This window comes from Tauraco erythrolophus, chromosome 3 (genome assembly GCF_009769465.1).
Source record: "Tauraco erythrolophus isolate bTauEry1 chromosome 3, bTauEry1.pri, whole genome shotgun sequence".
Classification (NCBI taxonomy): domain Eukaryota; kingdom Metazoa; phylum Chordata; class Aves; order Musophagiformes; family Musophagidae; genus Tauraco; species Tauraco erythrolophus.
Window position 1 is genome coordinate 102,467,838 of NC_141467.1, and position 72,089 is coordinate 102,539,926.

The 72,089-nt window shown below is 40.7% G+C and overlaps 2 non-coding genes across 2 annotated transcripts; both read right to left on the reverse strand.

Moving 5' to 3' along the window:
* Window positions 1-299: 299 nt before the first annotated feature.
* Window positions 300-370, reverse strand: TRNAG-CCC (transfer RNA glycine (anticodon CCC)). The gene has a single exon. It is a non-coding gene; the product is annotated as a tRNA-Gly (tRNA).
* A 36,115-nt stretch (window positions 371-36,485) lies between these two features.
* On the reverse strand, window positions 36,486-36,556 carry TRNAG-CCC (transfer RNA glycine (anticodon CCC)). The gene has a single exon. It is a non-coding gene; the product is annotated as a tRNA-Gly (tRNA).
* Between the last annotated feature and the right edge of the window lie 35,533 nt (window positions 36,557-72,089).

The window sequence follows — 72,089 nt, forward strand, 5'->3', positions numbered from 1 at the left end:
CTCCAACGAAGATGTTAAATAGCACAGGCCCCAGAACCAACCCCTGAGGAACACCACTCGTCATTGGCCTCCACTTGTACATTGAACCTAACTCTTTGAGTGTGACCATCCAGCCAATTCCTTATCCACCAAGTGGTCCATCCGTCAAATCCATGTCTCTCCAGTTTAGAGACAAGGATGTCATGTGGGACAATATCAAATGCTTTGGACAAAGGAAGGCTTTTTTGTTTGATTTTTTGGGGCAGTTCAGTGTGATTTGATTCTTTAGAAATTGTAGAACCACGGAGTGAAGTTTTTGTTGCACCAGCCGGGAATCGAACCCGGGTCGCAAGAATGGGAATCTTGCATGATACCACTACACCACTGGTGCATCTGATAGCCATCTTGTCTCCTGTACTTCATGAAGCTGTACATGTTAAAGGTAGGCAAATTTAGTGAGATTCAGGACCCAGGAGGTTCCTTCTCTCTCAATACCATAGTTGTGAGGCTGTCCAGCATGCTATGGGTACTGCTTGCTCTACAGTAAAGAATGAGCAGATCTAGCCCACAGGAACTTTGTGACTACAAACAATGACAGACACAGAAATATCCTTGTGAACAAGAGAGTTGAATGTCCCAGGAAGACCCAGAAACACAGGGTCTGAACATTGGAGCACTACCTAGTGAACAAGGGAGCTCATCCTAATTGCATGTTGGTGTAGGAAACAGCCTACATATTTTTTTTCTGTGCTTACTGCCATGTTTATGCTAACTTTTTGCAAGTTTACTCAAGTAGAGGAGATTGTCTTCATGATCATTCTTCTGGATATTGGAATGTCTTAAAGAAATCCTTTCTTCTCACTTTATAGAAAATATTTGGGAACTCTTTGATGATAACTGGTGGCAATGAGGTCCGAAGGTGAAAGGTCCAAGGAAAGGTGAGGTCCAAGGAAAGCTGTTGGAAGAAAACTGATTACAGTCTAATAATACTTGCTGAATGAAAAGGTACCTTTCTGCTCATGAAGAATTCCTCTGTAACTCTTAGATGACCAGATTCTGTAATTTCCCAAGAAATGTTAATCTATGGAGTTTTGTCCTTTTTGTCCTTACCATTCAGATACAGAATTATTAGTTACTCTATTTGATTGGAAAGGACCTCCGGAGGTGAACTAGGCTAACATGTTAGCTCAAAGTGCAAACAACTTTGAAATTACACTACATTGATCTAGGTTTATCTAGTCAATCGCTTAAAAATACCTCCAAGTCCATCTGTGCCTCAGGAAGAAATATCTGCAGATACTGAGATCCTGATTATGGGTCCTTGTTGGCAGGGCTTTCCACCTAGCACAGGGAAGCCAGCAGGTTATGATAAGGAGGTCACCAGAGTTAGACATGGAGAGTAAAGTTAAGAAATAGCCATAGAGAGTTGTTCTAAAGGGTCTCTTCCTCACAATTAATTTATGAATACCTTGTCCTCTCATAGAAAAACACCTTAATGAAAGGTGACAACATTGCACCTAAGCCACTGGAGCAAGAGGTAGGGCAGATGGCAAGTTTAGAAGCAAGTAAGAAGCAATTGAGCATCAGAAAGGTGAACTTTACAGCCTGTTCCAAAACATGAGAATGTGAGAATTTTTAGTGCAGGAAAAGGTGGGTCAGCTACTGCGTGATATAAAGAATATCAGAAACTGTCAAGATGACAATGAAAGAACTCTGAGCAGGACTGGGATTAATCTCTTAAGACTTCAGGGGTGAGATTCATCAGGTTCCATGAAGGCACTGATAGCACAGACTTGAACAGGTCACCTTGGATTCCCTTTATAGCCCATAAGAGTCTAGTCGATAGAGTAAATGGAGTTTAGAACAAGATTTGTGTCACCTTACAGAGATATCTACACTTGGTCAGTTGAAATGAAGCTTGAATTACACAGGTTCTACCACCAAGATCAGTACTATACAGCTTGACAACTCAGAAACGGACATCTATACTGTGAACTAATAAAATTTTTTTATTATATTAATAATACATCATTTAGACTATCAATGGATAGGGTATCAAGAAATTTCTTGATCTGTTTATAAGTTGTGCTCCTTTTCTGCACATGACAAAATTTCAAGGTCCATGCATTGTGAGAAAGATTCACTAGTCTTTTGCCAGTCTTCCTTCCATATATAAGCCTTTTTGAACAAATGCTGAAAACTTCCACCTTCTTCATTGACCAAATTTCACTAAATCTTAAGATGTTTTTTGGACTTCTTCACTGGTTTCATCTTAATCTCTCAAACTCTTTGCAGTTCAGCCTACCTCATTCTTCTCTCAGTTTGACTCATGTCCTCTTCCCATTGCCTGTTTTGTCAGTTTAAATAATGCTATGTCAACCTTTTCACTTTTTTCTTATACTCCTCCATCATCATGAATGACTTCTTTTCTATTTGATTTCATAACAAAGTTTGTAGTTCTCAGCTCCTTGTCAGTCAAGAGTCCCATCTGCAAGATTTTCACTTATCGTTTTGCACACAGTACCGTTGACCAGGGCAGCTAGGGATTTCTGTTAGACATTCTAAGTCATCATAAATGTATTAATTGTATTCATAGTTTTATTATTTTCATGACATCGTTGTCCAGATTATTCATGTGACAAACAGGGACATATTTTGAGTTCTGTGATAGCTTTAAAGAAACTGAAATCTAATTAAAAGACGGTGAGTTATCAGCAATATAGGCTGGTGCTAACAACATAAGGCAATAAAGAGATGATTTTGATTGACCTGATAGAGAAGAGAGGATCTACTTTATAGATATTAAGGAGATGCTAGCAGTAAAGATGAGAAGGACTAAGATGAGAGACTTTCCAAAGGTCACACTTCATAGCAATTCAAAGGAGGAGACACGTTCCACTCATGAGTCACATAAAATGGAGTGGAGTGGAAAGGAATGGCATTTCCCATGCCATTTGTGTATTTTCAGCTCTGCTCCACCATACTTAAGTTTTCTGCCTGAATAAATCATTCTGGAAGTCCCAACAGCAGGAGAGTGATGAATGGGAAGGCAGAATTTGAGTGAAAATGAGCTAATCTCTCCAACACATTAGAATAATAATTCTTTGTCAGGCCTAACATTCAATGAAAAATTACTCTTGCTAACACATTAGTCTAGAGAGGAGGTTTTGATAACACAGTAGTGTAAAGCTAAGACATTCATCTTTGAATCGAAGGAAATCGAGGATTAGAGGATCGCTTAGAATAATTCAGATGCAATGAAATACAGTTCACGGCAAGAGCTAACACAATAGCCCCAATCAAATATGATTTAGGCACAGTGAGAAGTAGTACTCTAATTACCGGCAGTTGATTTCACTAAAGAGTTTCCTGCAACTCTGTTAGAGTGAAAAAAAGGATTTTTTTTTTTTTTTTTTTTTTATAATGACAACCATGCTTTTCCAATGGTTTCTTGGTGCCAAGGAAGAGAACTAATAGTTCAACTGGGAAGCTTTTAACAAATAAACCAAAGATATTTTGCCATCAGTAAACCATCAGGCACAGAAATGCATTTCCTAGAAAGTGGCTTGGGATTGTCTGTGAACAAGTGTATCCTTAAATGCCAAATCAGTGTTACAAAGAGGAAGATAAATAAGGTACCTTACCTGGTTTTAGCCACTTCAGAGCTCTTTTTTTTTAGGTAACATAGATTCATGAAAACAGTTTAGGTGTTGTGACAACTTCCCACAGGCTAAGTGATTTGAGTGGGGAGTTTGTTATTGCTGACACAAAGTGCCCTGAGTTGTAGGAATTCCTCCAGGAAATATAAAACATCTGCAGGGAGACAGGCAAAAAGGCTGGAGGCCTAATTGTCCCTTTGTCTATATAGTTTAAACTAACATGTCTTCCTCAATTTATGGGAGCCAGGCTGCTGCTGCTGCATGTCCTCATTGTGAAGAGAACAGTGAGTCTTTCAGAAAGGGATCAGGTAGCAGAGAGGTGTGAGACTTTCACCTCCATCCCATAGAACCTAAATACACAGCATATGTATTTTGTATGCCTAAAGATAAATTATGTCCTTCGCAATCTTGAGTTTAGATGCATTCAAACTTCAGAACACTATGCAACTTGTTGAAGTAACTTTTATTTTTACCCATAGATATGCCAGTAGCTGATGTAAATTATCTGAAAGTACTTAGAATCATAGAATCATAGAATGGTTAGGGCTGGAAGGGACCTTCAAAGGTCATCTAGTCCAACCCCCCTGCAAGGAACAGGGATATCTCCAACTAGATCAGGTTGCTCAGGGCCTTGTCCAACCTGGCCTTGAACGTCTCCAGGGATGGAGCATCCACCACCTCTCTGGGCAACCTGTTCCAGTGTTCTACCACTCTCATAGTAAAAAATTTTTTCCTAATATCCAACCTGAACCTACCTCCCTCTATTTTAAAACCATTACCCCTTGTCCTATCACAACTGGCCCTCCTGAACAGCCTCTCCCCATCTTTCTTGTAGGCCCCCTTGAGGTACTGGAAGACCGCTATAAGGTCACCCCGGAGCCTCCTCTTCTCCAGGCTGAACAGCCCCAACTCTTTCAGCCTGTCCTCATAGGAAAGGTGCTCCAGCCCTCTTATCATATCGTGGCCCTCCTCTGGACCCTCTCCAACTGGTCCATGTCCTTCTTATGTTGGGGACTCCAGAACTGTACGCAATACTCCAAGTGAGGTCTCACGAGGGCAGAGTAGAGGGGGAGAATCACCTCCCTCGACCTGCTGGCCACGCTCCTCTTGATGCAGCCCAGGACGCGGTTGGCCTTCTGGGCTGCAAGAGCACATTGCCGGCTCATATTGAGCTTCTCGTCCACCAGTACTCCCAAGTCCTTCTCCTCAGGGCTGCTCTCGATCCATTCTCCGCCCAGTCTGTATTTGTGCCTGGGATTGCCATGACCCAGATGTAGGACCTTGCACTTGGCCTGGTTAAACTTCATGAGGTTGGTACGGGCCCACCTCTCCAGCCTGTCGAGGTCCCTCTGGATGGCATCCCTCCCTTCCAGCGTGTCGACGGCACCACACAGCTTGGTGTCATCAGCGAACTTGCTGAGGGTGCACTCCATGCCACTGTCCACGTCACCGACAAAGATGTTGAAGAGGGCTGGGCCCAACACGGACCCCTGAGGGACGCCACTCGTGACCGGTCTCCACATGGACATTGAGCCGTTGACCACTACTCTCTGAGTGCGGCCATTGAGCCAATTCCTTATCCACCGAGTGGTCCATCCATCAAACCCATGCCTCTCTAGTTTAGAGAGAAGAATGTCGTGCGGGACAGTGTCAAAAGCTTTGCACAAGTCCAGGTAGATGACATCCGTTGGTCGACCCTTGTCCACCGATGTTGTCACCCCATCATAAAAGGCCACCAAATTGGTCAGGCATGATCTGCCTTTGGTGAAGCCATGTTGGCTGTCACCCACCACCTCCTTGCTCTCCATGTGCCTTAGCATGGTTCCCAGGAGAATCTGCTCCATGACCTTGCCAGGCACAGAGGTGAGGCTGACCGGCCTGTAGTTGCCTGGGTCCTCCTTGTTCCCCTTTTTAAAAATGGGGGTTATGTTCCCTCTCTTCCAGTCATCGGGGACCTCGCCAGACCACCACGACTTCTCAAATACAATGGCCAGTGGCTTGGCAACTTCATCGGCCAGTTCCTTCAGGACCCGCGGATGGATCTCATCAGGTCCCATGGACTTGTGCACCTTCAAGTTCCTCAGATGTTCCCGAACCTGCTCTTCAAGTACAGTGGGCGGTGGTTCATCCTCACAGTCCCTGCTAGTTCTTTCCACAGCTTGGGTGGTAAGACAAGAGGCTTTACCATTGAAGACTGAGGCAAAAAATTCATTGAGTACCTCAGCCTTCTCTATGTCCCGGGTGACCAGAGCACCAGTATCCTTCCGGAGGGGGCCTACATTCTCCTTGGACTTCCTTTTGTCCCCTACATACCTATAGAAGCATTTCTTATTGCTTTTTATATCCCTTGCCAAATTCAATTCCTTCAGGGCTTTAGCCTTCCTCACCTGATCCCTGGTCACTCGTACAGCTTCTCTGTATTCCTCCCAGGCTATCTGTCTCCGCTTCCACCCTCTGTAGGCTAACCTCTTCATTTTCAGTTGGTCCAGGAGCTCCTTGCTCATCCACGCAGGCCTCCTGGTCTTTTTGCCCGACTTGTTCTTCGTCGGGATGCACCTCTGCTGAGCTTGGAGGAGGTGCTCCTTGAATGTGGACCAACTTTCCTGGGCCCCTCGTCCCTCCAGGGCCACCTCCCACGGCACTTTGCCCATCAAGTCCTTGAAGAGGCCGAAGTCCGCCTTCTTGAAGTCTAGGGTACAGAGTTTGCTGAATGGTTTCCTTGCTGCCCCATGGATTTTGAACTCCACCGTGTCGTGGTCACTGCAGCCAAGGCTGTCCTTAAGTTTCACATCACCCACCAGTCCCTCCCTGTTGGTGAGCACAAGGTCGAGCATGGCACCCCTCCTTGTCGGCTCCTCTATCACCTGCAGGAGGAAGTTGTCATCCACGCATTCCAGGAACCTCCTGGACTGCCTGTGCCCTGCCGTATTGTCTCTCCAACAGATGTCAGGGTGGTTGAAGTCCCCCATGAGGACCAGGGCTTGTGATCGCGAGGCTGCTCCTATCTGGCTATAAAGCGCCTCATCTGCTCTGTCCTCCTGGCCAGGTGGCCTGTAACAGACCCCTACCGTAACATCCCCTATCCGTCTCCGTCCTCTAATCTTGACCCATAAGCTCTCTGTCAGCTCCTCCTCCGACCCCAGGCGAAGCTCCACGCACTCCAGCCGGTTGCTGACATAGAGAGTAACACCCCCTCCTCGTCTCCCCTTCCTGTCCTTTCTAAAAAGCTTATACCCCTCCATGTTGACACTCCAGTCATAGGAGTCGTCCCACCATGTCTCCGTGATGCCAATGAGGTCGTTCATCCAGAAGCAGCAATTTCGAATACTTGTAGCATCAGTTGAAACTCAGTACTGAGCTTCTGAGATTAAGTGATCTGGGAAATTTGTGCATGTTTACTGTTGAAGGGAAGAAGCACATACGTAGTTTGAGGGATAGTGAATGCTCCATTCCAGCGCTGCCTTGGATAGCAAATCCTGGTGGTCTCTTTGCATCAGGTAAGCCATCAATGGGACTTGAAAGTATGAAGTGGTTTAAGGATGAATCAGTGAAGGAATGATGATGCATAGTTCTTGTTATTGTGAAACTTACTTTAAACTGAAAGAGGATAGATTTAGATTAGATATAAGAAAGAAATTTTTCACTCAGAGGGTGGTGAGGCACTGGAACAGGTTGTCCAGAGAAGTTGTAGATGCACCATCCCTGGAAGTGTTCAAGGCCAGGTTGGATGAGGCTTTGGGCAACCTGGTGTAGTGAAGGGTGTCCCTGCCCCTGGCAGGGGGGTTGGAACTGGATGGACTTGATGGCCGCTTCCAACCCAAACCATTCTATGATTCTACGAAACGTTATTGATGAAGAGTAGAACAATTAATAAATACAGTGTTATTCCTGCAAAATGAGCTAAGAGAGCCACAACAGTACTTAACAGTACTTCTACATAGGTATAAAAAGGTGAGAGGATATGTTATGTGCACAGCAGATCATGGTGCTAACAGGATAGTCTTCAGGATTTGTTTCCCTGAACTCAGTTTTCACCATTATAGAAAGTTGTTTTAGTTTTGCTGATTTCATCCTTGGCAAAGGCACTTGGCATCGCTCATCAATGTTCATTCCAGATTGGCCAAGTTTTTTTGTCATTGAAAGTAGTTACAGCCAATCTACATTCAAATAGTTGCTTTATCAAAGATACCCTTCCAAATAATTCAACTGCCAGAAGCCACATAGAAATGGCACCATTTCAAGGTTTATATTAACCTTAAGTGTTTCCTTTTAAATAAGCAGGAAGGTAACTAGAAGAGGTGGGCACCTCAACTTTGCGCACAAGATGAAGTAAAGATCAAGATAATTTCTAAATTGTTCTAATTTCATGCTTCAGTGCTTTAAAGGAGCCCTTTAGAGTCAATTTACTCTGACCATTGACTAAAATCTAATAACTTTGGCAGCAAATGAGGTGTGAAATGCTGTCAAAAGCACCTCAATAATACCTTGTGTGGTGCTAAACATTTTCATCTCTGTGGTAAGAGTATAGAAAAAGCCCCAGCTTATTAATTGATGGCTTTAGAAATCAACATGCTTTTTCAGTAAAGATATTTTCATTGTCAGTCATGCCTTAGATTTTGAGTTCAAATCAAGGAGAAATCCTACACGATGACAAACAGATTGATGGACCACTATCAAAATTTTTTTTTTAGTCTTCCAGAATAATACATGCAATCTGTAATGAAACAATCACAATACTTTGTAAATATAGTCTTCTGTTTACCTAAGGACTTCACAAGAGATTTTAAGAGTCAATATTAATATGTCAGACTTTTTTGATTTATTTTTCATCCCAAATAAATGTTTACGTGCCTTTTTTTTTTTTCCAAAGGAGATACCAAGTAACGGACTGTAAGTAGTAAAATCGAAGAATCATCTTCCTAGTTTTGCTCTGTAGCCAGAATTATCTCGGGGCTGCAGCAAACAATGTATGTGTCAGCTTGCATGTAACATGGATAGAAGATTTATTTTTATATTCAGGAGTCCTACATTGTTTGTTCAGCTTTTTCCTCAAATTTAATGCGTGACTTAGTGCATTCTCTGACATCCTCAGCTTTCAAAATCTCTGAAACCTGAAGAGTAACACTGTCTGTCTGACAATGTGGCTTTGTGAATGAGTTGGATGATATGTATAAATACAAATGGTTGCAGGCTTTCAACCAGGCAGTTTCTCAAAATGAAAATTTTCATAAAAGTCCTTCAAGTTTAAAATTGCTTTTTTCATAAAAAATATTTTTTTTCCTTTTCCTCAGAGCTGAAATATTTTCTCTTCTTTCTTAAGAACCAAATAAAATAAGGTTGAAAATTTACTTCCTTTTCCTCTCTTCTTTTCATTTTATATTTCCCCTTCTTTTATACAGGTCATTAATACTTCATACTTTTTCCTGAATTACTGTTAGATCTTTGAATGTAAGGCACAATGTAAGCATGAAGTAGTAGCTCATGTATATTACAATTATAGTATCAGGCAGAACTCAATAAGCAGAGGGCATATCTGATAATGCCTCATATTCTGTCAGAATAAGGAAAAAGTACACGATAAAAAAGCTTAGAGGTGACCCATAGGGATAGTAATAACTTCTAACAAATCTGGCATTTGTTCCCAGTAGAAAAATAATGAAGTAAAGAGAAAGATGAAGAGAAACTAAAGAAAAAGTTATGTCTTGTAAAATATTTAGAGAGACAAGTTCAATTTATACTGATTAAGATAGGAACGTTTAATAGGACCAGCATTTTACTCGTAGTCTTTGGTGTCTATTCAGATAACAAGAGTTACGGAATGAACGGAAGCCATATTTCTCCCCCTTTGTCAGCAAAGGCAACACACATTTTACAGCTGAACTTGAAATACAGGTTTTCTTTTTCTCCTCCTTATTTTGCCCTCATAACCAAACAATTATAAATGGTAGTTTAGTTTTTTAAAAACGCTGAACAATGCATGTCTTTTTACACTGAACATGATCAAATTAATTTGATAGATGGACCACTCGGTGGATAAGGAATTGGCTGAATGGTCACACTCAAAGAGTTGTGGTCAACGGTTCTATGTTCAGCTGGAGGCCAGTGACGAGTGGTGTTCCTCAGGGGTCAGTACTGGGACCAGTGCTATTTAACATCTTTGTTGGCAACATGGACAGTGGGATCGAGTGCACCCTCAGCAAATTTTCTGATGACATCAAGTTGTGGGGTGTAGTCAGTACGCTGGAGGGAAGGAATGCCATCCAGAGGGACCTTGACAGGCTGGAGAGGTGGGCCTGTGAGAACCTCATGAAGTTCAACAAGGCCAAGTGCAAGGTCCTGCACGTGGGTCGGGGCAATCCCAAGCACAAGTACAGGCTGAGCAGAGAATGGAATGAGAGTAGCACGGAGGAAAAGGACTTGAGAGTGCTGGTGGATGAGAAGCTCAATATGAGCCGGCAATGTGCGCTGGCAGCCCAGAAAGCCAATCGTATCCCGGGCTGCATCCAAAGGAGCGTGGCCAGCAGGTCGAGGGAAGTGATTCTTCCCCTCTACTCTGCTCTTGAGAGACCCCATCTGCAGTACGGCATTCAGCTCTGGGGTCCCCAACACAAGAAGGACATGGAGCTGTTAGAGCGGGTCCAGAGGAGGGCCACAAAGATGATCTGAGGGCTGGAGCACCTCTTCTCTGAAGACAGACTGAGAGAGTTGGGGCTGTTCAGCCTGGAGAAGAGAAGGCTCTGGGAAGGCCTTTTAGCTGTTTCTATCAGCCTTCCAGTTCTTAAAGGAGGACTACAAGAAAGCTGGAAAGGGACTTTTTACAAGGGTATATAGTGATAGGACAAGGGGCAATGGCTTTAAACTGAAAGAGGGGAGATTTAGATTAGATATAAGGAAGAAATTTTTTACATTGATGGTGATGAGGTACTGGACCAGGTTGCCCGGAGAAGTTGTGTCTGCCCCATCCCTGGAAGTTTTCAAGGCCAGGTTGTATAAGGCTTTGAGGAACATGGTCGAGTGCAAGATGTCCCTTTCTATTGCAGGGGTGAATGATATTTAAGGTCCCTTCCAACCCAAACCGTTACATGGTTCTATGATTCTGAGATAAATTTTACATTTAACTTTGGACTTCAGAAATTGAGTTCAAACTGCTAGAAGCTAGCACTAGCAGCCACAGCAGCAGTTGCTGCATGCTAAGAGGAGTATGTGAATTGCCAAGTACCTGGGAAGCATCAGAGAGGTTCAGGATGCTCTAAGGTTGTTGGAGGCAGGGTGGTAGAGACCAAGAAAAGGCTGTACTCTGCAGCAGACAGGGATCAGTTATGCCACTTGTAACTGGTGTCCATTTAGTCATCGAGCTGTTGACCGCAACTCTTTGAATGCGACCATCCAGCCAATTCCTTATCCACCAAGTGGTCTATCCATCAAATCTATGTCTCTCCAATTTAGAGACAAGGTTGTCGTCCAAAGCATTTGATACTGTCCCACACAAGTCCAGGTAGATGATGTCAGTTGCTTTTCCCTTATCCACCAACTCTATAACCCTGTCATAGAAGGCTACCAAATCAGTCAGGCAGGATTTGCCCCTAGTGAAGCCATGTTGGCTGTCACCAATCATCTCCTTTTTTTCCATGTGCCTTAGCATAGTCGCCAGGAGGATCTGCTCCATGATCTTGCCAGGCACAGAGGTGAGACTGACTGGTCTGTAGTTCCCTGGGTCTTCGCTTTCCCCTTTTTAATGTTGGGGCTGTGTTTCCCCTTTTCCAATTGGTGGGAATTTCCCCAGACCGCCACAACTTCTCAAATATGATAGATAATGGTTTAGTAACTTCATCTGCCAGTTCCCTCAGGACCCACAGATGCACCTCATGAGGTTCCACGGACTTGTGCACCTTCAGGTTTCTTAGATGATCTCGGACCTGATCTTCTCCTACAGTGGGTGGTTCTTCATTCTCCCAGTCCCTGACTTTACCTTCTGTGACTCGGGCAGTGCAGCTGAGCTCTTACCAGTGAAGACTGAAGCAAAAAGAAGATGGCTGTAACATTTTATGGTCTGTATTTCAGTTCATGAAGATGACTGCCTGTGTTCATCCCATTTTGTCATTCCTACTCATATCACCTTGAAGTGTGGTTTCAGCATTTTTCCATTCCTATTATTAGTGCATTTTGAGATTGATTCAGCTCATGCTTTGATCTGAGAAGCTGGCAAGTCTATTACATAGAGCCATGGTTTCTCTAGATAGAAAAGACCTATTAGGTCAGGCTGCTGCTTGCTTATCACCTTCCTGTTGCTCTCTGGAGCAGGTCCTCTTCTATTTAAGCTTCCCAAGTGGTAACACTGCCACTGCTTCTCCAGTGAAGATTCTTTATAAGGCTGTCAGATCTTAGCAGCTGGGAACAATTCCCAAAATTTAGATGACATTTTCTCTGTCATAAAATCATTCAGTTGTTCCAGATTCCTGTTTCTAATGCGTGATTTTTTCTTCTAATATAGCCAAAATAATTTGTGTCTGTCTCTGGTATATTCCTCTTTCAAATGAGTCCTTTTGAATGATTAATCCATTACACATATTCAGGTTGTGATCTTGCTACACAGTTAAGCTATTGGTTTCATATGAGAAAAATGAATAGATGCCATATCTGGAAACGTAGATAGAGTTTCTTTCAAGTCTATGTAAAAATATATTCTTAAGTAAGGACTATTCATTTATCTTTTCTCAAAAAGACAACCTCTGTTGTTTTCTGATCGCTTTTGCTTTCTTTTGCTTTTGTCTGAAGTCCCTTTTTTTTGGATGTATATTTTTGTATGCACAGATCCATGCCTCTAACCAAGAAACTTGTTCCTGTTCTTGAAATCTGTTCAAAATTTCATATTGTGATCTTTTCCTCTATTAGACCCAAATTAAAATCTAAAAAATACGATGCAATTTCATACTAACGATGTAAGTAAGATCACTAACACTATCAGACTGTTGCATGACTCTCATTTTTGTTGCTGCCCTGGAGACCTATAAACTCCCACATGTTCTGTTCACTTTCTCTTCTTAACCTTTCGAATTCATTGACGGTGCATCTGTCCTGATGAAAACTGTGTGTTCACCTCCTGTATATCCATTGATCAAAAACATTTTACTTTTGGCTATTCTATCTCTTCCTCACAAAGTGAAATATAAAATAAATAAAAAAGAAATAACAGAAATTTGTGCACTATTCAATAAATGCCTCTTCATAATCTGATACATTGGATACTTGCCATTGTGAATATATTTTTGAATATAAGGTGATAGTAAGACACTTTATTAAGCATGGAATATGACTGCTTATCATGCTTCTTTCATGCATGAACATACGCCCAGACAATCCCGCTTCTTTGAATAATTCAGACCTATCTCAAATAGATATTTAGTCATCCACTCATGCATTACGTGCTACCATTCACATTTGTCGTGGGACGGTTGGTCTCTTTCTGAAGGTCTCCTCAAGAAAACAACCATCCATTGCAGTGTTTTACTTTGTTATGATCTTATTCTTGCTTTACCTACATGCACTACTCGGAGTTTGGTTCAAAAAGGCATGCTGAAAAAAAATATGCTACAACCTATTGGGTGACACATGCAATTTTTCTACCATTACTGTGCTTTTGTAAACTTGTCCACCTCATCACAGTACATGGTGAGGAGCCATAATGGACTTTAGCTCCTGGGAAATGTGATTGCTCTGTCATATTGGTTTCTCTAGAAGGGGCTACCTCTTCTCTTATGAAATTAACTCTTTAAATAGAGATGTCTACTGTTACAGATTGTGGGTTATTTACTCCAGACTTATTGAGTCTGTTCCAGAGGAGCAGTGCAAGGGTTAGCATAGATTTCATAGATTTCATAGATTTCTAGGTTGGAAAAGACCTTAGAGATCATCGAGTCCAACCATCCCTAATCCCCATTAAACCATATCCTCGAGTAGATCATCCACCCTATTCTTAAACACATCCAGGGATGGGGACTCAACCCCTCCCTGGGCAGCCTATTCCAGTGGCTGACAACCCTTTCAGAGAAGAAATACTTCCTAATATCCAACCTGAATCTCCCCTGACTAAGCTTATGCCCGTTTCCCCTTGTTCTATCACCCATCACTAATGTAAAGAGCCCCTCCCCCATCTCCCCACCATCTTTTCTCAAGTATTTATAGGCTGTAATCAGGTCTCCCCTCAGCCTCCTCTTCTCCAGGCTAAACAGCCCCAACTCCCTCAGCTGCTCCTCATAAGTTTTATTTTCCAGCCCCTTGACCAGTTTAGTCGCCCTACTTTGGACTCGCTCCAGGAGCTCAATATCTCTCTTAAAGCGAGGGGCCCAAAACTGGGCACAATATTCCAGGTGCGGCCTCACCAGTGCCGAGTACAGGGGCAGGATCACTTCCCTGCTCCTGCTGGTCACACTATTCTTGATACACACCAGTATCCCATTGGCCTTTTTGACCACCTGGGCACACTGCTGGCTCATATCAAGCCGGTAAGCATAGTGCCAAGAAATGGAGTAGAAGCTAAGAAGTGTGTGGATTAACAATTTTAGCTACATTACTGCTTGTTTAACCTAATTTCCTTTTACGACAGGGTCACCCACCTAGTTGACGAAGGGAAGTTGCCCCTCTACTCTGCTCTCGTGAGACCCCACTTGGAATGCTGTTCAGCTCTGGAGTCCCCAACACAAGAAGGACATGGAGTTGCTGGAGCAGGTCCAGAGGAGGGCCACAAAGATGATCCGAGGGCTGGAACACCTGGAGAAGAGAAGGCTCCGGGCTGATCTTATTGCAGCCTTCCAGTACTTAAAGGCGGCCTACAGGAAAGCTGGAGAGGGACTTTTTACAAGGGTGTGTAGTGATAGGACAAGGGGCAATGGATTTAAACGGAAAGAGGGTAGATTTTGATTAGATATAAGGAATAAATTTTTCACTCAGAGGGTAGGTGGTGAGACACTGGAACAGGTTGCCCAGAGAAGTTGTAGATGCCCCGTCCCAGGCAGTGTTCAAGGCCAAGTTAGATGAGGCTTTGGGCAACCTGGTGTAGTGGAGGGTTTCCCTGCCCATGGCAGGGGTGTTGGAACTAGATGATCTTTGAGGTCCCTTCCAACCCTAACCATTCTATGATTCTATGATTCTAAGTCATTAGATGTGGGAGTTTTTTTTAATTTTAGCAAAACTTTTGATACTGTCTCACACGGTATCGTCTGGACAAAATGCCCAGCACGCAGCTGGACAAGTCCATAATACAATGGGTAAATAACCAGCTGATGGTCATGCTCAAAGAGTCATAGTAAATGGCATTACACCAAGCTGGTAGTCAGTCATCAGTGGAGTTCCCCAGGGCTCAATTTTAGGGCCAGAGTTCTTTAATGTTTTCATAAATGATCTGGATGCAGAAATCAAATGGACATTAGGTAAGTTTGCTGATGATACTTAAAATAGGAGGAGCTGTGGACTCCCTCAGTGGTAGAGAGGCCTTAAAGAAAGATCTGAATAGATTAGAGAGCTGAGAAATCACCTATTGTACAATATTTAAGAGAAGAGCAAGTGCAGGACTCTGCAGTTGGGATGATATGATCCTGATTATATGTACAAATTGGAGGACAAAAAGCTGGAGAGTAGCCTCAGAGAAAGAAATCTGGGGGTCTGGGTTAATGGCAAGTTGAATAAGAGTCAACGGTACGCCCTGGTAGCCAAAAGGGCCAAACGTGTCCTGGGGTGCATCAAACACAGCACAGCCAGCCAATCAAGGGAGGTGATTTTCAAAGTAACGCAGTACACTAGTCATGAAAATTGACCTTAAAATACACAAACCAACCAGGTTTCTGAGAATGTTTTAAGTGTTTCCAAAAAAATATATGCAGTGCAGCACTTTGAAGCTCAATAGCATATTACCCATGTAAACTTTTCATGAAAATATTCTACCAAATACTCTCTCTTTGACCTCAGTCTTATCTGAAAACGTTTTTAATCTGGAGTTATTTGGAAGAGGAAAATATCATTGTCATGACTTCAGTGATCTAAATTACTGTTTTGCCATGAGGATGAAGAAAAGAGGAACTATTTCTAAAGACGCAATCGGAGTAGGATACAAACATTGTTGCTCTGCCAGCAATACTCAATCATTTTCACCAAACACTCGAAAAAAAGAGACATTTCCTTGAAATTTAAAGAAAGAGAATTGAAAAGAATATGCCACAAAGCTTAATTTAATTTTCAACATTGTAAAGAAGAAAAGAACAGTGAACAGGCAAAACTATGTTAATTTCATCAAATTCAGTGGTAATAATCAGGCTCCACAGGCTTAATCCCCAGAAAGTAGTGCATGTACATCTACTCTGAATATGTAATCGGGCACAACATCTTCATTTCCTGAGCTAAGGGCTGGCAGTACTTATACATGTTTAACATCAAACAGCATTAGGACATGTGGTTATTTTGTATCATTTTGCTTGCAAAATACTTTGAAACTTCCATTACCAAAGACATTTTATAAACATGTCATAATCTCTCCACTCGGAAGAAATAGTTAAGTAATAAATGTTTATATTTGCTATATTCATTTTGCAATGTGAAATATTAATGCTGGGTTTTTTCTTGCATAGATAAAAAAAATTGCTCGCAAATATTTTCAGGCTTTATATTCCAGCAGCTTTTGAGTACACGTGCCAAAGTGGCCAAGAAATCTATTTGATACAGTTCTGTTTGCATTAGATGTCAGTCAAATTCTCTTAATCCAGCTAAAGTGTGGTATGAATAAGGAATGGGAGATTAAATTGTTGATACAGTGGAGTAAAATAGAAAAAGATGCTAAATATTTAATGCACTGGAAGGAGGACTTTGGTAACTTTTCCCTCAAATATACTAGCTGGCTAACCTCGTATGTAATCTGACATGCAATTATTTCTGAAAAATCTCTTGCAAAATTCTGATTAGCTTCATAGCTGTTGGAAAGAGCTATTGGGGAGGTCTTAGGCTAGAAGTGTCCAGCTTCGTTCTCATATCTGGAAGAAACCACTGTGCTCATGAAGATGATGATCAAAGAATCTTCTAAAAAGCTGACCATAGTCTTACATGAAATGACATTTGGCTTTCAGATTTCCCCTGGTCACACTAGCTGTACTGATGGATGAATTGGGAGACTAGGACCCCACATTTTCACTAAGTGAGCTCACTTCAGAGCTCAGTATGGATTCAGTCCTTCTGAGACTCTACACAGCCTACAGAATGCTGAGCATGTTCAAGGCTCAAGTACTTTACATTACACAACATTGTTCAAGCCCTGTGGCAGCAAGTATGCAATGACTTTAGAAGCAAAATAATGAATTACTAGTTTGATCCGCTACATAGACCCAGATGGATAACATTTTAATCTCTCTATGGAAAATGCACAAAAATTCCCTTCGGCTGATATTTTAACATCTTGACTTTAAAGCAAGGATACACGATCTCTTGAGAATTGTAATACAGCTGCCCAATGTTCTCTGCCCCGTGTACTGACCGACCCAGCCAGGCTGTACTTTCTGTAATTTTTTTAAGTTTTTTCCCTCAGTATTGTGTGGGAATCCAATAGCTGCTTTGCACCCAGTAAGACTTTTGTTGACATGTTTTAAGTAGCTTTCAGCAAGATGCTAATTTCCATGGTTGTCCAAGCACCTGCGTTGAGACCTTGTCAGTTTTACCAGGTTTGATCTTTTTTTTCTTTTACTACTTAATATTATTCAGTGAGTATGTGGATGTTCAGACAGCTTCTTTCCTTTTAGTATGATCATTATCCTTATAAATATACATTACTGTCCACTGCCAGAGACAGGGACCCTGGGCTGGATTAATATTGCATCTGATCTAGTACTTTCACAGTTATAGGTCTGAAGTTTCAGAAATCTGACGTCTGCACCTCTCTTCAAAGATGATGAAGTAAGATTATTATCATGGCTCAGGTGCTGTATCTTGTCTGGACCTCTTCCTACAGCAGTAAGTAAAGAAACTAGAATGTTTTGGTTTGTATAGACTTTCTTTATGTTGTGATTTAACCTCAGCCGGCAACTAAGCACCACCCAGCCACGTGCTCACTCCTCCATGGCAGGACAGGGGAGAGAATTGGAAGAGTAAAAGTGTGAAAACTCATGTGTTGAGATAAAGACAATTTAGTAGGTAAAGCAAAAGCCATGCACACCAGCAAAGCAAAACAAGGAATTCATTCACCACTTCCCATCGGTAGGTGGTTGTTCAGCCATCTCGAGGAAAGTAGGGCTCCATCATATGTAAAAGTTATTTGGGAAGTAACTCCAAATGTCTCCCCTTCGTTCTTCTTCCCCCAGTTTTTTATATGCTGAGCACAACATTATATGGTATGGAATATCTCTTTGGTCAATTCAGGTCAGCTGTCCCAGCTGTGTCCCCTCACAGCTTATTGCACACTCCCAGCCTACTCGCTGGTGGGATGGTGTGAGAAGCAGAAAAGGCCTTGACTCTGGGTAAGCACTGCTCAGCGATAACGAAAACGTCCCTGTGTTATGAATACTGTTTCCAGCACAAATCAAAAACATAGCCCCATACCAGCTACTATGAAGAAAATAACTCTATCCAGTCAAAACCAGCACACTTGCACTGATTTTTTCATTTATGTGTGAGAGCGAGAGGACAAAAAGGATCACGTTTTACTTGGAGCAGAATCTGATGGGTTTCATGTGTGTTTGTTATCACCACCATGCAACCCTGAAGAACCGACCCATGATAATTGAGTTCCCACAAAGTTGAATCTCTGAGAAGGAATACGAAGAATAGATTCTCATTGTGTAGAAGAGCCATACTAGTTCTCATCATGACAGTCTTTTATGATATCAAGAAAAAAGTCAGTATTGTCACTTAGTTAGACCAAGAAAGTTTGAGTTACTATGCTTGGGTGAACATCTCATAGGTTATATTCCAATGAAAGTGTTTGATAAGGTCTTCCCTACTCTTTCAAGTACTATATAGATATGCAGGATCAACTTTATTAACTAGCTCACAGATAAGGATCTAATCTTCTCCATTAGATATTTAGGGACATGAGGCTCCTATCCAACACACCTAAACCAAGCACACAAAACTGGACAGGTTAACCTATTATGAAAACACCAGATTCAGTAATTCTAAACCACAGGTTTGTGTAAATACTCTTATTCTGAAGTCAGAGTCATTCTTTATTTTTCATTTCTCTTTAAACTCTTTCCTAAATGAAACAGAGCTGAAAAAAAAAAAAAAAAAAGACATTTTCATACCAGAATAAAAGCAGCCACCAGCATAATCATCCTGCTTTCCTGTGAAAACAAGAACTGAAAGGGAAAATTAAATGTCCAAAAGACAGAGAAAGATTATCAGCCATGGATTTGTAGGTATTAATGCTCTTTCTTGTTCAAGCAGGTGGAAGTGCTGCTCTAAACAATAGCAATGGGTAGACATCAGAATTATTTGTATTCAAACGTTTTTCTATTCAAAGATTTCTTTCATAGAGGATTATGCAAAATAGATCTGTGCCTATTCTTCACCCAATAAATAGGTTATATAAAATTTCAGTGGTATTTCACTATGCATTCCATTTTGCTGACCAGTAAGGTGAGTACATATATGCATTATTTCCTTGGAACAGATCTGAGTATATTGTCATCCAAAATAAATTCTACTTTACTGGGAACAGACAGTGGAGAAACATTCTCTTCCTCTGCTGCTAGCTAAACAGGAGGAAAAAAACTCCAGCCATTGTAATGCTTCATGCAGACTAGAGCAGTAAGAGAACTTGGCATTTCTTGCTTTCTTCCTTTCATGCTGGAGGTTAGAACAGGAACAAATCTTTCTGAACAAAAATGGCACAATACATTGATCCAATGGCTTGACATATAAAACTTGGATTAAACCAGAATTTCAGAAAGTTTTTAAAGCTAATCTGTAGTTCTGGAATTGAAAATTGAATCCCACCTCCACTCCCCAGCTGATCATACCCTGTTCAAGACCCCACTCCTGAAGAGCAAAGTGACCTGAGGTAGGTCTTGCTTTATTGTGTGACATTTTTGGTCTACCCTTAATCGCTTGACTGTGCAATGAAATAGTATTTTGACATTGAACATCTCACTCTCAGTCCTCAATTCAGTGCCAGTGAGGAGACAGACAGTAGTTTTATTTTCTGGATAGCATTTCAGCTTCTCTGGTAACAAAGGTATTTCTACACCAAGTACCCACTGATCAGGTTTTCGAAACTTACTTTGTGGTCACAATGGCTGGAACTGAATTTGGTTTTAAAACGAAAGCTGAGAAGTTGTCAGGGGCAGGATTGCATAGGTGAGGGCACATGATCTGTTGGGATATACTTCTGCTACAATGGCTGGGTTGGAGAAGGAGATGAGCAGTGCAGGAAGGCTTTAGACACTCGGTTGAAGCGGCCACACCTCAATGGGTACAGCCTGATATTTCCGCTCCAGCTCAAGTCTGGGACATCCCTGTGCTGGGAGCTGTGGGCATACACCAGCACACAAACACAAGTGCAAGGAAGAGTCTAGCATTTGGAGCACAGTAAGTAAATGATCTCAGATTAAGTTTCTTAGAGCATCTAGAAGGATATGTCTTGGTTTTTCACCCTATGCTAAACACTGCATGCAGGAGACAGAAATGCCAACAGACATGCATTGAACCAGTAGTTGAAATTATCTGAGAAAACACTGTTTGGGATTCTGAGCTGTGGCTGTAGCTCCTGGCCCTGCCACAAATCATCTATGGGACCTTGGGCAAGTCACTATGTATACTACATGTCTTACTGCTGCAGCTTAAAATGGGAGTATTGAAACTTCATTTCTTCACTGTTTGTCTTCTTTCCATCCACAGAACAGTAAGATCTTTTGTGATTCTGCTCCACAACGTCTAAAAAGGAGATTAAGGCCTTTCATGGAGTTGTCTGCCTGTTGTGAACCGTAAATAATAAATATTCAATTCTTTTGTATGAAAGAATAAGCATTATCTTCCATATTATGTTGCTGTTCATAAAGTCCTATTGCTATTTCGACTGGAAAAAGCAAGCATCAGTTTTCACCCAATACTGGGGCAGGAATCTTTTCTGCATTCTGAAAAAAAAGGGGACATGTGACACCCCAGAGTCACCTGTATATTCTGATTACTGAATGGTATGAGATGTGCATAGACACTCTCCAAAACACTTCCCTGCCTGCTAGGTTAACTATGTGCAAGAAGGGAATAAATACTGAGGCTTAGATAAATGCCTTGCATTTCCAGCTTAATGGCAGGGTTCAGTTTGCTTTCATTCCCAATGCCAGCGGTGCTTTTGTATCTAATTGTTGAAGTGTTTCTGCTACTGAACAACTGATGTCAAGTGACCCTTAAAACAAGAACATTGCAGATGGGGAAGGTTTCATTTTTTGTTTATTTGTCCTCTCACCAAGACTATTATAATGAATGGGGTATCACAGCTAAAGAGCTGTGAATTCACTCCCAGGATTTTCCAGTTGGAAGAGATGACAGCAAAATACGCAGCTTTCACTTAGAGGACACAGCTCTGCAATTCTAGACCTGGGTTCTTCTCCATCCTTCCCCCTCTACAAACACATGGCACCAGCTCATGCTTCCCTTCACACACGCTCCTCCCCACCTTTGTGATTTAAAGACCAAGAAGTTTTAAGTGAAAGTTGCTATAAACCCTTTCACTGCTCAAACCATCAATTAGCTTTTGTTCAGACCCAAGTCTAGACAGAGGTGTTTGGAAACACAGAGCTGTGCTGGGCTGTAATTCTGTCACACTCAGAACTGAGCACAGCAGGAAAGCAGAGGAGCCATCCACTGTAGCTTTAGCTGTATCTAGTTCGCTGAAGAATTATAGATTTTATATGCCTTACCTAGCAGCTCCCGGACTTACTTTCTCTGCGCGAGCTTTATATACAAATTTACTAGAAAATTCCATGGAAGGACTGGAAAATATCACAGTGAATTCAGCAGCCACCTCTGCTAGACTGTTTTGAACAGAGGCAGCATCACTTTCAACTGGTGTTACCTGTCCCCAGACATCTGTGGATCAACATTATATGAGGTGGGGATGGAGTACTTTCCGTGCTGCTCTCAGGAGGAACTGAGCACTGCTCTTGGCTCTGCCACTGGTCTCTGGGGTAATCCTGAGCAAACTTACTTGAGCAGAGTAAAAATAATTTTATATTGCATATGTAATTTCACATTACATTCCATTTATAAACTAATTTTGAACCATATAATTATAAAATAGTAAAGTATTCTAATATTTTGGTTTATATTCGTACCTAAGCACTGGTATCTAGAGACATCCAAAGTACTCTAGGGTAGTGGCTTCCAGTTCCAGTTCCAAAAATATGCGCACATCTTACTGGACCTTTGTCATATCTGCCAAACCCATGTGAATGTTTCAAGTACATTGGAGCATCTCAAATCACACTGCATGCATCTAGTTAGGCAATTGAACTCTGCATCTCTGTTTTCCCTGCTAGCTCTGATCAGCATAATGCTTAGAACTACAAAATGCTTCTGCAATGAACATAATAAAGAAAGGATGGTATAAATTTCTTCAGAAAAAAAAAAGAGAAAAAATCTGTATACATCTAGCTATCAAATCAGGAGTGTTTCTAACCATCTAGGATTAATTATTCTCATTTGTGTACTTGTCAATGGTGCATACAGGACTATTTTCCTTTAAGATGGGAGCACATAACTGCTTCACCTCATGTAGTAATAAGACAAGGGGCAATGGATTTAGACTGAAAGAGGGAGATTTAGATGGGATATAAGATAAAAATTTTTCACTCTGAGGGTGGTGAGGCACTGGAACAGGTTGCCCAGAGAAGCTGTGGCTGCCCCATCCCTGGAAGTGTTCAAGGCCAGGTTGGATGAGGCTTTGGGCAACCTGATGTAGAGGAGGGTGTCCCTGCCCATGGCAGGGGGGTTGGAACTAGATGATCTTTGAGGTCCCTTCCAACCCAAACCATTCTATGATTCTATTCTATGATTCTTCAGCAATCAAGCAGTTAGTCTGAATGTGAAGCAAAATGCACTCACAAAAGAGCAAGCTCACCTGGATGGTTATGCCTTTCCCAAGAAAAGATGCAATCAGACCAAAGAAAGAAGAATTTTTTTCCAAAATGAATTAAAGACAGAGGCAAAAACAAACCTGCCAGAATAAATGGAACCCTAAACTCGTATTTTAGTGTCTGCTTATACAGTCAAATATAGGAGTGTGCACGTTTGTGCATTTGTGTCACTTTCTGTATATTTTAGAGAGAAGTAAGGTCTGTTTTCCCATCCGTCTGAGATTTTCCATGATCAGTTCAACACAACTAGAGAAGTTTGAGTTTTTTTCCACACAAAAGGACTTATGGAACAAAACCAAAGTTTTGTGTAAATGGATCTAATTCAACCAGTTTCTACCAGATAGAGATCAGATGTTGTCAGAGTTTTAGGAAAGACTTTTCAGAAGGAGCTCGTAGGGCTCCCATTCATCCCACTAGGGAACATAGAAACAAGCAATTCAAGAAACACCAGCTTTAGATGAAGTTCTCAGGTCTTACAAAGGATTTATCTTCGTCCTAAGGACTCTCTGGATTTGGACTTTCCTTGACCTTGACATTCTAGGAGAGGCTTTAGAGAGGCAAACCTTTTCTTCTATTATTTTTCATGGAAGTATTTGGCATAGTGAGAGATTTTATTGCTTTTTTTTTTTTTTTTCTGCAAGGTAATGCAAGGTAATCAGGACAATTTCTTTCAGTTAAGAATTCGTATTATTTTGAAAAGAGCAAGATGAAGCCTCCTTAGAAAATGAAATGTGTCTCATAAGACTGACATTTCTCCTGAAAATCACCCACCAGCTGAGTATTATCTGAAGTGTGTTGGCAGTATGGATCCTAAATGCAGCTGTGGGAGTCATGCAGCACCAGAGAAATGATGCAGGAGAGGGGGTTACAAACTACAGATTCTCCTGTGATGTTCTACAGCTTTGGATGGCAAAGAAGCATTTGGGTATGAATGAGTGGGAACACACTAGCAAATTCACCCACTCCTGTACAGCAAACAACTTTTCTGTATGATTCATAGCATGTGTCTTACAGCACCTCAGATCTTAACATCTTCTTTAAGCCACATACAATTTGTTCAAGAACATATACACTGTTATTAGCCTGGTTTTGACATTGCCCACATAATTAAATGAGATTCTTCCAATTCGTGGTTTCCTTATTGGAAGTTACAGTCAAAAAATACCTCAACTTACTGCCAAAACAGAATTTTATCTTGTGATAGAGCCTTGTCTAGTTTCATGGAAGTTGTTGGCAAAACCTCCACTGATCTTGATGTGGGAAATCTGAGATATTGCAGTTAAAGTACTGTGAAAGCAGATAGTCTATATTGCAATTCCTGCTGCTCATTTTTGCTTTCCAGTGAAGATTCACCAGAAGAAAAATGAGTCTCCAAAGGAAACAACCTTTCCTGGGCTACGAACATTAGCACCACTAAGTGCTTCCTAGTAATTCTCTTACCCGCCTTCTGAGTTTAAGCAGCTTATGTTCTTCCAATTTTTTCCCATGCACTCTGGATTTCTGAGTGTTTTTGGGGGACTTAGGGCCTTTCCACTGTACAGTGTACCTATACAGTACACACTTTTCTAATGGTTTCTATAACTGGCAGGTGCTTCTGTATACCCTGTTTCTGGGTCATAAAATATAATTATTGCAAATATTATAAATTGTAGTTGAAAAATCATTATTGATAAGAGTCTTAAAACACTTTGTTTCCCACCAAATGATTCCCATGTGTGTTATGTTCAAAACTGTTACACCTGTTTTTTTTACACCCAGTGAAATTCTGCAAGGAGTTCATTATGTGACTTCTGTTAATATAAGGAAGAAAAAGTTACTTCCACTTCCAAAGAAGGACTGATATGCAAATAGAGAGGAGAGAGGAAATCAGCAACTCTACTTCAGAGACAAATCACCAGGATCAATTTCCATTACCAGGATCGATTTCTTTTTCCAAAATTAGTGATTGGGCATTTCCAGTCATAGTCTGTCTTCAAACCTAACATCTAAATGTCGTTTGTCTGTTTACTGGGTAAAAAGTCCTCCATGGTGGAGCTAATATGTAACTTATTAGACCATTAGGTCTTCTCTCAGCAGAGCTGGAACAAAACCCTTGAAACTGTTAACCTGCCTGATGACAGAAGGACTGGAGCCCAGATGTCTCCTGAGCTGAGGGGATAATTGCTGAAATATTAAATAAAGGCAGAGAAAGAGTATCAGCTCCTCTTTCAGTGTTATTTTGCATAATGTCCCTTAAGTTGTTTAACGTGAAGAGTACTCAGACGTTGGAATCTAAAAACTCTTGCTAGAGAGGAATGTCTTGAGAGGGCTCATAGAAATTAAATGCTCACAGCATTCAGGTAGTTCTGGACCTGCACAGACATGGCAGACCCACAGACTGTCACTGGAGGAACCTGAAACCTGGGTGAATCCTGTTCATTTTGTCTAACTCCAGATGTCTCAGATGAGCCTGTTGTATTGAGTCTCTGGGTAACAGAAGGACTACTATCATTAAGCAATTCTAGACAAGACTCTTCATCACAAAAAGTTTGAAGTAAATCAAATGAATCACCGTATAAATGTGCTTCTCCATTCATTACAAAAACAGTTTAGGCAATCTGCTCAGATGTAGACTTCCTGCTCAGTAGATCTCCTAACCGAGAAAAGGTGTGTCCTACTCCTCATGGAAAGCTTTCATGGTTATTCAGAGGCAAGTCATAACTGACAAGACTCTTAATTCCACTTTCAGGTATGTAAAATGGCTATTTGGCAGCAGATTGTCTCCCAGGCCCTTTCATGTACCCAGCTATTAGTCTCTCAGTGCTTCATTAATAGAATAAAAATAATAGTACTGACCAGTACCAGAAAGATGCTGTGAAGACAGCTACATTAAAAATTGCAAGGTTATACAGTGCTACATAAACAGAGTCATGTCTTGCATGCTTTATATTATCAGTAAATAATCTGTTCATCAAAAATATTTATATGATGTCCAGGAAAATCCTTAAAGGCATCTAAAAATGTGACATTACTCTTTTCCCTCTGGTTCTCAGTCTCTTTTAAAGACTACACGTGGTCTGCCTGTTCACTGCTGATCAATGAATTAATTTATTTCAGCCTGCCTCTTCTGTCATGGTACCAGTCCATTTCTCACCCTGTCTCCTATAGTTATTTTATGCAAACTGGGATTGCCCAGTGGAAATACTATGTTGAATCAGGCCAGCCAGCCAAGTCTTCTGCTTTGAACATGCTATGCCTTACAGAAAGTTAAAAAAGAAATTGGGAGGGAGATTTAGAGGAAAAGAAAGCATTCATATTGCATCTGGTTGATGTTGCAGTAATGAAAATGGAAAAAAAAAATTAGAAGAGCTTTTCACTGGTAAAGGAGAGAATGTGTGAGAGAGATCACGTGCTGCATCATGAGTTTCCGCTGGTCATTAGCACTGTGTTAATATCTTTTCTCTTTTCAAATTTGTGTTTGTTATTTGCTACTCCCTCAACTCTGCAGACTGTAGCAGTGGACCATGGACATGTATCCCATTTAGTCACGAAACGCCTATGCTTACCTCCCATTAGATTAATATTTTCAAATGATATTACAACAAAATGATAACCATCAGCTTGCTAGTAGCTTTTACACATTTTAAGTAACTTTTCTCCCTAGTCAAGAAATCAGATTAACATTATAAAGGAAAAATTTAATGCCCATGCAGTATTTAGACAGAGAAACAAAGAAACGATGCCTAATGAGTCCTGGTGTGAGTGATTTCATTAATTCTTAGTCTAGCAGTTCCAGATGTTTTAAGTTGCAAATTGTTTATTTTCCTTTCAGTTAACAAACAAGTTCATTAGTTCTGTTTTTTCACCTATTCCAGGAACTTTGAACCTTTCAAACTGACCTTCTCTCAAGAAACAAACAAAAAAAAAAAGGTGAAATGATACACTTAATTTCTGGTTGAATGCTTTATCCACAATTTTTAAATTATTTGATACAGAGTGCTTGTAAGTGAATGAAAACCACTGCACATAGCCAAAATAAATTGGTGAGTCATCATTGCCTAGTTACCTTGGCATTAATATATAGGTAGTGTTGATGGAGACTTACAGTTCTGTGGCACTATTTAGTCAAAGCAATTTGGGAAATTTTGGCTACTCACAGTTGCCTGAGAAGGCATTGCTCCTCTATCTTAATGAAATTTTGGAAGGTCAAAACTAAAGCACAAAACTGTCCTTCCTCATTCATAAACAACACAGAATCATAGAATGAATCACAGAACATCTGAAACAACCCACTGGTTGCTCCAGAATTTGTTATTCGTAATGTCACAAGACAATAAATTCCTTGCGGAACCAGTTACATTTTCTATTTTTCTACGTGTATTGGTTCTTCAGTTGTCCATTTCTTCCTTTGAGTCATTTCTTCATTTTCCCCATTCTTTCCAAGGTCATCCAAAGATTTTCTCAACTAATATAAGAAATGAATTCGCTTTGTTTTATTTGTTTCCTCAAAAATAGACAGAACAAAACTACTACTTTCAGAAATCAGCCTGTCCCTTCCTTTATTCAGACTGAGCAGCAGACTTGCTCAACAAATAGCTCCAATTTATGTCTATCATTCACGGCGTAAGGTAGTTGTCAGTGTGGGAGAATATGATATAATACAGCTCTGTCTGCTCTGTTTCCTCAGCTCCAGGGGCCTTTTTGTGGTGCTATTGACCTTGGCAGAGCTGAGAAGTTTTATTTAGTGCTGCTGTTTTCTTCACTGAAGTTTACATATTTTAGCTGGCTCGGAAGATGTGTGTGTGTTTCAGACAATAAATGACTTCGGGCATTCTGATTCTATCAGTCAGTGAGATATATCCTCCCCTGCTCTGAAGGCTACTACATTTTACAGTGAAACAGTTGAAAAAGTTATATGTTAGTTGTACTATTTGGCAGATGAGTGTCGCCAGGAGAAATTGGAAATGCATATTATTTCATATTTTTTTCTTTCTTTTTTTTTTTTCATGAAAAGGACTTTAACGTTTTGTTGATGCTTTGAAAACCCTGCTTTGTACCTAGGTAATATTACATTTACTCAATGCACAAATAGGTGACTTAGAGTTAGTATTCTGGAATTTATTTAAGTAGTAGAGGTTTATGGAAATAGATACCTAATCCATAAATACCTTTTTTTTTTTTCCTCAAGGATTAAGTAAAATAAAAAATAAACACAAGAAAGGAAGTGCTTGTCAATAATTTTATACGGAAAGCATCCCTACAACAACAAACTACTGAATGCCAGAAGCAATTGAGTAAGTAGTGTAACCATCTCCAAGAAAATTCCTGCAAGATTCAGACAATAAGCACTATCTGGCATCAGTCTGCATCAATACAGTAACTTTAAGAATCTGAACATAAACAGAGATAAATGTACATAAAAAATAAGTAATTACCTAAGTAAATAACTGAAAAGTAGCTGCAATGTCTGGTTATCAGCTCCGAAAAGAAATTTCCTAGTCAGAGGAAAATGTGACAGTTGTCCACAGATCTTGGATTTCCTTCTGCAAAATCTATTGTGTTCTTACGTGTCAGATCAGTGCTCGACCAAGTACTGAACACACCAGATCTGTAATGACTTTGGGAAAGGAGCTTTTAGCTGGAACAGGAATGTGACTGAATTAATCTTTCGGAATGAAGAAGAGCTTACGTGACTAATTTCACTAGAACTATCTGGAAATTATCATCTCCCAAGCTGTTTAAAGACTATAAATGGACAAAGAGAACAATTGGGAAACGCACAGAGATGAAAGGAACATTTCCTCTTGCCTCTTCATGGTTTTTCCCAGAGAAATGTTTGGGATGTTCACACGTAAACCATTAAATGACCAAATAAACACAAACACTTAGAGCATATTGTTTCCAGTGCAAGCATGCTTTCAGGTATGGCTATGCCCTTTATTATAATGAGCTTATTCAAAATGATCTGAAACAAATGTTTTCACATTTCATGATAGGTAGCATTAGTCACAGTAGAATGGTCACCTTCCCTACATTTTTTATCAGAATATTCACTTTCATAACAGGTAGCATTAGCCACAGTAGAATGGTCACCTTCCCTACATTTTTTATCAGAATATTCACCTTCAGCTATCACTATTTCTGGAGAGGAAGGGTGGCGAAGATACTGCAAGGAAAAACGACTGTTCTGACACTTCCTACCTGAGGTGCATTACTGGTCTTTTTGTAGCTGTGAATAAAGGTGAGGCAAGGTCAGTAGAAATAGGAAATATCTTTTATGATATCCTTGAAAAAAACTACAGATGCTTTTAAACTCCTTTCTTCAGAGCAGCAGCCTTCAAGATAGAATCCAGCTTGAAAACAGTACTTCTGAATTTTACTTGGTATTTCATTTCTCAGTGTCTCCGAGACTCTCTGTATAATTGTACAACATACCTGGAGAGGGACATGGTACTCAATAGCTTTTCCACTGTAAAAACTTTGGGGTGAAGATATAGCTCCGTTTTGAGACTCAGGTCAAATGGCTTGATATTTCAGTGTCTGGATCTTTCTCTTTCTTCTTAGTTTTCTCTGTTTACTGCAATTCTGAAAACATATCTTTATTCACTTTTTATTTCTAGTGTGGTGATGTTTCCATCAGAGCTGAATCATCTCACGGACAAAGCAGAAAGAATGGGACTTTAGGGTCTTCTGACTTATATGTCTGTTTTGGGATGAGATGAGTCACACTTGATGGGTCTTATTTTTCTCCATTGATTGTAGAGGGACTTCAGAGGACTATATGAGATGTAGGTGTCGAGATGGAAAAAAAGATGACTACCATCCTAGGCTACTAAGAGACTATCCATTCCTTCACGTTTTTGCATACCGTATTTGTTCAGTGATCACACAAGAGGACTTAAGAAGTCACTGCATTGATGCTTCACTTTCAGGAGTCGGGAAAACAATGATTTTTTTTTCTTTTGCAGATTTTATCTGCTACTGTAGAAAAAATTATAAATGTTATTTTGCTGTCTACTTAAAATAAAAGAAGTGCCCAGAAGGTTTGCTAATGGCAGGTACAAGACAGAGCTCCTTCAAAACGTGCCATAATGCGTTGAGCTCCATCTATAGGACTAGTAGTCTTTGGAGCTACTTTCCTAAGTAATCTCAGCAATGTTATGTGGATCATCCATACCTTACTGGCAACAAGAACCATGATGTAGCTGAAGGAGTAATCAAGATGCCATTCAAAGGTATTTCCTTTTCTGTCCTTCTCGTATCATAAGTGTTTCTTCATGACTGGTGCCTCACTTGTCCTTTGTATGGCATAGCATAATTTTGTGACATTCAGAGGTTAGATGGGCTCCCATGCAGTACAGATTATTAAATTTGCAATTCAAAATAAGCTATTATGACTACAACTGTGGTTAAAATCAGGCCAAGTTTCAGATACCTGCAGGATGGGCCAAAATAGCAGGAAGAAGATCATGGTTCGGTAACTTGCATATCATTTACTTTCATTCCCAAGCCTTTATTGCATTAAGATCTTGTGATAATAATGCTCCTCAGCTTTGTATTAGACTGCTTGTGAGCGCTGGAGAAAAAGTTTTTCTATTAGGGCAGCATTTGATATTTAAACACTTGTTCCAGTCTCTCCTGAGGAAAAGGCAGGGGCGAAGATGATAACATCTACTTGGTTGCATCTGGTCTACATTTTGCTTGTTGCTCATCCTCCCTTCTTGTCCCCACCCTGTATTTAAATAACATCCTATTAGACAAAACCCGTAAAATTTCATTCAGCAGTTCTTGTGTTAAAATCAGGAGACTGTAATATCTTTAGAACAAAAAGAAAGTAACACCACCAACTCCCTCATCTCCAAATTTGTAAAGTTCAGGTGACAAAAAATATTCCCTCTTTCATCAGGAATCTGTTCTTCTGACTGACTTACTTTCACTGTTAACTTTCCAAACACACGCACACACACAAAAAATAAATTCATCTTGAATTTTGCTGGCGCTGACTCCCTACAGCCCAGTTTTGTAAAATAGCTGTCTGCTCGGTAAAGAGCCCTGTGGCACCATTTCAGAGAATATCTTTCCTAGATTCAGGTTTTGCTGTAAATCTTTTAGAACTGCACACAGCCATGACATGCTTCATCCCAGATTTTACCAGCCCACAATCTTGATGTTATGCTTTAATTGAACTGAAATTACATTTAGTCAGAGCTTGAAATTTCTGATTTGCTCAGATGCCATAGTTTTCATACTCGAAGCTCTTGCTCTGTGCTTTTTTTTCCCCTCACCCTTTCCCCCTTGAATTATTTAGCATTTAGAAAGCTGAGCTTTGCCACTTTTATTTCCATCCCCAGTTTTATTGCTATCTAAGTGATTTACAAATCAAGCCTTGCATCTAATGGCACTGTGAATTTCCATTTCCAGTGCTCTTCTTTACTGTCGGCTCTTGTTGGATGGTGCAAACCTCAGACACAAATAACTGAAATTAATGTCAAATTGCATCATGTGCAGCTTGAATTTCAATTATGAGATCTGAGTAAAAATGCGTGTTTTCAGCAAACAGCAATAACACTGTGAATCACCTGGCCCCAGAGTGCACATTACTAGAAAGCATCCTACTCAAGACAAAGACACAAGATTTCAAAATCTTAAAGCAAATCTGCTTGGCATTTAGTTAAGGCCAATAAACTGTGAGAATGAGCAGTCATTCAGGCTTCAGCTTTTGTATCTCCTGACCTATGGTATGTCTGTGGCTGTTTAGAGACTGAAACTCAACCATTTTCTTCCTGAATAATATGAAATGAGCGGGGGTTAATCTAGCCTCTAAAGCCCTAGTGTATCTTAAATATGTAGAAGTTTGCATCCAAGGCTTGTGGCTCAGCCCATCTCTAATTCTGTATTAACTGAAAGGCCCAGTGGAAGCCTGTGTACAAGAAGACACAATGGGAAGACACATTTCTCTAGTTGTTATCTGTGGTTCATCTGGTGATACAAAGAAGCTAGACTTTGTTTAGGCTTCTGTTATAGTCAGTGGAAAGAATTAGGTCCTTTGAGGGCAGATCCATATTATCTTCATGCAGATGTCTGAACGGGTCAAAGGAATCACATTCTTATATGCGTTTTCCTTTCCATTGTCTTCAAAGGATGTTGAGGCACAGGTTATATTTAGAGTCCACAAAGTGCAGTGCCCAGTCACTACTGAAATTTCTGTGGCTTCAAGAGCTTCAGCCAACTGAATGACCTACATATCCACTCCAGAGATATTGCAGTGCAGTGTAGTGGTTTTAGGCTGATCCAGCAACTAAAACTCACACAGTCTCTCCTTCTCCAGTAAAGTAGAGAGGAGAGAAAAAAAAAAAAACAAAGGGACTGAGGGTTGAGACAAGAACAGAGGGAGTACCCACCAACCATGGTCCTGGGCAAAACAGGCAGAGCTTTTCTCAAAGCAAAACAGTTTATTAATGATTACTTAGAAGGACAAAGGGAAACAAAAACCGATTACTTGAGAGGACAGAAGGAAACAAAACCAGATCTTAAAACCGACACCTTCCCCCCACCCTTCCTTTTCCTTCCGGCTCTACCTCCTCCCCCCAGCAGCACAGGGGGCAGGGACTGGGGGAGTGCAGGTCAGTTCATTCCGTGCTGTTACTGCTGCTTCTTTCTTAAAGGAGAAGGAGTCCTTACACCCTTTTCCCCTGCTCCAATGGATCCCCTACCCACGAGGAAAAATCCACAAACTTCTCCAATGTGAGTCCAGCCCACTGGAAACAATCCTTCCCCACAGATTGCTCCGGTGTGGGCTTTACCACAGTCTCGGGTACTTAGGGAGCTGTAGCCACTCGCTCCGGCGTGGGTTGTCACGAAGACTCCAGATGCCGCTCTGCCTCGTCGTGCACCCCAACACGACCATCCTCAGGCTCAGGCATCTTCTCCCCACGGGCTGCGAGTGGGTCACTGCTCCACCGAGGCCGTCCTGGTTGCAGGGGGGCCGTCTGCTATCTCACCATCAGCCGCAGGGGAAACTCGGCTCCGGCACACCTCCTCCCGCGCCATCCTCACTGACCTGCTGTCGATGCGGCTGTTTCTCTCAGATCTCAGTCCTCTCCAGGTGAACTCAGCCCAGTGGGCACCCTGGGAGTGGGGTGCCCCCGAGTTCCCCAGCTGGCTCCGCCGCCGCCATTCTCCGTGGGCAGCGCCGGCCCGACGCAGGCAGCTGCCCGGCCGGGAGCCAGGGAGCGGGGGCAGTGCCCTCCTCCCTTCTCTGCTCGATCCTGGGCGAAGCACCTTTTCCGGTCCCTTTGTCCTGACTTAAATAGGGCAATTTGCAGAGGCGCCCTATTGGCTCAATCCCGAGGGGGACGGCAGTCTGATCTGGTGGCCGGAACCAAACCTAACCCGGTTCCAAAACCGGGGAGGTCGCAGGGAGCAAAACCCCTCTCCTGTCACCAGAACCATCCCCCCTCCACATCAAACCATGACATGCAGCTACGAGGTTTGCCTTTTCAACTTCCTGAAGAAGAAAAATCCTTTCCATTAGAGGTTGATTGAAGCTTTTGGATATTCTACCCAGGAGAAAAAAAATCGGCATCTTGCACATCTGTTGCTCTGCAAGCACTGCCCCTAAAGAAAGATAAAATAAATTTCTATTAGTACAAAAAATAACCTGAATGCTGCACACTCACGTGGAGCTACTAGAAGGTATCCAGCGGCCACTTGAAAAAGTCAGCTAGATCACACAACATATTTGTGCAAACACCAACTAGAACCCGATGTCCTGGTTAAAATGTCAGCAAGTTGGAGTACTGGAAATCTACTTTCTTATTATCTGGTTCACATCTTGCTGTCATGATCAGCTCTAAACAGAGACTGAATAGCTACCCAGGACATTATTTAATCAAGTGAACTTTAAAAATGTTATTCCTTTAAAACACAGAGAGATTGTAGATAGATTTTTAATGGGGACTGGGATGCAGATTTGTGTTAGACAGTTCATGATTGAGTCTTCCCTTTATCTGCATAAGAGAAAGAATAAAGCCAGATTTCCATAATTATTCCTCTGAAAACTTTATTTTAGGCACAGGAAAGAGATAGCAAGTCAACTTCCACTGTATCTGTCAGTCCCAGCTTAGAATGCTGGCTTTTGGTTGACTAGACACTTAGATCTGAACTGATCTTACACAACCTAATTGTTACCTGGGGTTGTAGAACTGGAAGGGATGAGCCAAGCCCAGTCTCTCTTGCCCTTGTTGGCACCACATCACATAAACCCTGTCTTTCATGTGCTATAATGCTTCTATGTACATTATGAGTTCCCAAACGCAAAATGTCTACACCCCCACCTCTTTACAGGACACTGAACCTGCTTTAAATGAACTTGGTTAAACTGCAGCTGTTACTGTTAGGGCTATGTGTCAGGAAACAGATTTTTTGTTTTTTCATTTATTATGTCTGTCTAAGAGTAATGTGCCTAGTCTAATTTAGTGAGCTAGGCTCCCTCTGCAGCTGCTGGACTGACAGATTCAGCACCAGAAGATGCTGCATCCTATTCTGAGACAGAGTTGAGATGTCTCTAATAAATATACAGGAAGTTTAGACAACTGGCTCAGATTATGTATTCAGCTTTTAGATAGTAAAGTTAGGTGAAAGCAAATTCAGCCTCAATACGAGCCTGCAAAACTGCTGACAAACAAGATCAGGCATGTTAAAATCAAAACATGCAACTTTAGCAAAAACCACTTTATTCTGAAAGTGTTCCTGTAGGAAAAAAAAAACAAAACTACAAGGTATAGTACTTTACAGGGGAAGGTAGAGGGGGCAAAGCAATATGTAAGAGCTCTTTTCCATGACCAAATAAAAACCAATGTCAAGGGCAAAATGAGCCATCTATATTTCTGCTAGATTCCCTGGTTTATTGTGGGGCAAGAGCTTCTGAATGTCATCAGAAAGGTCACCAGCTGGATAGACATTTTATTAAAAATATTTAGACTGGCTTTTATTACCCAATGTAAATGAAAACCAATTAGATAATCATATTAACTGTAGGCAAAGGAATGGCATTAACACTCCCAGAATGTAACAATCATTACTAAGGAAGTGTATTGTCCAGTTACTTGCCTTTATAGAGGGGGAAAAAATCAATTATGTTTCACCTTTTAACTGCCTTTTAAAGCCTTGCAAAATTGATTCCATACAACATCAAAGATACAGTAATAAAACAGGGGGGACAGTAAAGCAAAAAGTGGATAATAGACAAAGGATGATGTACAGCACCTATAAATGTTGGTCTGAAAAAAGAAGGCTACTTTTCTGCTTGGGAAGATGGGGTAAATTGGTATTGCTCCATTGCGACTATGAGTATAGTGCAAATTTATTGCAGTAGTGACTTGTATCCATGATGTTAAGTAGTATGATTCCTGAAGCATAGTCCTCCTTTGGAAGACTTGACTTTTGATCTAACTGAATTCTGTTCTCCGACAGTGAACATCCTCAACTCATGATGACGTGAGGCCATGTCACAGCAGTAAGTGTAATATGAGATTGTGATAGGTATTAAACTGTGTACCTTGGATTGATCATAGAATCAAAGAATGGTTTCAGTTGGAAGGGATCTCAAAGATCATCTAGTTCCAAGCCCCCTGACATGGGCAGGGAAACCCTCCACTACACCAGGTTGCCCAAAGCCTCATCCAATCTGGCCTTGAACACTTCCAGGGATGGGGCATCCACAACTTCTCTGGGCAACCTGTTCCAGTGCCTCACCACACTCAGAGTGAAGAATTACTCCCTTATATCTAATCTAAATCTCCCCTCTTTCAGTTTAAAGCCATTGCCCCTTGTCCTGTTACTACATGCCCTTGTAAAAGTCCCCCTCCAGCTTTCCTGTAGGCCCCCTTTAGGTACTGGAAAGCTGCTATAAGATCACTCCGGAGCCTTCTCTTCTCCAGGCTAAACAGCCCCAACTCTCTCAGCCTGTCTTCATAGCAGAGGTGCTCCAGGCTTGGATCGTCTTCATGACCCTCCTCTGGACTCATTCCAGCAGCTCCATGTCCTTCTTGTGTTGGGGACTCCAGAGTTGAATGCATTATTCCAGGTGGGTTCTCATGAGAGCAGAGTAGAGGGGCAGAATCCCCTTCCTCAACCTGCTGGCCACGTTTCTTTGGATGCAGCCCAGGACACGGTTGGCTTTCTGGGCTGCCAGCGCACATTGCCGGCTCATGTTGAGCTTCTCATCCACCAGCACTCCCAAGTCCTTTTCCTCCATGCTACTCTCATTCCATTCTCCGCTCAGCCTGTACTTGTGCTTGGGATTGCCCCGACCCACGTGCAGGACCTTGCACTTGGCCTTGTTGAACTGCATGAGGTTCTCACAGGCCCACCTCTCCAGCCTGTCAAGGTCTCTCTGGATGGCATCCCTTCCCTCCAAGGTGTCCATAACACCCCACAGCTTGGTGTCATCTGCAAACTTGCTGAGGGTGCACTCGATCCCACTGTCCATGTTGTAACAAAAATGTTAAATAGCACTGACCCCTGAGGAACACCACTCGTCACTGGCCTCCACTTGAACACTGAACTATTGACCACATCTCTTTGAGTTCAACCATGCAGCCAATTCCTTATCCGCCGAGTGGTCCATCTGTCAAAACCATGTCTCTCCAGTTTAGAGACAGTATCAGGTGGGCAAAGGAAGGAGTTCTTTTAATTTTTGGGGCAGTTCAGTATGCTTTGATTGTTTAGAAGCTGTAGAACCACAGAGCAAAGTTGTTGTTGCACCAGCCGGGAATCGAACCCGGGTCGCAAGAATGGGAATCTTGCATGATACCACTACACCACTGGTGCATCTGATATCCATCTTGTCTCCTGTACTTTATGAAGCTGTACATGTTAAAGGGAGGCAAATTCAGTGGGATTCAGGATCCAGGAGGTTCCTCCTCTCTCAATACGATAGTTGTGAGGCTGTCACTGCTCTGTGTCCCCAGGTCCAGCCAGCAGCACAGTTGAACATGTATTCCTAATCGGTACACTCACACAAACATACATACAAAATACACACACTCAGTCTCTCCAGAGGCTTGTACCAGGACCCTCAAGCCCCTGAGGCTGGTGGTCCCAATCTAGCAGCTGGCATCAGACCTCCTATGCCGCTCACAGGCATCCTAGCTTGGGGTTTTATCACGTTTACATACTGCTAAGAATATCAAGTTCATTAACACCACCCATAGTAATAGGATTTAAGAATACAGGATAGCTTATGGTGATCAAGTGAAGTGCTCAGCCTGACAAGGATACTGACCAGCAGACTGTTTCCCCATAACCATTTTCCCTCTATTTTCCCATTCTTTTTGCCTTCCTGATCCAGTCTGACTCCTTCCTCCTCCTATCTTTGGTCCTTCTGCCAAGCATACCATCAGCTGTCTTGCACATTCCTTCAATCTCCTTAAAACGTCCTGTAATAACTTTTAAATAATCTCCTAATTCTTTCCCTCTCTGCATTCCATAATAAGTCCTAACTCCCTTCAGGCAATAACCGCTCCAGTTTTCAGGGCATTTCTGAGAAGGTGTTTCTTTGGCTGACTCATCCACCAGGAGCAGATTCACTGATTAGGTTACAAGGATTTGTCTGCCTCCTTGCGCCTTTGTGTTCAGAGAGATTAGCCCTTAATCACGTAACCTAGTGAAGAGAACATGACATTTCTTTCAAATCTTTTTCTGTACTTTATTTTTTCTTTTCACTTGCCCTTTGTCTTGTCCTCCATTTCCTGCCTTGTCTGCCAGATAATAACCAAATGTCAGGAGTTTCTGCAAGAGAGAGAAAGTTTCCTTACTGGTTAGCCCATACAGGGAGCTTTCCCCTTGTGTCATGGGTCATTGTGACATCCAGTTATCTTCAGCACATGAAGTAAGGCAATTATATCAGAAAGCACCACGGAGGAAAAGGACTTGGGAGTGCTGGTGGATGAGAAGCTCAACATGAGCTGGCAATGTGCGCTGGCAGCCCAGAAAGCCAACCATGTCCTGGGCTGCATCAAAAGAAGTGTGGCCAGCAGGTCAAGGGAGATTCTGCCCCTCTACTCTGCTCTCGTGAGACCCCACCTGGAATACTGCGTTCAGCTCTGGAGTCCCCAACATAAGAAGGACATGGAGCTGTTGGAGTGAGTTCAGAGGAGGGTCATGAAGATGATCCGAGGGCTGGAACACTTCTGCTATGAAGACAGGCTGAGAGAGTTGGGGCTGTTTAGCGTGGAGAAGAGAAGGCTCCGGAGTGATCTTATTGCAGCCTTCCAGTACTTAAAGGGGGCCTACAGGAAAGCTGGAGAGGGATTTTTTACAAGGGTGTGTAGTGATAGGATACGGGACAATGGTTTTAAACTGAAAGAGGGGAGATTATGATTAGATCTAAGGAAGAAATTTTTCACTCAGGTGGTGGTGAGGCACTGGAACAGGTTGCCCAGAGAAGTTGTGGCTGCCCCATCCCTGGAAGTGTTCAAGGCCAGATTGGATGAGGCTTTGGGCAACCTGGTGTAGTGGAGGGTTTTGCTGCTCAAGGCAGAGGGGCTGGAACTAAATGATCTTTGAGGTCCCTTCCAACTCAAACCATTCTATGATTCTATGGTTAACCCGCATATACAGAAAGTTATTATGTTCATGAGCAATATGAGAAATGAGTCTTCAAGGATGTAATATTTGGGATGTAGATGGAAAGTTTTTTTCCTGAAGTGTTCCTGCAGACCTCCATTGAGGTGGGCACTTTGTCCTGTTTTACATTTGGAGTGAGTGCACTTTAGTGGTCTCAAATTGCGTAGATTATTCAAGTGTAAAGCCACACATATGGACATCAATACATTGACACAGATACATTAATACTCCATTAAAACTATTCCACATAACTATCCATATTTCACTACAGAAATATTTTTCAAACTATTTTTACGATACTATGATTTTGGGGCTAATTATTTAGATAGTTTTTCTCAAGTTTGCAAAACTTAGTTTTTTCTTTCCCTCCTCTTTAATTCTATATAAGTTTCATGTTTGCAAGATTTAACGTATTCTGATTTTTGCTCTCTGCAGTGGAAATAAACCGCCTTGTAGTCCAGTTGTTTTGTCGATGCATCAGAAGCTGGGTGTTTAGTGAGATTCAGATCAAAATTTATTTTAAAGGCATTGAAGCTTCGTGACTAAGAGACAGCAAGAAATACAAGTTATGTTGAAATAGCATGATCTAGTCTCAGGATCTTTTAAAACACAGAATGATTTTTCTTGCACACTCTCAACACCGAAGACCACTTCACTGTGGCTTGAGAACCAAGGGAAATATATTATGGCTATGGAAGTATTTCCCACAACACTAAGTCGTTTAGCTGGAGACAAGTACTAATGAAATTGGCAAGTTGGAGAAAACTTTGTGAAATGCCACAGGCTGGTTTGTATGGATCAATGAGATTACCTTGGACCCTAAGCTCTGTCCTTATGAGCCTCTAACACATCAGCAAGGCAGCTTGACTAGCCAAGACCCCAATTGCACTTCCATCTTTTCCTAAATTACAGGAAGGGTAAAGTAAATGGCAATCTCTATTTTGTTGTGATTTGGAGCATGGTCTGGCCTCACGACTAGGATAATCTGTTCCACTCTATTAAAGGAAAGGAGAAATCCTTTCCATCTCTACTAATACATTCCACCTCTATTAAAAGAAATAGAAACTGGTCAAACAGGGAGATTTTTATCTCTGTTTGAAGTCAAGTTCTTAGACAAGCTTACTATTGGGGCTGGAGGAAGCAAATTGAAACATGGAATCTGTTGTGGTTTTATTTCACACTCCTTTTTACCTTCTTCCCAGTGCTTATTACTGTATGCAAATACTTTCACTATAACATCATATATTTAATGGCAGGGAAGAATATGGGGCATAGTACCAGTAGTGCTTTAAATCATAAAAGCTCTGTTTAAACAAATTGCTACCTTTTAACACAAAGTCATCCTTCAGGATAGATATGGTGCTTTGAAGAAAGGTCAAAGACAAATCTTTTAAACCCAATTAGAAAATAAGTTTAAAGACAGTGCAATCCTATTCCTTTCTTATAACCTATTGCTTGCATTATAGGGGACATGAAGGATACAGGTTGTCTCTCCAGTCCAAAAGAGTCTTATCATGTCAGATTTCCTTTCAAACCCTTACATTTCTGTAGAGTTATTTAATTTAGCCAAGAAACCCTGTAAAATTGCTGTGAGCCACAAGATTCTTCCACATGAAAAGAAGCTCTGTCCCAGCCTTTACATCCCATCCTTCATTCCCACTTGTCCTGTCCAGGACTCACCAACATTTCCCATTTGTTTCTCCTGAACGCTCATCCTAAATGGTGATAAATCAAATTAGTACCATTATCATCAGTGTATAGGAACTTCACCACTGCTGTTGGAATTTGCCTTTTATTCTTAAGAACTTAGCTTGGAAGCATCACTATTTTTTTCCCATATACCGTCAGATGTTACATTCTTTACAAAACAGTTAGCATCCTCAGGGGCAATTAAAATACAAATGCTGAATATTTCCATGCATCTACTTTTATTTTCCTGGAGACAGTAAAACACAGCTACAGCCCAAAGGCTAAAGAGAATTCATTACTGTGCATGTTGTTATCCTCTGATGTCATCATAAATTAGTTGGAAGTCTTTCCTCTCAAGTTAAAGATCAAAATAATCCTTTGAGGTTAAAGTTTTGTTACAGCAAGATATCCTCAAAGCATCCTCCTTTCAGAGACTCTGCAGGCTTGGAAATAGCCATACCTTGAAGGTCCCCATTTTGAGTCATGCATGCTTCCCTAGCCAGTGGTGAAAATCAGTGATGTTGAAGATTTCCTCTCTCATCTTCTTTATAAGTCCATTCTTATTGATCTGAATTTGGAGAGTTCACCTTCTTCCTTCTATGCCAAATATTCATAGAATCATAGAATCATAGAATGGTTAGGGCTGGAAGGGACCTTCAAAGGTCATCTAGTCCAACCCCCCTGCAAGGAACAGGGATATCTCCAACTAGATCAGGTTGCTCAGGGCCTCGTCCAACCTGGCCTTGAACGTCTCCAGGGATGGAGCATCCACCACCTCTCTGGGCAACCTGTTCCAGTGTTCTACAACTCTCATGGTAAAAAAATTTTTCCTAATATCCAATCTGAATCTACCTCCCTCTATTTTAAAACCATTACCCCTTGTCCTATCACAACAGGCCCTCCTGAACAGCCTCTCCCCATCTTTCCTGTAGGCCCCCTTGAGGTACTGGAAGACCGCTATAAGGTCACCCCGGAGCCTCCTCTTCTCCAGGCTGAACAGCCCCAACTCTTTCAGCCTGTCCTCATAGGAAAGGTGCTCCAGCCCTCTTATCATCTTCGTGGCCCTCCTCTGGACCCTCTCCAACTGGTCCATGCCCTTCTTATGTTGGGGGCTCCAGAACTGGACGCAGTACTCCAGGTGAGGTCTCACGAGGGCAGAGTAGAGGGGAAGAATCACCTCCCTCAACCTGCTGGCCACGCTCCTCTTGATGCAGCCCAGGACGCGGTTGGCCTTCTGGGCCGCAAGAGCACATTGCCGGCTCATATTGAGCTTCTCGTCCACCAGTACTCCCAAGTCCTTCTCCTCAGGGCTGCTCTCGATCCATTCTCTGCCCAGTCTGTATTTGTACCTGGGATTGCCACGACCCAGATGTAGGACCTTGCATTTGGCCTGGTTGAACTTCATGAGGTTGGTACGGGCCCACCTCTCCAGCCTGTCGAGGTCCCTCTGGATGGCATCCCTCCCTTCCAGCGTGTCGACAGCACCACACAGCTTGGTGTCATCGGCGAACTTGCTGAGGGTGCACTCCATGCCACTGTCCACGTCACCGACAAAGACGTTGAAGAGGGCCGGGCCCAACACGGACCCCTGAGGGACACCACTCGTGACGGGTCTCCACTTGGACATTGAGCCGTTGACCACTACTCTCTGAGTGCGGCCATTGAGCCAATTCCTTATCCACCGAGTGGTCCATCCATCAAACCCATGCCTCTCTAGTTTAGAGAGAAGAATGTCGTGCGGGACAGTGTCAAAAGCTTTGCACAAGTCCAGGTAGATGATATCCATTGGTCGACCCTTGTCCACCGATGCTGTCACCCCATCATAAAAGGCCACCAAGTTGGTCAGGCACGATCTGCCTTTGGTGAAGCCATGTTGGCTGTTACCCACCACCTCCTTGCTCTCCATGTGCCTTAGCATGGTTCCCAGGAGAATCTGCTCCATGACCTTGCCAGGCACAGAGGTGAGGCTGACCGGCCTGTAGTTGCCCGGGTCCTCCTTGTTCCCCTTTTTAAAAATGGGGGTTATGTTCCCTCTCTTCCAGTCATCGGGGACCTCGCCAGAGCGCCACGACTTCTCAAATACAATGGCCAGTGGCTTGGCAACTTCATCGGCCAGTTCCTTCAGGACCCGCGGATGGATCTCATCAGGTCCCATGGACTTGTGCACCTTCAAGTTCCTCAGATGTTCCCGAACCTGTTCTTCAAGTACAGTGGGCGGTGGTTCATCCTCACAGTCCCTGCTAGTTCTTTCCACAGCTTGGGCAGTAAGACAAGAGGCTTTATCAGTGAAAACTGAGGCGAAAAAGTCATTGAGTACCTCAGCCTTCTCTATGTCCCGGGTGACCAGAGCACCAGTATCCTTCCAGAGGGGGCCTACGTTCTCCTTGGACTTCCTTTTGTCCCCTACATACCTATAGAAGGTTTTCTTATTGCTTTTTATATCCCTTGCCAAATTTAATTCCTTCAGGGCTTTAGCCTTTCTCACTTGATCCCTGGTCACTCGTACAGCTTCTCTGTATTCCTCCCAGGCTACCTGTCTCCGCTTCCACCCTCTATAGGCTAACCTCTTCATTTTCCGTTGGTCCAGGAGCTCCTTGCTCATCCACGCGGGCTTCCTGGTCTTTTTGCCCGACTTGTTCTTCAGTACTATAATAGCTTAATAATTATAATATTAACATATTATAAAATATATTTTTATTGCACATTGACTAAGAATTGCAGTCACTTTCAGGTTCAGACCCTTTGCATTCTCATTTACTTAATGTTATTTAAAATTTCTATGATGTTAGGACATACAGACCCACCCAAGAAAGGCAGTTTCATTGTGTTAAATACTGTAATCTAAACCAAAATAACAGAAAATTCTTTCTCATATAGGCGAATAATCTAAAAAGACACAAGCTGGAAAAGGATATGACGAGCCTTTCCAAGAACCAGGGACCACAGAAGACTCACAGCTAACACAGTGCTATTTGAAACACGCTAAGGTGTCCCACCTGACCTTCAGCCACTGCTCCAGAAAGGAGTGACTCTTATGCATCCACTGTGGTGTTTACTAGCCCTACGGAGATATCTCAGACAGTCTGCTATCTAGAATAGCACTGCACATCTCCTATTAGGAAGAAGAATTGAGGCCCTATGGTGGAATGCAATTCTGCTTTAGGACATCTAAATGTAGGTGTGTATGTGAAGTTACCTCCATCTATGTGAGATGCCCAACCTCCCGTTAGAGCAGCTGAAGATCTAGTCAGTACAGTCAGTGTAACCTAAAGACGAATTCAGCTGACAAACCAGTAGATATTTATTTAATCATAAGTGCAGTTTTCTTTAGTCTTTATTGACTATTTTTGCCAGTGGCTTAATTACAACACATGAGTACCTATCGACATGTGGTATCCTCTGGGATATCTCACCTGGCCTCTGGCCCTGCTCAGGCTGGACACTCATGCACTGCAGTTCTTTTGCCATATCTGCCAGACTCACATTGAAGACTCAGATACTCTGTAATGGTTTTAGACACCTACATGTAAGTTATTTCATTGAACCTTAAATCACCGTGGACTTAGATACCACAGGCATGCATAGACAAACTGAATCTCACACAAAGTCTCTAGCAGAGAAAGAAACTCAATTCCTGTCTGCTGATCACTGTGCCCTAACCATGAGATTCCACTCTTGAGCTTGTCCATATCTCTAGTAAGTTAGAGCAGAGGTCTGTCAAGATACTTTTTCTGTTGCTGACAGTAGTCAATAATATGTACTCATAAAAACTGTGAGGACAACAGAAATGTATGGTGATCCTTCCCAGAACAGTCTCCCAATGGCCTACAACTTAGGGCATTAGCTGTTGATGATTCAGAACTAATGGATTTTTGTATTTAATAAGTGTATCGCTTTGCTTCGATGCAATTTTTGACATAAATGAATTTTTGTGGCAATTTCTGGAACACTTTGATGGGTTTCTTAAGTAATTTTTGTCTAATTGGTTTTTTGTTGCTGTTGTTGTTTTGTTTGTTTTTCCAAATCATTACTGTACTCATTGAAGTCTGTGTCTCAGATCTCACTTTGGAAATGGGCAAGTTTAAACTTATCATTCCAATTACACTGTCTAGTATATCTTTTGGGTAAATATGACACCCAAAATATATACTAATTTTTCAAGCACTTAAACAAAGCTCATTGCAGCAACAGAATGCTTCTTTGCCAAAAATAACAATCCATCAACTGGGTGTGTGAAGGTCATATGGAGGATTTTCAAAGGACTGCTAATTTGTTATGCTTTTTTTTTTTCTTTTTTTTTAATGTCTAATGTAAAGCAATTTAGAAAGATCTAATTTTCAGAAAAAGTGTGAAATCCATACATCTCTTCAATTTTGATACCAGCATTATTATCTTGCTGGTGTCTTTGATGAGACTAGCATAGCGAAAGGCACAGAGTTTCTCATGTTTCCCATTGACTGAGGAAGTACAGCATTCAGTCATTCTGAAGAGTTTTTCTGTTCCGATTTATGATCTTTTGCCTAAAATTTCAGATAATATCTCTAACCAAAGATAACTCCTTATCCAAGAAAATGCCTTCAGGATTACAGTTTCAGACCAGGAAATAATAATGATAACATACTGAAAAAACAAAGATGAGTTTTCTGCAGCTATATTCATCGTATAGACAGGTAACTTCTTCTATGCTCTAATATTTGGAAACTAGCTAGGTTTGTGTAGTCACATAAGGTTATGTTACATACCTTGCTTTTTTTCTGAGCTGGAGATCAGAAAGTGGAAAGTGTGCCTTGAACCTGGAAAAAATTGTTCCTATGACAGTAAACTGTAAGGGCTTTTTTTTTTTTTTTGCTATTGTTGCCATTGGTAGTGATTTTTTTTCCTCTAAAGTTGTGACAAATACAATACATCAGAATTCATTTCTAGAGCTGTAATTAATGTCTTTGTTTTCCTTTTGCAGAATGAGATACTGATAGGGAAGATGACATGTACAATTAGCTCCCAGATGCTTCTAGAAATAATTGTTAGTGTTTCATGACATCACACATCTTACCTGTCTGACATATAGAAAAAGCAAGATGGGAGAATGCTTTTAATTCCAAATATAAAAATCACACAGATCTCTGTCATGATTATTCTGCTCTTCACTACACTTGTGCTTAAATTAAGTGATTTTCTGATAATGACATTATTTCCTGTTTATGTTTTGAAGATGCCTTCTGGTTACTGAAGTGGTTTAAGGAAAACAAATCTATTAATATTTCCTCATAACTGAATCCCAAAAGTAATTAGTTTCATATTACTTTCAAAGTTTTCTTCTACAAGAGAGGTGTTACCCAATTATTTTTTCACTCTGCATCTTCACTGTTGCAGTAAAGTGAGTTTTCTTTCACTTGTTTTTGGTTTTACTTGTGGATTGTTTTTCTTTGTTTGTTTGTTTTTTCATTAGTATTATTATGTAAGATCTCATTGCAATCAGTTACTTTAGCATCATGTATTTAAATACTTTGTTCCCCCAAATCCACCTTCAAACACTAGAAACATTACTTTCAAGGTGTCTGGCTACTGGTGATCCCGCATCCAAAGTTCAGATGTTTCCATGATATTAGAGGAAATTATCAGAAGCCTTTCCATCTGTTTTTCCTACATCAGACATTTCAATCTGATGCTGTATTTAATGAAAGAATAACATCTTTGGGAGAAACAAGGGATTCAATGTGGTTCGGAAGCCTGATAAGAGAAACATGGGGCTTTTAACTTTTTCCAGAATGCTCAGCTCTCTAGAGTATTTCAACCTAGCAGCTACTGAAAGTCTGAAGTTACTATTGCCATATATGTAAAATAAATCAACAGAGTAAATTGTCAATAAGGTAAAACTATTTGTAAAGTCATTAGGAATGAGTGGTTTGGTTTTTTTTCTGCTTAAATACAACTGCTACAAAACCAGTTTTTTTATTTTTTTATTTCTCCCAGAATTAAAGTAATCAACAGAAAGAAACAAGCATTTCTAGGATGTAACGTGTTGGACTAAAGTAGACATCTAAAATAGATCAGATGTGCCGCATCTGTTCCTATCCACTGGCTCCATAAAAGGAGCTGAAGCTGACTGTTCAGATGCAGACTTGTACACTGCAGAATTTATTTCAACTAATTTCAGCAGTGCAATCCATTTTAAGATGAAAACCTGTCTATGAATGTATTAAAGGTCTACAGTACCATATCATAGTAATGCTGAATGTGTAAGGTAAGGGAAAATCTTTGATTAGAACATCAGATAGAGAAAAGATGAGACTTTCTGCATGTTCCCTTTTTTACGCTTGAAGCAGAAACAGCAAACTTTGGGCTAGGGATAAATTGCTGTGACAACTTAATTCTGTTAATCAATTAGACAATTCAAGAGAAAAAGGTGATTACTGAAAGCTGACAATCCAATGTTTCCAGAGCAAACATAAAAGCAAACAAACAATCATGCCTGCCAATTTAGCCTGGAGGGAACACTTGCATTCTCTTCTGACCCTAAATCTAAGTAGCAGATGAACTTTGAGCACAGCAGCAAGTCACATCAGCCAGCTGTTTTCAATTCCACACTGGATTTCACTGTCCAGCCTATTGTCTCTAGCCTGAATGATGTGAGGATGTGCTTCCTGCAGCCATTCATCAATTTTTCTACTTTACTGCAAGGATGTACAAAATGCTGGAGGTGTGTGATTTTTTGTGTGTGGTTTTTGTTTTTTTTTTTTTTTTTTTTCCGTTTTGTTTAATTCCATACCTACCCGAAACAGAATGAATAAGCTTTGTTCAGCATCCAGCCTGCCAGCCCACTAACCTGAAACATCATTTTGAGCGTGAGAGCGGGTTATAGGATAACACATTTTGGCTGCTGTTTACCAGATAATAGAAGCCATCACAGAAAGAGGAAATTCTGAGTGGCACTTTCCTGACAGCTACTCTCTGGCAAGATGTCAGGTGCAAACTGTGTGGAGTGCTTCCCCAGCATGTGAGCAGACCCTACCGACAGTTCAATGAGCCATTCAAAGCACATTGCTCTGCAAAAGCCTGACCTGTAGGGCAGTCTCCTATCGACTAGTCTGATGTGTACTAATTATGTACCAAAAATATTAAATTAACAAGGCAATCATCTTCCATTTGCTTTTTCCCCTTCTCTCTCTCTCTTTTCTAATTTGCTTGAATCATGCACTCAAGAGGAATTTTTAGACTAGGAAGCTTGTTAACTAGAATATACTTCTCCATTCACTTGATTTCATCTGCCAAAAGCCTCAAGCAAAAGTGCAAGTAAGGACAAATAAAAGGGTAGTAATTAGAGCATATCGTGATTATTTTTTTTTAAATTAAAAATCATTTATGTGATAAAGAATGTGTTTTTATTACTAGTTATCTTTCATTTTTGAAATCAGAAAGGCATGGTTTCATGACTTCTGACCTCAGGTGTATGAAGAATGAAGATTATTCTCCAGGGTGGATGTCTCAATGAGATGTTAATGGAATAATTTTACTATCATTCTTCGGATTGTTTTACCTCTACCAGTGAGACAGGATTTCCTATGGACTTAATGCAGTAGTTGGAGATTTGGAGCCTTTTCCATGTTCTTTAGAATAAATCAGATCTTCTATGAAGTCAACAGAGACACACCAATGTTATGCCATGGTATATGTGCAGTGCAGTTTACATATATATCATATAAAACCTTGTATATATATGTAAAATTTCCAAAACTTTTCTCATTTTGTTGTCTGTCTTAGTTTAAATACGAGATGGATATAGTTTCTTCCAAAGGTAAAGAAAATGCAGTGAAATAATGACATTAGATTTAAGGAAAGGAAATTCATAGTCTTAAAAAGAAAAATCAAGTAAGGCAGATGAGGAAAAACTGAACTGCATGTGTGTGAATAGCCCTCCTCACACCTGTTGATTCACACTCTCTATACCTATATGGGTAAAGCGTAATGCTGAAATGCTATATTTTTTCCTTTAAGAAAAGTATAAGAAGGTAAATGAGGTAAAGTCAGAAGGAAAAAATCATTCTACTGATATTCTAGTTATTTTGTCTATCTCAAATTTGATGGGACACATGAAGTAAGCAGTGACTGGAATACTTTAAGAACAAAGACTTTAATTTCTATAGAAAACAGCTGTGAAACACCGGCAGCTGTCTGAACTGGAAGAGCTTTTTTTCCAAAACTGGCACGCTGCTCCCTGCCTTCAATGAGGGGTTTTTCCCCCATCCAGTCATCCGATGGAAAGGCAGTGTAGCATTGTGAGAACAGTGCAGGGAGTTTCTAGATGGTATTAGTCAAAAGTTTATTAATACAAATGTCAGAGGGGCCAACCAGGGGTAATGCTACCTTTGAGTTGCTGCTCGCAAACAGGGAAGAATTGGTGGCAAACATGGCCACAACAGGGAACATGAGATGATTGAGTTGATGTAGTGGAAGGCTTGGAAGGCAAGCAGGAGAGCCAGGACTGGATTTAAGACAGCAGATTAAAATGAGTTTAGGGAAATCCTGGGCAGAATTCCCTAAGAAACTTCAATAGGGGAAAAGGTAAGAGAGTTAGCTGATTTGCAAATAAAAATGAAAAACAAATGTCCCATTACGCAAGAAGTCTGGGAATTTCAGCAGAAGACCTCTGTGGCTAAGCATGACACTTCTTAATGAACTTAAACATAGAGAGACAGTATGGAAGTGAAAACAAGGACAGATGGTGAAGAAGAAATATCGGAGTAGAGTTTAGGACTTTAAGATAATATGAGAAAACCGAAGGCTAGATGAAGCTAGAGAAGGAGTCACCACTGGCAAGCAACAGTTTAGGAATTCCACAGAGAAACTGACTGCATCCAGACCATTGGAGCCAGATGGGATAGACCCAAGAGTGCTGGAAATGTTGTTAATGTGATTGTGAGACTATTGTCTATAATTTGTGGAAAATGGCTATAAATGGTAGAAGTTCTTGACCACTGGATAAAAGAAATCACTGTACCCATCTTTAAGGAAATGAAGATGGAGGAATTATGGAACTGGAAGCTGGTCTGTCTTACTTCCATCACTGGAAATATGATAAAATAAATAACCTTTGAATTCACGTTCGACCATATGAGGGAGAAAATAGTAGCCAGAAACAGTGAAAAATTAATTTACCAAAGACAGATCATTCTTGAAGATCCTAATTTCCTTCTGCAAATGTGCAAGTAACTCTTTGAATGGTGGTTATATGTGCTTTGATTTCCTAAGGCTTTTAATGCCACCTCCCCCAGTATACTCATTTGGAAGCATGTCATGGAAGGGAAGACTGTAAGATAGGTTGCAAGTTGGCTAGACTAATGGGTATGAAAGGAAATAACTAATGTCCTAATATCCCAGTTTTGGCAGGTAACACAGAGTAACCAAGGCATGGTTATGATTATTGTTCATTATCTACATACATTATATGGGTAATGATGCAGAATGTAACCCCAGCAAATTCACAGATAATGCTAAATAAATTAGGGTAGGTGCCTGACTTGCTGTAATGCTGAGCTTTAATCCAGAGATACCTTGTGAGAAGGCCAACGAAAACATCGTGGAGTTCAAGAGAGAGTGAAAAGTTGTATAATAATTAAGGCATCAGCACAGTCTGGGTCCTGACTGGCTGAGTAGCAGCTGTGCTGAAAAGCACCTAGTAGGCATGAGGCTGACTACAAGCCAACACTCTGTTTTCATTCTAAGTATCACAAACTGCATATTTGGCTGCAGTGAGAGAAACGGGACCAGCAGATTGATGGAAAACCTTATTCCTCTTTCTTTGGCACTGGGGATGTCGCAGACAGAATAAATCTTGGAGTTTTCCCTCCCCTGGCAGGGAGGATATTAAAAAACTGAAAAGGGCCAGAAAGAAGGCTACTAGGATGGTCCAGAGCCTGGGGCTTATGTTTTGTGAGAAGTGGAAGGAAAGCCATGAAGGGGGAATGTAATTGCAGCCTTTAGCTGCTGGAGGGACAGTTCAAGAGACAATGGATCCAAACTCTCTTGTTAGTGGCAGAAGATAAAACAAGGAACAATAACTCCAAATCACAACTTGGGAGGTTCAGAATAGACATTAGAAAGAAACTTCTTTCTCAGGAAGGACAGTGTACGTGGAGCAAGGCATCTGAAGAGGCCATGGAAAGTCGATCCTTGAAGGTTTTCAAGGCTTGATTAGACATAATCATTTCTGTCTATACCTAGTGCTGGTAATATTCCCACTTCAAGTGAGCTGTTAGACTAGTGACTTCCACAGGTCCACAGATAGAAATTTCTAAGGAAAATAGAATAATCAAATCATAGAATCATGGAATCATTTAAGTTGGAAAAGACCCTTAAGAATATCGAGTCCAATTGTTAACCTAACACTGCCAACTCCACCACGACACCATGTCCCTAGGCACTATGTCTACACATCTTCTAAGTACCTCCAGGGATGACAACTCAGTCGCTTCCCTGGGCAGCATGTTCCAGTGCTTGACAACCCTTTCAGTGAAGAGATTTTTCCCAATATCCAGTCTAAACCTTCCCTGGTGCAACTTGAGGCCATTTCCTCCTGTCCTATCACTTGTTACTTGGGAGACCAACCCCTACCTTGCTACAAATTCCTTTCAGGTAGTCGTAGAGAGTGAGAAGATCTCCCCTGAGCCTCTTTTTCTCCAGGCTAAGGAACCTCAACTCCCTTAGCCGATCCTCATAACACTTGTTCTCTAGACCTTTCACCAGCTTGCTTGCTCTTCTTTGGACATGCTCCAGCACCTCAATATCTTTCTTGTAGTGAGGGGTCCAAAACTGAACACATATTTGAGGTGCAACCTCACCAGTGCCAAGTACAACTGAGATGCTTTCTGCTTTTCAAGTGCTGCTGGTGTTAGCAACAGAACAAATGTGATATGGAAAAGTAGGAAGACACCCAGAGAATATGTCATGCTTCTATAGTAACACTAGATTGATAGCTGTGTGGCTTAATAGCTAAGAAAAATAGACACATAAACATTTCAGACAGATAAACATATATATCCGTCTCTTTCCTGCTTCCTCCTTGGTAAATTGTCCTGAAGTGAAAGAATAGTGTAAACCTGAAAATCCAGGGCACATCTTAGGACATCATGGGTTCAGTCAAGTTTCTTTCCTATCTGGGTAACAAAGATTGTCATTGTACCTGGAATTCTGGTTGCCATTTCAGCAGACAATTATTTGGTTCAATGAACGCTTGTTAGGTTAGACATCAGGAAAAAAACTTTCAACCAGCAAGGGCAGTTACACACTGCACTGTGCATGCTTTCGTGAGCGTGAAATCTCCTTCTGCCCTCGCTGCAGGTTTTAAGAATGGGATAGTCAATCATATGTCAAGAACGATTTAGATAAAGTTTGACCCTGCCTTAGGTCAGAAATATGGAAGAGATGGCCTTTTGAGTTCTCCTCCAGAGAGCTACATCTATGAATCTAAACTTCTACTATTGGATTTCTATGATTTTCTATGAATATTAAACTGCTGTCTATGTCCAAGGCATATTGAGATAAAAAATGACATTCCTGGAGGGTTATTCAGTCTATCCTAAACAAAGGTGAGCATTTTACTAAAGGAGGTGGGAGAGGGTGAAAATATCTGAGAAAGATGCATCAGAAAACTAATTTCTCAGTTCATCTTCTTAGCAAGAAGCCATGAAGATGTATTGAATCATCGGGATAAGTTATTTATTTTATCATCACAAGTGTTTTGATGCTCTGGAGTTAATAAAACTTCCTTGGAACTAAGAAACTTTTCCCAAAAAAATGGATTCTCAGGAAGCAGGGAAGATGGGAGCACTGTAAAGAAAAATTAGTGTTTGGCACTTCAAAAATTATGCAATAGTAGATTTATGAAATTAAAATTGCTTATTAGCTTGGATTTATCAGAAACAAATGTTCTATACCATGAGTCTTAACAATTTTCCTAGTAGTTGATTGTCGATGTCCATGTAATTCTACAATTGAGATACTTGTTTACACAGGAATTTCCTTCTTTTTATTCTTTTTTAAATATCTTAAATCATTTAAGCCATCTAATAATGATTACAAGAAAAAAAAAAAAGAAGTATGTGACACACATCCACCTAATTGCATGCCATGATTTTTGATTTTCATTTTTTTATTACAATGAAAAGCAAAGTCACATTTTGACACCATAAAAGAGAGGTTATATGTCAGTGTCAGAGCTGGAAATGTACAGCTAGTGTCTTGATTGCATCCAAGACTCACATCAAATGTTATTAAAATTTCTGTAAAGATTTCTACTCTCTTCAACATGGAAGTGGAAGATTTACATTGCTTTAAAAAGCATGATATTCTCAGAAGATTCTCCTTCCAGATTAAAGTTTTACATTAATTCATGCAAAAGAAATTTTCAAATAAGCCAGCCCATGGTGACATGGCTACATTTTGCCATCTCTTGCACAGCAACTGAGGGCAGCTACCATTCACCAGTACTGACAGCCAATAAAGGGACTATCTTCAGTGAGTTCCACAGTGGTATCTCGAAGAGAAGGGTAAAGAAATACTTACTGTGTTAGTAGTAAAGTATTTGGGTGTGTCATGACACTGCAAAGCATAAATACAGTGTCACACTTAGCAATTTAATGTGCCAACAACAGTATTAAATTACTGGACATCTGTTGCAGCTGTGATAATCTTTGGTGAAGTGATATTTGATCAGAATTTATGCATTACAGTAGAAGAATCCAGGTTTTTGTATTGTTTCTTCTGACCTTGTGCTGTTCTCTGAACTTATCTCAAAGCCATTTCTTGCTTTCTTCCCCAGTCTTCTATCTCCATCAGTTACCTTTTGCACACCTCTGAGTTCTACTGGGAACTAACGTCTTCCAACTCATAAGAGGCTTTATCATATCTGCCACAGACAGTCAACCCTGATTTTGTATTTCCATCTACCTGATGGAGTCTCCAAACTGCCTCATCACTAAATTGGCCTAGAGACAAGTAACAGTCCCTGTTACAAGATGGGACATCCTTGGATTCAAGCTTTGCAGCTCTCAAGGCAGGTTGTTTGGGGTGCATAACACTAACCTGAACAGCAGTGTCTCTCACTGATCGTGTAAAAAGAGTTGCAATTGCCGATCCAAGTGCCATACAGGTGCATTATGTTGTGCTGTGCCCAAGATAATAATCCTCTCTGGGAATCTAAGTAATGTTAGGTCAATCTCAGCACCACACTAACCACCTGATCATGCAGGGCTTGTATCCAGTTGGATCAACTTGTCATCAGCAAATGTGTGCTCTTTGTGTTTTCTGTGCAATCATAAGGCTTCGAGCAACCTGGTGTAGTGGAGGATGTCCCTGCCCATGGCAGGGGGGTTGGAACTAGATGATCTTTGAGGTCGCTTCCAACCTTAACCAGTCTAAGATTCTATGATAAGCTTTGCCAGCCAGTTAGCTAGAAGTGGTTAGAAAAAACAAATGGCTTTACCTAAGAAAAAGTATGTAAATTATGCATAGATGCTGGTAGACTGAAAAGCAGTGATCCTAAGCAGTTTACTTCACTAAAATACAAATCTTTGTAATAAAAGTGTGTAATTCTATTAAAATCGATTTTCCATGTAATGCTTGGAAAGAAAGGACCATACTTCTTCAATACACCTCTACCTATGCAAAACTCCCAATCCTTTACCTCCACTCTCTAAGGCATCATCACTCCTTAAGGTATCACTTCACTAACCAAAACCATAGAAATTTGGAATCTGGAAAGGGAAGTTTATGCCATCTGAGTATGTGGCACAACAGAGCCAATTTCTGGACTATACATTCCAGTTCAGGATCTGAACCACCAAAGGACATGAGATGATAAAAGCAGACTAGACAAAAAGAAAGACCATCAAAAGGAATAAAAGACTAAATATTCTGAAAATGGAGGTTAAAACCAATTACAGTTGAATGGAAACCTCCACTCATAAGAGGGAGGGCAATCAGTTATTGAAATAATATGCCATGGGATACAGTAAGATCTTAAGGTCTTAAACGTCTTCAAACAAGGACTGAGCTGCATAGCCCATAGTTTCAAAACTCATCAACCCTCATATCAATGAAGGTGATTTTCACAGAATCATAGAATAGTTTGAGTTGGAAGGGACCTCAAAGATCATCTAGTTCCAATCCCCCTGCCATGGGCAGGGACACCTTCCACTAGATCAGGTTGCTCAAAGCCTCATCCAACCTGGCCTTGAACACTTCCAGGGATGAGGCAGCCAAAACTTCTCTGGGCAACCTGGTCCAGTGCTTCACCACCACCACAGTGAAGAAATTCTCCCTTAGAGCTAATCAAAATTTACCCTCTTTCAGTTTAAATCCATTACTCCTTGTCATAACACTACACACCCTTGTAAAAAGTCCCTCTCCAGCTTTCCTGTAGGTCCTTTTAACGTACTGGAAGATTGTTAGAAAGTCTCCCCAGAGCCTTTGCTTCTCCAGGCTGAACAACCCCAACTCTCCTAGCCTTTCCTCATAGGGAAGGTGTTCCAGCCTCAGTGTTACCTATTTTGAAGGGTAACATTTTTGCTGTAATAGAGGAAGTTAAACCACATGGTCGCAATAATCTGTTGCATCTCAAAAATATATGAATAAATTGTTAATGAATCCTGACTCCAAAAGAGGAATATTTTTCACCAGCTGCAGCTATCTAAATTTCACTGTTTAGTCTATGAGAAATTTTGTCAGATTCTCTCTGTAGTCAAAGCAGACTTACAGGTACTTCCGGAATTGAATATTTCATTCTCCAAAAAGCTCCTAACAAAGATGTGGTGAGGAGCTGGACTACAAAACAAGGCAAAAGTAATTTAGAGGAACCCCAGCTTTACCCTCTCTTCCACTTAGACTGTACATACTGAGGACCAGGTAAAACTGGGAGAAAGATGGACACAAATATCTGCGGACAGAAATGTCCCATCTGTGCATTAACTTCAAGTTTCTCGTGCTCTGGGACTTGTAAACACGCTGGAAATAAATTCCTGTCTTAGATACTAATCCCTGGCATTATTTTCCTTGTATTATTTTGTCTGCAGTGTAAAACTCAATCCTCAGTTTTTTTCTCCCCACTTTGAGAATATCATTAATGCTAATTGTGAACTTGGCTGTGATTGCGTATCAGTTAGCTTGATGCTAATGAATTTGTATAGTAATTTGTACTATATTGAATTAGCATCATTTTTCAGAGACCGTGGAGAATTGAACTCTAAAGCTTTCATCATCCCTTTTTCTCTTTTTACCAGCCAGGTCTTGTAGCCTGTCTGCTATTTGCAAGTCATTTAACACTCTGCTTACTGCCCAGCTAAGATGAGATCTTCACCACAGACAAGAGCATTGTAATATCTTATTACCAGCTAAATATAGACTCTTTAAAAATCAGAATGAGTTAAGTTTAGTGCTATTCTCTGGAGTATGTTCATGTAGTAATTATTATCAAAATTTGTAATCATGCTAAATTGATTTATGTTTCAGAAAATGTGTGTTTACACACTGAAATCTAACTGTTGCACAGTATCAGAGAGGCATGTTTCTTAAGGTCATAGTTCAGAAGAAAATCAGCTTCTTGCTTTTTAGATCATATGTGGAACTTAAACACAAGCCATGTCCTCTGGGATGACTTAAGTAAAAGCAAAATTAAATAGTATACCATAAGGACAAAATCTGTGTGAAGACATTATCCAGTGAGGGAATGCGACTTTTATGCACGTATCAGTATTAACAAAAAAAAAACATACTTGGGTTGGAATTTTTAGAACCAAATGGAAAATAAATAAGTCATTTGGGAAATTAAAGTTTTGCCCTTTTTTCTTTTTTTTTTTGAAATCTCACTAGCTTCATGAGCAAAAAAGGTCAGTCACTGAGACCAATGATCTACACATTTAGGTGGAGAAGAAAACTGGTCAAAGATGAGAATATACAGAAATCATATCGGAGTTCAGATACAATTTTCAAAAACATACTAAATTTCAGTACTCTCTGCAAGTTGTTGGCAACAGAAAACTCAGAAACAACAGCTTTCAGGCTTCTAAGGAAGCAGAGTTAATTATTTGCAAATATATTTGTAAAATCATAAGTGTTTTAATTGTCACAAGATCTTACGTTTGAGCCGTAGTAACAAACTGTAGATATATTTAAACTTTGCAAATGAAAACTAAACTTGAATTGTAAATTAAAAAATAAGAAGAAAATTGGAAGATTTTGTATTTTTTCACATTCTTGCTTGAATTAAAAAGATAATGTCTTTCACATCCACCAAAAATATTTTATACAAAACAAATCAAAATATTTTATTATCTTGTTATGTAATTTTTTAAAAAAATCAAAATAAAATAACATAATTTCAAATGAGACTTCACAAATCTTAAAAAAAAAGCCTATTTTTTTTGTTTTCCAAACAAAATAGGGAGGATAAAGCAAGCCAAAAATACTGCATTTTCAACTGCAGCTGTTTAGAAGATAAAACTCAAACATTCCAATCACCTCTTTCTTGCTAAAGCTTTCCAAAAAGTCTCAATAAATTCAATTGTTTCCCCAGATCTGTAAGGAATTTTTCAGAATAGGCCCTTCCTGAAGAACTCTAATTCTGGTTTCTTTAAGTCTTATGGTCATACTGGAGATCGATCCGTTCCTCATTGCCTTTGCACTCAAGGACATGAATATTTTTCAGTCCTTCCTCACTGTGGTCTCAGAGCTATGTGACATTCCATACACATACATTCTAGGTGTTACTCTCATGTTTTTTGGCCAAAGAAAAATAAAATGTTTTGACACATTTTTGGGGGGCTGTAAATAAAATAAAGGAATTTACTGAGGGTGTTAAAGCTGTTGTTGGATCACAGATATGTGTGTATGCAGGTTTGTATGTGATTTTCTTTACTGATTAGAAAGTAAGGAAACCTATGGGCACTGAGTAGATCCATGCTTATTCCTTTCTACAGTGAGATTTATTCCAGAATCAGTTTATTTTAACTGACAGCAGTGTTAAAGTTGTCATCTTTTCTCCTTGAATGCAATTTGCCAGCTTAATTTGCCTAACATCTTATTCACCTGATATTCATTCTGCATTCCCCCACTGTGACTCCCCCACCTGACTTTCTTTTATGACCTTGAACTAGTCTAAACAATCCTCTGACAAGCTCATCAGTGCTTCATGATTGTTCTAACAGAAGCAGAAATAATAGCTGAATGAAAGACTAAATTAAATAAGTAATCTATGCAATATTTTTTCAAGCCTGAATCCAAGCTTCAAACTCAAAAAAACTTCCACGCATTGGTTTGGGAATGTATTTTTTTTAAGAACTTTCAGCGAATTTCTGAATTAAATAGTGGAGTTCAATATGACCAAAGTGTCAGTGATGTTACTGTACTTATTTTAAATTACTTCTCTCTGGAATGAATACAACTTATTGGACTAAATCTGCATGGTACCGTCTAAGTATCTTAACTACATACTCCATATCAGTTCAAATGTCCTTATAACAAATTAAAATAGCATTTGGCTGTTTTATTCAGATCATCACAAATATTTGATTTTGCTACTGTAAACCTGAAAACTGAGTAGGATCACTTCAGGGAAGAAAACAGAGTTCAGAGAAGAGAGTATCAGGACAGTACATCCAAAAGCAATAGAGGAACAGGCTCTTCAGAGGTCTGAAATCAAGAAGATATCCCCAGGCCATTCTGTCAGAGCGGAGTCTGGAAGTATTATGTAAGGGCTCAACAACCAAAAGCATTAAAATTTTGAATGATGTGGGTGGCTCGGAGACTGAAAACATCTACAGGAAAAATGAATTTGCAATGCAGTAACTTCGTTGTAAAAGGTGGAGGTGGGAAATGTTATGGTTCCTTCAAACTCTACTTCTCCACGTGGGGTTTCAGATCATCTCCTTAAGAAGGCTTTAGCTAAGTCTAAACTGTTTTATGGAGATATTCTCAGTTCCCTGTTCTTATTTACTCTGATTATATTTTGATTCCCTCCTTCTCCACGGTGTAACATTTGTTTCCCAGGGACTGAAGGCACCCAGGAGAGCAAAGGGAGTACAGGAAAGTAGGGCAATGTGTGCCCAGGTCCAGCCCTAATGTGAAGTCATGGCGCTACTGAGACATGCACCCATAGAAAACAGAGAGGGCTCCTGAATTCCACAGCCGAATAATGTTTTCGTGTGATGGACAGTACCATCCATTATTGCTCTGATCACTCATGCTCTTTCCCTTTCATGATTGTAGAGCACTGTGGGTCGAGTCTGAGAGACATGTGCCAGTTCTCCACTACAGACTTGCTCGAGTTTTGTATATTAAATTTTCCAGTATGACGCCTTCTACCTTCTTAAATGCTTTTCAAGGATTAGGGTCCTGTTTTAGCTTGCTTATATCCCCGTTCTGTCTTAGAAAAAATGAGTAACAGTATTTCCCTACCTCATAGGACTGTCATGATGATTACTAAGTTGAATTGTGTGAGGACATAGTTAATGTAACATAGATATGTTCAGAGCATGTGCTAATACAGGACTGGAGAAATTAACATGAAGTGGAGAGCACATCTGCTTGGCCCTGATCTTCTGTAGGCTGTTTACCACAGTTCCTCAAGTCAGACTGCAACATGGTGATAAATGTAATCACTGAAGATGTCAGACAGCAAACAGCTATTAGTAACACAAAGAAAATGCGTGGCATCAGTGAAAACACTTCTAAAATCCATCCTGAAAAAAAAAAAAATTGTATTACTAGAAAGGACTTACAAAACAGTAATTCAGCTTCCTTAGAGTGTGAAATTCATGGAACATATTGAAGAGGAGATTAGCAAGTAACTTGATTAAAGTCTATAAGTATGTGTTAAGATTTCTACACTGGTAGGAGAAAAGATTGCTGATAGGTGACAGCTTGGTATCCTGCAGAACGCAAGATCCAATGAAACAGTCACATGTAAAAGCTGTTATTTAAAACAAGACAAATTCATATTAAACCCCAAATATTTAACAGGGAAAACCATTAGCCACACGCAGAGACGCAATCAACTCACCTCTACATTAAGACAAGAGATCAGTAATGCACACTCTTGGGAACAGAAATGACTGAGTGTGGGTATTATAGCTGGTGTTATACAAGAAAACAACTCAGATCAAAATGGTCCTGTCTGGCTTGAAAACAGAAATACGTATTACCTATCAATCCATAACTTGAAATATTCTCACATTATATTTAGCAACACCATGAAGCAGCTGTGTCTTACTTGGTGAGACCTCACTTAGAATACTGCATTCAACTCTGGAGTCCCCAACACAAGAAGGACATGGAGCTGCTGGAGCAGGTCCAGAGGAGGCCACGAAGATGATTCGAGGGCTGGAGCACCTCTGCTATGAAGACAGGCTGAGAGAGTTGGGGCTGTTCAGCCTGGAGAAGAGAAGGCTCCAGGGTGATCTCATAGCAGCCTTCCAGTACTTAAAGGGGGCCTACAGGAAAGCTGGAGAGGGACTTTTTACAAGGGCATGTAGTAACAGGACAAGGGGCAATGGATTTAAACTGAAAGAGGGCAGATTTAAATTAGATGTAAGGATGAAATTTTTCACTCTGAGAGTGGTGAGGCACTGGAACAGGTTGCCTAGAGAAGTTGTGGCTGCCCCATCCCTGGACGTGTTCAAGGCCAGGTTGCATGAGGCTTTGGGCAACCTGGTGTCGTGGAAGGTTTCCTGCCCATGGCAGGGGAGTTGGAACTGGATGATCTTTAAGGTCCCTTCCAACCCGAACCATTCTATGATTCTATGATTAATTTCGCCAGTGTGACAATTTATTATTACCTGTAACACAGAACTACGCAGAAACTCAGTTCAGAACTGGTGTCCCTTTCTGCTAGGCAAGCACCAAACCCACAGCAATGTTCCTGCCAGAAGTAACATACCTTCTGAGTAACATCTTTAATCTTAAATGGCATCTTTCTGCTGCAAACCTCCTGCATCTGATGGCACGAAGTTCTTCTGTGATACATTTCAGATGGAAACATAAAATTAATCTTACCTGAGTTTACGTCTGCAGGCATATTTCAGCGATTTGACTGTAGATGCCTCTTGTCAAATACATTTGTTATAAAATGGTATTTTCTACAAACCTTCCAGAATAAACAAAATACTTTGTTTACAGAAACAGTCGTGGATTTAAAGTGGAAAAAAATACAATGACACTTTCTGGTTTTGATATATTTTTAACAAAGAACATCATAAAAGTATTGGGATTTTCTATAAAACCAGCATTTTTAAAGCCACTAAGTGTCAAAGAAACCTTGTTAACTGTGCTTTGAAGTTATAACATTTAATAAATATTTAGAAATCCAAGCCATGAAGAATTATTTCTTCATTCACACCTCAGTTACCACTATAATTTAAAAGCTGTCCAAGAACAGACAAAAAACTCAAGTTCATATATATATATAATGAAAAGAATAATAACCATTATTAAAAGATATATATTTAAAAATATTTAAAGAAATGCACAATAAAAGAATGAAATATGTTTGTGGAAATAAGTCTTCTTTCAGAATCAAGGTCAAAATTTCATCAGGGTCTAGGTGGCCTAAAACAATAAAATGTTTCATTTTCAACACCAAGGAAGTGGTACAGTCATCTGTTTTGGATTCCCAGGGTTGCCTCTTAGAGATGCAAACACAGTGGCTGGGCTTTACTGCAAAGCTTAAACTCATGTTTCTGTATTTCAACTAAGATATCTTAAAACCTCTTCAGACACATCCTCTACTTTCAACATAGATGTAATATGTTAATATAACAAAGAAGACTCCTGTCTTTGCATTCATTTATCACATGCCCATACTCATGATTCATTTGTCATTGTCTACGTAAGGTGAAAGAAAAACACCAACTCTTTCAAATTAAAATTAAATGTATTGTCTGCACTTTTTACCCCTGGGTAATGTGGTCATATATGAAAGCACAGTGTACTCTCAATTAACAAGCTATAGCTAACAACAGTTTTCCATAAGTGTATGACGGCATTAAAATTATTCCGTAGAAGCATACGGTTCATATACATCAGTGTGTAGCGAAGTCATATCTGATTCCTGAAATATATGTGGAGTGTTGTCTCTGTTCAATAGATGTCCAAGATTTCAGATGTTCACTCATGTTCTGTGGAGTTTATTATGATAGTAAAGCATTTATCAAGAATGACAAAAAAAAAAATCACTTTCAAGTGGACTTCAAAGCTAAGTATTCACTGGCAAAAAGCAGCTCATAAATCAGCTCAAAAATAGTACTATTCTTCTGTGAAATAATTTCTCTTCCCCGTGTATCCAGGGAAATTCTTGACTTCCTTACGCAGAGTTGCAAAAGAAATATTACATGCTCCTTTGTCAAAGTGAGAAACTTTATTGGAACAAGTTTCATGGGAGAGCCTTGAAGCCCGCATGGTGATTTGTTTTGATTAAAGACATTTGGGCCACATAAGATATTCTTCCAACCCAACATCTGGTCCAGTAATGCTAAAGGCTTCAGGAAGAGTGGTAGAATTCATATTTTGGATGATTATGGAATAAAATTTGTAGTCTTAACAGGCCATGGAAAGAACCCTAAGGGAAAGCAAACTGTGATTATGCGAAACTTAAAGGTCAGACAACAAGTCAGTGGCCAACTGCAGATAAGACCCAAATTTTCTTCGTCTTGATATCATATCTTTTCCATTAGAATTTTTTTCCAGTGTATTGTCACTACAAATATTCTAACATGAACATCAATCTCTATTACACTCTTGAATGCATTTATATTTCTTTAGCTTATACAGTGAATAGAGATTCTGGGAACTAAAGAACCATCAAACCCCAGGGCTCTATCTAGCATATAGGTTGAAATAATCATCGAACAGAGAAGACCAGATGCTTTAAAAAGTATGACATAACGTACTATCCATTTAATTCTCTGAGGCAATGATAGCTTATTTGTCTTTCAACCTTTACGCATACTATCAGTGACACATCAGCTGATCCCTAATATCTCTTCCTGGATGCTCAAATACTGTTCCAAAGATAGCTAATTCAAGCTAGTTGAGCCCTTTTTCACTGGGGAAGAATCATTTTACATTTACCCTAGATTAAGAGCTCACAGGCAGACGAGCACCACAAAAGTGCTCACAAGTAATGAGTGGCTTCCTCAGCATGCATCAGAGCCTTAAAAATTCTTCAAACATACCAGGAAAATGTCAATAGAAGCTCTACAGTATCAAGCATTTTGGCTTGCAAAGAGCCTTGGGCAAGGTCACACAAAAAGGACTACTAGAAAAATCTTTAAAGTAGTCACTATCACAGAAATATTGAGGCTCTGGAGATCATCTCATCCAATCCCTTTACTCAAAGCAAGATCAGCTAGAGCGGATTGCCCAGGACAACCTTTAGTTGGGTTTGGAATATCTCTAAAGATGGAGACTCCACAGCCTCTCTGTAGAATTCACCACTTCTCAAAGTTGGTCAGCAGAAGTAGTTTAGGATTCTAGTGACTAGATCTCCCTTACTTGTAAGAGGAGCTATGAGACTTACTTTAGCTGGAGATTATTAAAGATGATCTAAAGGCAATACTAAACCCCATTTTGGAAGTCAAGAAGTCAAACAGGACATTAATTGGCACAAGGAGTGCAATACTGGGTGATGCTCTAATGCAAATCAGTAGTGAAGCTTCCTTGAGACAGACCTTCCAACTGGTAAAGTCAAGTTGAAGACAGAAACCATGTAAAGAGAGGGGGGTTGGATTGAACCAGTGTGAATGATTAAAGGACTGCAAAAGTATTTGTGTAATACAGGTGAGGGAAAAAATAAAATGTCACAATAAAAAAAAAAATAGACTGAATGCAGTAAGAAATGCAGGAGAAGAATTAATGGCTTTGAGAAGGCAGATGTGAAGCTCTGTTCTCTTCATCTCAGTCTGAAAAAAAGCAGTGGAGTGAAATAAAAATAACAGTTTGTGCTTTTTTTCTTCAGATGCTTCTAGAAGTCCATTCAATCTACTGTGGAGCTCTTTGTTACAGTAACTCCTTAGGGGACAGAAAGTTGCCAGGATTAGACACACAATTGTAATTTGTAAAACAAATAGCTTGAGGTAATTAATGGTACTAATTCGCAATTGCTGTAGCCATAAAGCTCAGGAGATGGTATTTTTCCTAATGAGTTGGTATTTTACCACACTAGATTCACTCTGTTTGGCAGTTACATTGCTGAAGAGACAGGGTTGTTTTTGTGTTGGTTTTTTTTCGTTGTTATTAATAAAATTCCCTTACCAATAAATTTAATATTAACTAATAAAAAATATTCTAGCGTTCTTTCACTGTGCTTTTCAGAGTGCGGCTTTCTTCACCAGCATGAGTGGTTACCTTATATTGAGCTATCTTACTGTAGCTCAGGAAGAGTTTGGGCCACCTTTGTCCAAAAAAAATGGAGTACAAAACAAAATAACATCATGATGAGTCTAATGGTTTATTATTTTCTCTTTTCAGCAACAACTGGAGCAGCCCAGTGAAACTACTCAGTATTGTTTAAAGTATCTCTTCCTTACCTCCATTTCATGTTGCTGCTTTCTCCCCTCTTTAGCTGTCTCTCCTCTCATGGCAGGTTAGCCATTGGATTTTTCTAGCTCTGTGTGTCAGTGCCATATGCAATTCATGCAATGGAATAAAAAACAATTGTTCTTGAAATTAAAAGGAACCACTAGTTGCTATGAGTCAAATGGAAAAGTATCCCAGATATCCTAGGGGCAGGGCATGAAGGAGGAGACAAACTGAATTCCTGGCTTTCTTTTCCCTTTCTTCTGCATGTCAGAGTGCAAATAGGTCCTGGCTGGCAGAACTTGCCATAGAACAAAGCTGAATTCAGCCACTGCCTTTCCTCATCCAAGTTAGTAGATGAAAGATCTGCTGGAAATAGGTAATTTCCCATGTCAGCAGGTAGATGAGGAATCAATGAAGTAGTCTTGTTCCTCTCATTTCAATGAGTTTGTTTCCATTAGAGGATGTAACTCAGCTTGCTTAATGCAAAAAATGTTTGTTTGGGGTGCTTCTGTCTATCTTCTAGGCAAAACCACATAGTATAAAATATCTGAAACCATTAGGACATATTTGTAGGTATAAATGTCCATTTTCCATTTATACCAGACCAAAGATCTGACCTAAGATACTGTACTCCCAGGCACATCCAGCTGTCTTGAAAACGGACACAATACAGACTGTACAAATTGGTAATGTCCTTATTTATTCAGCAGGACCTCAATTCAGATTGAATCTACGAAAGACTAGTTCTGAATTCACAATAAGGAGAAGAATCCTCTCATTCATGTTTCAAAAAGGTGAATATTCATTAATTCTCTTCCCTGGAAAACTGAAAAGGAATGGCCATAAGACGGAGAAACAAGTGGTTTGGCTGGGCTGTAGAGGAAGCTTATCAATAGCAGGTCTGAGAGACTTTAACTCGACGAATGTATGTGGCCAGCTGATGATCTGCATGGGTGACAGGGAGAGGTAGGAGTAAAGGAGCAAGAGGTCTCTGTGGAGGATGAATAGGGATTCAATGCCTACAAGGGAGGCATGGGGAAACTCGAGAGTGTGGCATTTACTGGGTGAACAGAGACACTCTCCTCTTCCCTGCTCAGACGGTCCTGTTCATGGCCTGCAGGAGAAATTCTACCATTTATGACTCATTTGTCACCTTCTCTCTTCCTCCCCCTTCCTTTCTCAATTGTCTTCCTTTCCTGACACACACGTTCACATAGGCACTTTAACATATATGAATCCGAGCACTCTGTGTTTCCCACCATAAAAGTATGATTGGAAACATACTACTCAACTCAATTTGAGTAGGTTTTACTCCCTTTTGTTCATACAACTCCACCTGAAAGATGAACTTTATTAGCTAACTGTGGAAAAATAACAGAAAATGAGGAGGAATGGAAGAACACTATTCCCCAAAGTTCAGCTTACATCCTAACATAAGCTGTAATATTAGAGCAGCTTGGAGGTGAGACACAGTTGCTGCTCCCGGGGATGGAACAAAATTGACACGGACAAGGCCTGCTCTGGCTGAGTGGAACATGCAATACCCTTGAAATGGGGAGTAGAGTGGTATGAAGGTACCATGGCTCATCCCTGTTATCAGGATACAGCGTGACTGGTGAAGACAACCACATAGCTGCCATCAAGGAAGATGGATTGTAACTGTTGCCTCAGCAATGATGGTGAAATTGTGTTCTGTTGCTGAACTTGTTGTAGACTGCCAGATAGAAAATGGAGTCGGGTCACCAAGACCTAGCTAAGAAGTCAAATCTAAGAAACAAAGAGCCACATATCCTGCTGTACCAGGATCTAGGCAATTTGGCCATGTAAATATTTAACTAGTTGCAAAATTCTTGTCGTTCAGGTGAACTTTGCTCATTATAATGTCATTATAATACCAAAACAAACCTCCATCTCAAAAGCTACTCGCCTCTGGGCTGTGACCACTCCTCACAGAGCATGACCCCTGAAATTCTTCTAATCTATACCTTTAAAATAAAGCAAGGAAAATTTACCCCAATCTTAACAAAGATATGTATGACTAGAGTCACTCAAGCTCTACCTAAAAGTTAAAAAACAGTTTAAAGATGGTTTAAGAGAAGACAGTGTTGGGGGAAGACCTCCATCGGAACGTCTGAGACCAGTCAATGGGCTGGACTTCTCCTCCCCATAGAGACTCCTATTGGATAAGAGCACTCCTAGTTACTAACATCTTGCTAACTATCTAAAATCATCACTGATCAGTTCTGTTTGTGTATTATTCCAAACCCGTTTTTGAAGTCAGCATTTTATCATGGGTTATCTTTGAACCTTTATCTTGTCCTATAAGATCCTATATATAAAGGATGCTATATCCTTTATATATAATAAGATTTTTCATCTATAAATTTAAGTTTCTGGAAACGTCAATAATTTATACAGGAGATATAAGTGATTTGTCCCAGTGTCACTGCCTGTGAGGGTCCCTGAATAGATTAAAGGACCACCCTCCAGCCTTGCAGGCTGTCCAGAGGGATTTGTTTCGGTGACGCTGTCAGCATAAGCCTGACAGGCTGGTCAAATTGTAAAGAGTTTGAGGAAATCTCCTTTCTCCTTAAACAGAGTGTGGCAGACTGGTCAGGTACAAGGGTCTTGTCTTTCTTGGGAAACTGGCAGGATGGTCAAATTGAAAAGGGCTAAAAGTAGTCCCCCTCTCTGTCCTCTGTTGACATCATATCGTGTCTTACAGTGAAAATAATGGTAAAAGATTTTCTTTTCCTCTATCATTACTTTAAATGTAGAAGTTTGCTTTCATTGACCATAGACAACTCAATCTTTTGGAGTTATTATAATTAAAACAATGGAAGATGCTCTGTTTTCACAGTTAATCTTTCTGTTAGTGAATAGATTTCTTGGATATTTAACCCTTCTCTTTTTCCCAAGGCAACACATAAACACTTCAATAAATGTATGTGTTTATTAAGACATTACCAAAATCAGATTTTTAAAAGATCAATTTTGCAGTTCACCCCTAAGTTTTTAAAAAGGTCACAGGAAACATAAATTATTATTTCTTATTTATTTTTGTCCTGTCTTATTGCTGCTGCCAAGAGAACAGGATGCTTAATTGCAATTGTCATCATTATGAGTAGCAAAATTAAACATGCATATGCAATGTATTTAAATTAACATAAAATGATTATTAAAAGAGTGGAAAGTCTGAGTGAGTGTGTCTCCTTTGTTCAGACAAAGCCCTGCCCTTCTCTTTTCCAGCAAGGACTTTGCAAATAATTGTGAGCCACTATTTATAACAAGTCTAGGTGCACAATTCAATCTCTCTCTCTTTGCTGTGACTTAAAGGCAGAGGATATTTCCTGGTCAATACAACAATTCTTAGTTAAAAGAGGGGACAGCTGGTTATGGTCCTCTCTGTTTCCAGATTGACAGTGTCCTCTGTGCAAAAAAATCTCTCCTCTCCTCTCCTCTCCTCTCCTCTCCTCTCCTCTCCTCTCCTCTCCTCTCCTCTCCTCTCCTCTCCTCTCCTCTCCTCTCCTCTCCTCTCCTCTCCTCTCCTCTCCTCTCCTCTCCTCCCCTCCCCTCCCCTCCCCTCCCCTCCCCTCCCCTCCCCTCCCCTCCCCTCCCCTCTCCTCTCCTCTCCTCTCCTCTCCTCCCCTCCCCTCCCCTCCCCTCCCCTCCCCTCCCCTCCCCTCCCCTCTCCTCTCCTCTCCTCTCCTCTCCTCTCCTCTCCTCTCCTCTCCTCTCCTCTCCTCTCCTCTCCTCTCCTCCCCTCCCCTCCCCTCCCCTCCCCTCTCCTCTCCTCTCCTCTCCTCTCCTCTCCTCTCCTCTCCTCTCCTCTCCTCTCCTCTCCTCTCCTCTCCTCTCCTCCCCTCCCCTCCCCTCCCCTCCTGCCTTCCCTTCTCTTTCCTTCCCTATTTAACAATGCTTGTTTGGGAGGGATGAAGAGGTGATTCTGTCCCTCTATTCCACATTAGTGAGACCTCACCTGTAGTATTGCTTTCAGCTCTGGAGTCCTCAGCACTGCAAAGACATGGACCTGTTGGAGTGGGTCCAGAGGAGGGCCACAAAAATGGTCAGAGGGATGGAAACACCTCTCCTGTGCAGAAAGGCTGGGAGAGTTGGGGTTGTTCAGCCTGGAGAAGAAAAGGCTCCAGGGAGACCTTACTGAGGCCTTTCAGTACTTACAGGGGACTTATAAGAAAGACGGAAACAGACTTTTTAGCAGGGCCTGTTGTGATAGGACAAGAGGTAATAGTTTTAAGCTAGAATAAGGTAGATTCAGATTAGATACAAGGAATACATTTTTCACAATGAGTTTGGTGAAACACTGGAACAGGTTTCCCAGAGAGGTGGTAGATGCCCAATCCCTGGAAACATTCAAGGTCAGGCTGGACAGGGCTCTGAGCAACCTGATCTAGTTGAAGATGTTCCTGCTTATTGCAGAGGGAATTGAACTAGATGGCTTTTAAAGGTCCCTTCCAACCCAAATTATTCTATGATGCTGTGACAGATCAGGCAGTTGTGCTAGTCGTTCTTTCTACCAGACACCTTCTTAACTGAACTATTAGCTGTTAAAGTTTAAAGTAGTTCATCAGTCTCATGTATTTGGCAGTGCGTTACACCATGTGGATACCAGGACCCCTAGCATTCAGTTACCAAGGAGGAATTCTTGCCGTTTCCATTAGTTTTTTTCAACAATCAGGTTTTGTTTTTTTTCTGATTTATCTGAGTTTCATCTAAACTTGAACAGACCTGCTGACAATAAGCCACAAAGTGAAAAAGTTTCAGTCTGTTTAAATTTCTCCTTTTCCCATCTCTGAGAAACTATGTCTTGAATCCCAGAACAGGTGAGTAGGGACAGGTAAGGTGGCTGATGAGGGTCTTCAATGCTGATTATAGTTGCAGGGATCATAGAATCATAGAATCATAGAATCATAGAATGGTTAGGGCTGGAAGGGACCTTCAAATGTCATCTAGTCCAACCCCCCTGCAAGGAACAGGGATATCTCCAACTAGATCAGGTTGCTCAGGGCCTCGTCCAACCTGGCCTTGAACGTCTCCAGGGATGGAGCATCCACCACCTCTCTGGGCAACCTGTTCCAGTGTTCTACAACTCTCATGGTAAAAAATTTTTCCTAATATCCAATCTGAATCTACCTCCCTCTATTTTAAAACCATTACCCCTTGTCCTATCACAACAGGCCCTCCTGAACAGCCTCTCCCCATCTTTCCTGTAGGCCCCCTTGAGGTACTGGAAGACCACTATAAGGTCACCCCGGAGCCTCCTCTTCTCCAGGCTGAACAGCCCCAACTCTTTCAGCCTGCAGATCCTTCAAATGGAGTCCTTTCAGTCAGGGCTGTGGCAGCCAGTGTACCCCCTGACGACTCTTAGAAAAAACTAATTTTATCAATTCTGAAGATCACTGGTTCAAGAGATCAGGAGAATAGATGTCTCGCTGATACTCTTCAGCTCTTCAAAACAGACATTATGTTATATGATAGATATCCCCATGAATTTCTGCACAAAGGTAAATAATATTCAGGAAAAACAAGTGACCTCACACCATTTGTTTAACTCAGGAAAATCCTTGCTCGTCTCTCTAATGCCATATGGTGGGATCTGGAAGGGGCCAAGAGAGAAGAAATAAAAAGCTTAGGACTCTGCAAAATGACTTCTTGTTCTTGTTGTTGCCAAGTACACAGCCCAGTTAATGGTGCTCAATATAATTTTATTATGATCTAGAAGAGGAAACGATCAAGGGCAAAGAAATGGCATTTATTTAGTGAAATTAGACAAGGTTTGTTTTGGGTTTTTTTAATCATTTTTCTTTTTTTTTTTTTTCCCTGAGACTTGATCTGGGATTGTATTTTAACTTCTGGTCACCTTTTTTTTTAAAAAAAAAAAGATCCTGCCAAACAAAATATGTCATGAACAAACAACGAACTTACAAACTGGAAAATAAGGATGCTTTTTCATAGTGGGTGGATGAATCACAGGAGCAGAAATTTTATCAAATTATCAACAGCAAAATTGGCCTCAAATATTAGCTACAAATGTCTCTCCAGAGCAGTCTTCCATATAACTGCTAACTGAAGAGTTGCTGTCCCTCCCAGTAAGGGACCTAACGCTGGGAAGCAGTTGAGGTAGATGCTGGGCTCAATCTGTCATGGAATTCACTGGGGCAGCTACTTGGTCCTTACATTTGGAATAGTTATTTTACATTACAGAAGTGGTAATGGTTATTGAAAGAAATTTATTGACTTTTAATCAAGGTGTAATCTGATGTAAGTCTCGCATTTTTTTATTTTAATCTTTTTAAAAAAATGTAATTTAGAACACAAGAAGGGATTTCTCAACTTTAATGAAACACTCATTTAAGACATTTCATTTAAAATTGATCATGCAGTTTTATGGTTTTCCCCTGCTGGATTTTACCCTTTGATTGGAGAAACGAGCTATGTTTATGCCTAAAAGTTGGTAAATTTTGGCTGAGTGGGAGAAAGTGTGCAGTTCTGATGAACGTTATGAGTCCCAAAGTGGCTCTGACAAGGTACTCTTAATGCGGGGAGCTAAGCTGGTCTAAGCTGAGTCTTTGACATTAACTCCAGTAGAGGCTAATGGCTAGAAAAATGGTTTCTGTAAAATTAATTTTTAATTGGAATATTCAGTGAATAAGATCAATCTGAGTGTTTCTACTCAAGGCAGATCAAGGAATAAGGGTTATTTAGACAGTCTTCTCAGCCTTGACAACTCAATACTTCAGAGTCCAGGTTTGAGGACCAGAAAGTGAAACTGGCCACAAAGCAAAAAGAAAACTGACCAAATTGTGTCTTGTTTCACACTCCAAGCCGAGGGAAATGCAATATGGAAATAAGAAACTCGAATGGAAGAAAAATAATCAGAATTATCACATTACGTATTTTCTAACGGATCCAGTATTTAGTGTACTGCCTTGTTGGCAGTGAAAACACACAGCTGTACATGCAGAAAGGAAATCCTGTTCCAATCATTGAATGGAGCATGCTTAGGTTTGCTTGTCTGCTTACAGCAGCTATCACCCTTCATAAACATAGACACGTTTGTCTCCATTTTCCTATCATCAGTTCAAGTTGTCAAAACTTTCGTTCATGCTGTGGTGCTTGGCACTTTCTTTGCAAACATACCCATTCAGCTGCTCTCTGTTTCCCTCCCTTTATTCCTTCTCCTTCCACATTTATGTCAAGAGCTCAAAAATCTGTTGCTGGAGCTGTCAGTCATTATTCTGAGAAAACAGCTTGTTCTCATACTTGTAGTGAGTTGCTGGGTAGAGAGGACAAAAAGTTGTCAGAGAAGCCCCTTCAGTAACAGCATCGCTTCACCAGAAACAATTCAGGCATTATCTGAGTCCTGCAAAGAGTGTCCAAGCTGTGTTGAGCACTGTGTCTCTATGAGGGAGGCATCTGGAGACCCAGCAGATGCCTGTATGTGTCTCTGAGAAAAGACTCTCCTAAGATAATATTGATGCTGCCCAAGAGGTCCAAAAAGATGTTCAGTGACAAGTCTGTGCAGGTTGTCAGATAACATTTCTGTGGCTTGCTTGCCTTGTACAAGGAATACACTTATTCTTACAACACAGATACTCCCCAGAATCCTCTTCGAGCCTCTGGGTTTTCTACTGATAAGTGCAGCACAAAGGAGAAAAAGAAAAAGGAAAAAAAAAAAAAAGAAAAAAAAGAAAGAAAGAAAAAAAAAAAGACAGCTCCATCCCCAAAGAGTGTTCAGTGCAAATAGACATAGGCACAGATGGCGGACGAGGCAACAGTGACACTGTGACTCACCCCAGCTCACACACAGCTGATCAGCAACAGCTGAAAACAAACTCACGGTTTCCAAAGCACCATTTCACTGTCCCACCCTGGACACACCACGGCTTTTCCTGCACCTCCAGCCAGACCGGTCCACTGATATCTCAGCCTTCCTGCTGCTGGTGGCCTTAGACCAACTCCTAACACACCAGTGCTCGTTCTGCAATTGGTCAGCACTAATTGCCATTTTATTTGTGCAAGAGCTGGAGTGGTAACTATGCTCCTCTACTACATCTCAACCACCAGTGCCAGCAGAAGCATCAAGCATCCCATGGCATCAAGGCATAGCTGCTGCCAATGTGCCATGTTTGTGCTGGGGTAAATAAACACTCCTCTCTCTGGGGATGACAATACAGTGCCTTTCTGTAGCTCTAAATCAATTAAAAAAAAATATTAAAAAAAAAAAAAAGAAAAGGAGGACATGTAGCAAATACCTGAGAGACTTGCTGCATTTTCAGCATCAGATCTGATATTTGGATGATGTTTGCTTTACCAGCCCTGTGTCTATATCCGCAGGCACAAATCAACATTCCTTTTATAAGAGAAACAATTGCTTTGGTGACACTCAGGATTTGTTTCAGTTATTTTGGATTTAGCAAGCAATAGCAAAAAGAACCATATAGTGAACTGAGTGGAGATTTCTCTG